The following is a 71516-nucleotide window of genomic DNA, read 5'->3' on the forward strand; positions in this document are numbered from 1 at the left end:
TGTCAAACACATGGCCATCTTGGCCTTGCTCCTTCCCAAGACCTCACACAGAGATTTGGCTCTAGCGATGGTCTGGTCTGCATGTGCATTCTTCAGTGTTCCTAATCCCAATTCTTCCTCTTCCTCTCATCCTTCTCTTCTTTCCCCTCCTCTCCTTTTCTCGGTTGTAGGTGACGAGCAGTGGACAGCCCAGCGCAGGGACACCTCTAGTGCTGACGTCCAGTGGTCTCCCAGCACACAGGACATCTCTCTCATCTCAGAGGACTACTTCCCCATTTATTTTGTGGCTCCAGGTATGGCACGTGAAAGGCAATGCTGCTGCTTTTGTCATAGCCAGTGCATAGCAGACAAAGGAAATGCATGCATCCATGGGAAGCAATTCACACACTTGACCCACATTCTTCCACACACAGATTCAGTTCAGATTGCCTTGTTACTGTTGCAAGCAAATAATGACGGTCATGACAATGTGTGCTTTTTCTTCTTACCTCTGATCTAGTTCTATTATGTAGTTAGCCTAGGAAAGAACTCTTTTTTTTTTTTTTTTTTTTTTTTTTTTTAGGTTTATCACTGGTCCCAGCTAACTTCTCTGACAGAGCTAACATATACTCTTGATGTCCCTACAGAAAAGTTCCTGGGTAGTCAGCTGCTAAGCTTTGCCCAGAATCTAACATTCAACTTCCGCTCGGACCGCCGTGATACCCGCCTCTCAGCAGAGGATGTCGTACTTGAGGGAGCCGGACTTCGCGTCACTGTGCCGCTCATTGCCCAGGGCAACGCCTACCCAGAGGAGACCTACAAGACTTATGTGTTCAGGTGGGTTTTGATTGTACCCAAAGGAACACCTTTAGTTTGGCACTAATAACTGGGTTGGTTGGTGTGTTTTTTTTTTTGTGATGGAAGTTGGTCACAAGCTAAATTAGTCTACAGCGGAAATGCAATCCGTAAAGTCTCATAAGCATAGCAATGCAGAAGTTAGACTCTTTGTGTCCTTTATTCTTCTGTGGCCGAGTCTGACAAAAATGTCATGACTACCAAGACTGATGGTATGAGTTTTCATTAGTTTTCCAAAAGTGTTCAGTGATGGGTCAGTAGGTTTTGGTGTGATTGTGTCCTAATGTGCGCTGTGTTGATTCTCCAGGCTCCATGACACCACTGACTATCCGTGGAGGCCCAACCTTGGTCCCGGTGACTTCCAGAAGCTCCTGCACAACCTGACGGCCATCAAAATCCGGGGCACCTACAGTGAGAGAAGTATGTCTACGCAGAGCTTTAGCCAGGATCTTTCAAATACTGAGGTCAAAAACATGCTATAGGCTACACCTAAAGTGCGCCTTCCTATTCTAATTTGGTCATGGTTTGGGTGTGTACTGTATTTGTTTGTTGGGACTGGGTCACTTCTTGACTTATTCCCTCTTCTCCTGACTTTTTTTTTTTTTTTTTAAGTCTACATAACTGATCCATAATTGGCATTATTTGAAACATATTTTGGTTTCATGCTTATGAAAAAGATAATCTATCCACATAGGTTTCAGTGAAGGTTAGCATCTCATGATTCTTGCCAGCAGCCCTGCTGTATCTGTGGCCTACTTAACCACTAGATCCACTTCTGCTTTCCGTTTTAGTGTAATTTTTATTCAGGTGAATACACCACATTAGATAGAAATGAACATAGTTTGTTTGTTTTGAACAATAGGTATGTGGTTATCAAAGTTTCTGTGAGCTGAGACTACATTGCGTTCCTTAATTAGTTTAGGCCTCCGATCCATAAATAGAACGCACTCCGGGATTTTGATCTAATATTTAGGTGCTCTTGTTTTGAGAAGTCTAATTGTATCTGCAAGTCACATGATGCTGTGTTAGTCGAGGGGTATTTGGGCTAGGATATTTGTCTGGTCAGCTTCATTTTCACTTAATAAATGAAATAAACCTGAAGAAAAAAACACCAAGGACATGACCGAGGTGTCCTTAGTGGTAAATACGCGTGTATGTATGGGATGGTGTTTTTCCCATCTGATACTATTCAGCTACCTCGAGTCTGCCAGTATTGCTTTAGGGGCATTAGTAACAATTTATTGTCTTCATTAGAACAACATAACAAGTAACATAGTCAAAATATATTTATTTTCATAGCTGAAACATGGTAAAATGGATTTTGTGTAAACAAAAAGCAATTTGAACTGAAACTGTTAAGACTACAAAAGTCTTGGCGTTCTCACTGAAGGTTTTGAGACTGGATTAAAACCAGACAGTCAAAACACCACACAGAGGATAAAAGATTTAGCTTAAAGCTCTCATACTTCTCTTCAGACAAAACAAACCTGGGTCTGCCTGTGTGTTACGGCTCATAATCATCCGTTTCAGTCATAACCTATATACTGATAAGCATGTGGACAAAATCTGTTCTTAGTAGACATGAATTCTTAGGAAGTACTCTGGAAAATGTTTTTAGCAAGGTATAGTACATTACACTACATATAGTTCTGTGTGTAATTTTATCAAATGCAGATGTCTTATTTAAATGATTTGTTTTATGAATGTAATTGTTTTAATGTCTAATGTATAGTTTTATTATATCTTTTTTGCCATAAATGCTGATATGGTATTTGACTACTGCTGCTACTACTTAGCAGACACAACAAATGGCAGCAAACGTGTTGCGTGTGCGAGTATACCCTGTCTTGACTCAAGGCCAAGGTATTGGAGAATGAATCAGGCAGTCATGTTCCAGTCAAGGCCATTACTTTTACCCTTGCTTTCTTTTTTTAACCATTTAACTGTTTTTCCAACAGGTGCCGGCTACCTTGATACTGTTGCCCTGACGACGGCCCGCCGAGGCCCTGGCACCCCTGCCCGCTGGGTAGAGAAGTGCACCTGCCCCCAGGGCTACGTGGGGCAGCACTGCGAGCAATGCACTCTGGGATACCGGAGGGCCAACCCTGAGCTGGGCCTTTTCAGCCCTTGCGAACGCTGCAATTGCAATGGCCACAGTGATAGCTGTGACCCAGTGACTGGTCAGTCCCGTTACATGATCGTTTTCTGTTTGTCCATTGCATCTTTTGTCAGCTAGGTTTTGCTGCTTGACGTGGCCATTGTTTAATACTATATCAGTAACTTGTTTTTTGTAACTTTTATTGTTGTGTGGCTGTATGACTAATGTCACACAGAGAAGGACAAAATGTCCTTATGATAAGGTGCATATGTCTTAGAGATGAATCAAGCCTCTACCCAGTATCGATGTGAGACTGCCCCCTTGTGGTTAGTGGTGGAAATAACACGTGCCTGTTTGCAGGAATGTGTGAGTGCCAGCACAACACAGCTGGATTGAGCTGCGAGAGATGCAAGGACGGTTTCTATGGCGACTCCACCGTGGGCACCTCCTCTGACTGCAAGCCCTGCCCGTGCCCAGGAGGCGCCACCTGTGCCGTCGTGCCCAAGACCAGAGAGGTGGTGTGCACCAACTGCCCTGTTGGCACAACCGGTAAGCACATTTTCTGTAGAACACTTCACTTGACGCTGTTGTTTATTTGGTGTTGTACTGTAGCTATTTGAGTTGCTGTCTCCACATGTTGCTGACTCCATTGCCAGCTGTAGTTGGACGATAAATGTCTTTAGCATTTGGTTTTGTTGTCATCCCTCCCCCCCTCTGTCGCCCTTCCTGCCCAGGCAAGCGCTGTGAGCTGTGTGACGACGGCTTTTTCGGGGACCCCCTGGGCCAGGACGGGCCTGTGAGGGCATGCCGCGCCTGTACCTGCAGCGAAAACATCGACCCCAACGCCGTGGGCAACTGTAACCGGGAGACTGGCGAGTGCCTCAAGTGCATCTACAACACCGACGGGTTCTTCTGTGACCGCTGCAAAGAGGGTTTCTTTGGCAACGCTCTGGCCAGCAACCCTGCCGAGAAGTGCAGAGGTGAGTACTCAAGAACCATCTTCACCCATATGATATATAGCAACCTCTGTCCTGACCTGCATCATATCATCAGTGCAGAGTCAAATAGGGTAATGTGAACATGGAATGGAAAAGAGGGGGGTGGGGATCTGTAATGTAATTGAAGACATTAATGTCAGAGGAAGGTATTGGCACATGTGAAATGTAGATCTTATTTATTTATGTAGAATCTTATTTAAAGGGTGTTTTATCTATATAATTGTATGTTTGTTTTAACATGAAATATGGCCATAGATGCTGATATGGCATAAATGAAAATGACCGTATGACTGCTATTGACACACGTGTTCCTCTTGCTTCCAGCCTGCGCCTGCTCCCCCTACGGTACTGTGGATCAGCAGACCTCCTGTCTGCAGGTCACCGGGCAGTGCCAGTGTCTCCCCCACGTGACCAACCGTGATTGCAGCGCCTGTGATCCCGGATTCTACAACCTGCAGAGTGGCAAGGGTTGCGACAGGTACCCCACCTTTACCACCCAACACCCCACAAAATCAACAGTGACCTCGTGGTTTAGCCTGGGGCATTTGTTCACATTGCATCTCCAGTCTACTCTGGTAGAATTTTAGTTTGTAAAACCAGTGGCAGTGGAGAATGTTGTACAACTTTTGAAAGTCTTATCACTTTAATGAACTTAATAGCATTTAGTTTGGTGTTTGAAAGTATTGAGTATTATTTAGTATTGAGTACTGATGTGTGTTTTCTGATCTTGCTCCATTCAGATGCAGTTGCAGCCCGATTGGCTCGACCAGCGGTCAGTGTGACATCCTTAGCGGCCAGTGTGAGTGCCAGCCAGGAGTCACAGGTCAACAGTGTGACCGCTGTGAGGTCAACTTCTTTGGATTTGGCTCGTCCGGCTGCAAACGTAAGAGTTCTGACCCTCTCCTCCTCCCCACCCCTCTTGGGCAGATTCATGTTTGCCTCTGGAGTCCTTTTATGTTTCTCCTCTCTTCCCCTCCCGTCTGTCCTGCCTTAACACCTGACTTTTTTTTTGAACTCTCTCTCTCGCGCAGCCTGCGACTGTGACCCAGAGGGTTCCCAAACGGCGCAGTGCAAGGAAGACGGCCGCTGCGAGTGCCGCTCCGGCTTCGTGGGCGCTCGCTGCGACATGTGCGAGGAGAACTACTTCTACAACCGCTCCACCCCTGGCTGCCAGCAGTGCCCCAACTGCTACGGCCTGGTCAGGGACAAGGTGAACACCCCCTCTCGCCAAACGCGGCCTTTCAGAATGATTTTAAATGGAAGGCTAAAGGACGGCTAATTCTGTGCCTAACAGCCGCTGTGATTTTTCCACCCACAGGTGAACCAGCAGAGGCAGAAGCTGCACGACCTGCAGACTCTGATTGACAACCTTGGCACGAGTACGGAGACGGTCAGTGACAAGGCGTTTGAGGCGAGGCTCAAAGAAGCAGAGAAGGCCATCATGGACCTGTTGGAAGAGGCCCAGAGCAGCAAAGGTAGAATCACTGGCACATTTCATACACTGCATGCATGGATGGCTGAATATGTGAAAGGATGCATTAGATGTCATGTGTATTGGTTTACACATCTGTATGTAGTCACTCATTTTCTGAGTTAGTCCTGAGACATTTGGTTTAATTCTCACATGAAAACTAACATGCTATCTCTAAGCCATCCTATAGATGGCGACAGATTTGCAGTTTTTCAGCTTACAATCCACACCAACCATCTTCACTTACACCTACATTAATTTATCATCTGTATTTGCAGTACCCAGTTGCAACACTTGAAAAAGCACCTTTTGAGCTTATGCAATCCTGTTTGCTCATGACTCATTCTTGTGGTACCTCATTCAGATGTGGACGAAGGCCTGTTGGAACGTCTCAACAACATCAACAACACCCTGTCTACCCAGTGGAACCGGCTGCAGAACATCCGCAACACGGTGGACAACACAGGCACGCAGGCGGAGAAGGCCCAGAAGCGCGTTCAGGATGCCGAGAGCCTGATCGACAGAGCTCGCCAGGAGCTGGACAAGGCCAAGGATGCCATCAGTAAAGTGGTGTGTGTGATGAACAGACTTATTTATGCTCCTATATGCTCCTTATAGATCAAATAGAGCATGGTGCTAACAACAACATTATGGGTTTGAAGCGTACATGTGCAGGAAGCATACTAAAAAAAGGAATTATTTGTGTCTATTGTTGTGTAAGTGAATGTTTGAATGAAATAAGGGTGAGTTTGACTACAATAGTGGTACATCCATAGTCTTGAACAGTGGGGAGCTGCAAAAGTGATTCATGACCATCTCAAACACAAATGTGATGTGATTTTTTGTTTTGTTCTAGGACATCAAACCACTCACAACCGCTGGAGGTCCAAACAACATGACTCTTCTGGCAGAGGAGGCCCGCAACCTGGCTGACAAGTAAATGCAGCCTGCTAAGCACACTGACCATAACCACCACCCCACCACCACCACTGACCCTAACTCACAACTGACCCTTATCTCTCATAATTCGCACTATGGTTGAAAAGATAACTAACGTCATTGTGTTGTTTTCTGCACAGACATAAAATGGATGCAGATCAGATCGAGAAGATTGCCAAAGACGCAAACGACACATCTACCAAGGCATACAATCTGCTGAAGAAGACCCTGGATGGCGAGGGAAAGACCAGCAATGACATAGATGAGCTGAACAGGAAGTACGTTGCTGAAAGACAGCCAGACAGAACATACGTGTGAAGTCCACCTGTATTAGTTGTCACCAAAAACAAATCATTTTTGTTTTGTGTCTGCACAGATACACTGAGGCCAAGGATCTGGCAAAGAACCTGGAAAAGCAGTCTAACAAGGTGTTGGCTGAGGCAGAGGAGGCAGGAGACAAAGCCAACAAGATTCTGGCCAACGTCACAAGCTTACCACCCTTCGACACCAAATCACTGGAGGTGAGTCAACAGACATCGGTAACGCATTTAAAGCCACAAGTGCTGATGACATTGTCAACTCATTTGCTGATGCCACCTTAAAGTCGTCAGAAGTCCAGGCATTTGAAACAGTATTTACTCTTATTATGCAGTGTTTTCACCCCTGTGTGTTACTGATGATTGTGCTGTCTCTGTTCAGGATGAAGCCAGCAAGATCAAGAAGGAGGCGTCAGACCTGGACAAGCTCATCGACAAGACGGAGAAGGAGTACAACGACCTGAGGGAAGACCTCCGGGGCAAAGAGTCAGAGGTTCGCAAACTGCTGGACAAGGGCAAGACCGAGCAGCAGGTGAGTGACTTAAGAACCTGTGTCAAAACGTATAATGGCCTCAAATGCCCAATTATAAATGCACAGTATTTATACAATGATACTGTATGTTTGTATGGCACATGATGCACCGTGCAATGCATTGATACAATGTAACACCACGCTACACAAAAAAAGATCACACCATTTCCATGAAACATATTCTCATTTAAAGCTGACGTCCTCTAAAAGTTAAAAAATGCATCAAATTACTGAACTAATTTCTTCTTCACTGAGCCCTGCATTTGTCAATAAATTAGCAAATATTGGTGATTGTGGTTTCCACAACACGGTAGCCTTATGAAGTACATGCTGCAGCTCCATATGAGTGCCCTTGATGTTTACAACTATACCAACCCAAGGCATCATAAACAGACGTTCAGTTACCACATCAGATAAACAGCCGACGAATCAGAGCTGGGTTGGATTCCTATTCTCTGTCTGACTCCCTGCTCTGTGGCGTTTGCTTCTCTGACAGACGGCGGACCAGTTGCTTGCCCGTGCAGATGCTGCCAAGGCCCTGGCTGAGGAGGCTGCCAAGAAAGGCAGGTCCACGTACCAGGAGGCTCAGGACATCCTCACCAACCTCAGAGGTGAGCTTGCTGTGTAGTATGCAGAAAAGATATAACACACTGCACGGATGTAATATTACCATTACTGTAATTTATTGTTAGAAGTACCAGGTAATCAGTGGTGCTCGCTTTCCTTTACCAGCATAGAGGTTATGATTGTTGTCGGGTTTACAGATGTTCAGTGTGCTGTTATGTATTTCTGTTACACTGTCGCCATCAGTTCAATTGTGCTGTAACAAGGGCTTCAGCTGTACACTCACAATGGATCTCTCTCTCTCTCATGACCGTAGATTTCGATAAGAGGGTGAACGACAACAAGACGGCGGCTGAAGAGGCCATGAAGCGTATCCCAGAAATCAATGCAACTATCATTGCAGCCAATGAGAAGACCAAGCAGGCTGAATCGGCGCTTGGCAATGCAGCATCCGACGCCAAGGACGCCAAGGCTAAAGCCGAGGAAGCAGAGAAGATCGCCAGTGCTGTGCAGAAGGTGGGTATCTGCCACAGTAGAGAGATTGGAGCACGATTACTCCACTCCACAGAGTGCACTGACAAACTGATCAGAGATAAATTACACTGTGATGGCAGTACAGGACACAGACTCCGTCAAAAAGTAAGAGGCCTTACAGAGTTTTGATCTAAATCTTCAGAACAGACAGGCAGACCAACAGAAACAGTTGGAAAAAATAAAACACCTTGGTCTTGGTAATCTATCTGATAAGGTGGCCCAGTAGAGGCTGCATAAAAAAGTCTTGTCCATGTGTCGCAAACGGTCACCTCAGCGGCCTCGAACTCTGGTCTCTGGGGTACCACTCCTCAACCGTGGTGACGGCATTCCATCACAGAATGGCTATGGGGAACAATAGGTGTGTAAATGTTTTGAGTAACAAAGTCACCAAAAAGCACAGGAAGTCATGCAGAATCCCTCTTTCACAGGGCTCAGCAAAGACGAAGGCAGAAGCAGAAAAGGCCTTTGAGGACACCAAGAAACTGGATGGAGAGGTGGACAGCATGCTGGAACAGCTGTCGGCTGCTGAGAACGAGCTGAAGAAGAAGAAGGCCGAGGCTGACCAGGACATGATGATGGCTGGCATGGTGAGAGAAGTGTCTATAAGCGCAAGGCAGCTATCTATTTCACATACAAAATGATTACGTATTAAGTCAATGTTTTCGTTTTCACAGGCATCAGACAATGCTAAAGATGCTGAGGACAATGCCCGCAAAGCCAAGAGTGCAGTCAGGATGGTTCTCCACACAATCAATGAATTACTGAAGCAGCTAGGTAAGCTTGGTGGGATCATGTAAGAACAAAAAGAATAGTCATAAAGTGTGTGTGTGCCTTTCTGTATAGCTAAGGTACTAGTTCCCTGCTTTTAGATTGTTCTGTTGGACTAATAGTGATCAATATTGCATGTTCTTTAGGCAACATTGACAAAGTGGACCTGAGCAAGCTGGAGCAGATTGACGGCTCCCTGAAGCAGGCCAAGGAGAAGATGAACAGCAGCGAGCTGGACAAGAAGCTGAAGGAGCTGGACAGCGTGGCCAAGGACCAGGAGATGATGATCAGTGACTACGACCGGCAGATCCGTGAGATCCACGCAGACATCGCCAACCTCAACGACATCAAGAACACGCTACCTGACGGCTGCTTCAACACCCCGTCGATTGAGAAGCCTTAACTTCTTCTCCCGGCCTCCTCCTTCTCCTCTTCCTCCTCCTTTCTCCATGCCCCTCTGTTCTTGTTTTTACCACTCCTTCCACCACCTGTCTTGGGCAAAAAAAAATCGCCACGTTTTACCAAAATAGGTTTTATTTTGTCTTTGTGTTGTTTTTTTGTTGTTGTTGTTGTTTTTTTGGTTATGTGTTTTACTTGTCTAATTTTTTTTTTTTTTTTTTTTTTTTTTTTTTTTTTTTTTTTAAGAGAGAAGCCAGCGTTTCAGACTGATGATGATTTTCACGGTCGAAAGGGGAGACCAGCAGCTTTTCTCTGTAAAAATTCTGCCATTTTAAGTACAGAAGACGTGAAAGCGACTAAAACTAAATGGTCACCACCGCCCGTGCCACCCCATACCCCCTGGCAGGCTGGCGCTGAGGGGGAGGGGTTGAGAGGGAGGGTAGGGTAGGGCCCCTCGGAGCTGAACAGACACCCACATGACTGCACCACTTCCAGACTCTTCCACACTCCACCCACAGTTCGCTACCCCTCACCCCCAACGACCCCTCCATCTCCGAAGGAATGTCCCGTCGTTTAGCCCATCACTCCAGGCAGAAGGACATGCTGGGTTTGGTTGGGATTTTTTTTTTTTTTGGGGGGGGGGTCAGTGTTTATTTTTATTTTTATTTTTATTTTTATTTTTATTTTTATTTTTATTTTTTTTTTTTCTTTGTTTTTTTTTTTTTTTCAAAGACCTGCAGTACCGTATGTGCCATGCCATTGTCTGTGTTACCCCTGCCTCATTTCAGAACTAGCAGTGAAGGAATCGTCTTTTGCTTTTCTGCTGTCAGATATGCCTCCGGCCTTTCCCTTGGGAGACCGGCCAGGTGTGTGATGACTGTGGAGAACATACGTCTGGCTTACACCTGGCTCATTGAACAACAGTATTCCACCTGTCCTTTCCTCATCGCCCGCTCCCACACTCCGGAGAGTCTTGTTATTGGGCGGCTACTCCTGCTCTCCTGCTTTTCACGCATGTTTGTATTTGTCGACGATCCACTACGGTTTGAAATTGTCATGTGATTACTTGTTTTTAACACTACAAAAGCATATTTTATTTGTGTTGTTCTTTTTTTTGCCGAAGCTGCTGCTTAATACAGGTGTACTGCAAATCACACATTAACAAAAGGCAAAATCCCACACTATGCAACTTTGTACATTTGCGTAGCAAGACTTTATCTGATACACTGGTGCTAATTATTATTTCAAATGTTATATTTTTGTGTGAATGTTTTTTTTATTATGATATAGAGTGAGGACTTGTTATTTGTGTAAATAAGTGCGTAAATGATTCAGGACTGGCTGATTTTACAACCCAAGACCCAACCAGCCACCTCGTATAGATTCACAAAGAAAAATCAGCGGAAACCTCCACGTAATATATAAATATCTAATAAGGTCTGTGGTATAATATGCTTGCTTGTATACATGGCTCAGTGTTGTTGCCTCATAGCTCTGCCATTTTATTTTATTTTTGTGTTTAAAGAAATTTCAGTGGGTGGTTAATAATTATTGAAAAGAGTCTTTGGTAAGCAGAACCTCTTCTATAAACATTGACTGACAAACCCAGCCTCACCTTTGAGTTAGCGTGGCCTTTCCCTACATCCACTGTATGCCTAACATTTCATTTTACTGAATTATATGCTTGAATTAAGACAAATAAGCTTGGTCATGTTGCTAGTTAACCATTTTTATTAGTGTTTTGTGCCTTAATCTTCGGACGTATACTTCACGGAGTCCTAACGTTTTGTGTTCTTGACAAAGGCATCAAATCTAAATTTAAAAAAAAACTACATTTTCACTGATGTCCTCAGATTTCAATCTAAAAGCAGGGAACTTCCTGAGAGGTCCATACCAACACCATACATCTGTTTTTTCATCACAAAAGGATTTAGCATTTCAATCTATTTAGTAAACAAAATAGCTCAAAATAGCCTCCATCAGCTCCCTTTTTGACAAGCATTTACTTAAGTTACAAACCTCTCATGTTAAATAGTGATTTTTTTTTTTTTTTGTTGAAGTTAGCAAAAGACAAGCTCTTTAGTACCACTTTGACTTACCTTGTCTTGATAAGGTCTCCCAGCCACTGGTGAAAAGATTTGCAACACATACAATTTTTATGTATAAAACAGTATTTCTAATTTATAATGTACCAAGTATTTGTAATCTGTTGTTAAGTATGTGTGTGTAATGCAGTCTTTTTGTGGTCCTTACCTATGGAGGATACTACTGTATTTATCAGCATCTGTGTATGTCAAGGTAGTCTTTTTACACGAACCCAAAAGGACCCGAAAACACCCTGCTTGTTACCCCCATTTGCCTGTAAATCAAATCGTAACATTTGAATAATAAACAATTGTTATTACCGGATTTTGGAATCATGTGATTTATACTGGTGTTTTTTTTTTATTGATTTTTATTTTGATATGAAATGAGTGCAACCACTTGATCACTATTCAGTTTTGTCTGAAAAAGTTGTGGTGTTGTAGTGACTGACTAGTTCAGAGGCTAATTTCAGAGCACTTGTGCAGCAAGTGTGGTTGAATAGTTCCACCCCTGCATTCAATTTAGTCTGAAAGCATTCATAGTAATCATGTTTTTAACTTTTTAAAGGCGTCACATGACCGCTCATTCTGTGGGTTGTGGAAATGCATGAAGAGATGAATCCTCTTTGCCCTGTCCTTGGTCATATGTGTTCTTCCCCAAGTAATTTACATGTCATAAATGCAGCGCATTCTCTCAGATCATGTGCTCATCTCATGGATAAAGATGTCCTTGTTTAAAACCCAAGAGGTCACAGCACATTGGAGTCGTCACATAAGTCATAAGCCAGCCTGTCCAATGCCTCAGACTAAAATTAGACTAACCACCCATTTGGACTTTTTGATTATTAATGTAAGGCATTTTCTCTGCTGCAGAAAACTACTTCAAATCCATTCAGATGCATAAGAGATGTGGACCATTTTGTCAGACGATCTGATTAGTCTTGCTTTCCTTTATGTTTAGGGACATGTTAGAAATGGGTGAAGACTGGACTAGAAACTCTAAAGGGCCTCAAATAGCACACTACGACTTTTATGTTGTGTCCTGCTCAGGTTCCATCGTGCTCAAGGAAACGGGAGAGTGCTTATAATTTAGTTAGCCTACGTTTGTCTAGAAGTGTGCCCATTAATTTACTGCTCACTGCAGCATTTGTTGTAAAACTGGCACTCCTTCCTCTGAAATGTGCTCACATGGATAAAGTATCTACTTACAGAGCAGACATGGTTTGGCACACCACTAGGGGAATCGGTGAATATTATAACGCTATTTTCTCTACCTGATTTGGCACTTTTAAGTTCTACCATTCACGTCCTAGACAGTCCTTTAAAAACATTCCACAGTATCTGGAAAATACCGTTACAATTTGTTTTGAAATTGTTATTTCAATACCCCCAAGGCTATAGTACTGTAGTTAAGGCCCATGTTTGGGTGTGTGTGTATGATCAGTGTGTTGATATGGGGTGTGGCGTTGGCAAGGGGAGCTTCGTGGTAGACAAGGTGTGTCCAGAGCAGGGCATGTGTGTATTGCTGGGGCTGCTGATGTCTACGTGATTGTTCACGTGGTAGGGTGGGGCTCTGTGTGTGCTTGTGTGTCACAGCGTTCAGGTGCTGAGCAAACGTGATTCAGTTCCTCACCCCTGTAGCGCAGCTTCGGTGAAAGGTGTGTCTGCTCACTTCAGTGAAATCACTGCCCCGCGGCATTACATTTTCCTCCTAGCTGAAATACATTCAGGGGCCTTTAGGACTGCTTGACTGTCTGGCTGTCTTCTGTCCAATACAGGGTGTGACAGTAAAAAAATATTGAAAAACCTCAGCTATGCCTGCACTAAAAATGCTGAGAACCACAGCAACACATAGCCTTCAGTAGTTATTCTGAATAAGTCTGTTATCTGTCTGGTTAGGAAATGATTCAGTGATGTGAGAATCAAGGTGTATAATTTGACCGGATTTGGCCCCAGTTGAGCAAATAGTGATAAAAGTTCCAGGCTCCAAATGAAGCTCCATGTATATTATACCAACCTTGCCAGGTCTTCATAGGGCTCAACATAGCGCCTCTTGATACTATAGCACTACAGTTCCTCATATCTTTGTACAGTAGGCATTGTTTGCTCTCCTATCATGTCCTGCTTAAACTTGAATGTTTTCTCAAGGTGTTCACATTTGTTCCAAAGTAAGTCCTGTCCCTGCATTAATTCCATCAAGTATGCCCTGCTGTGAAAAAAGATGTTGACTGATATCTGCTTTTAACATCTCTGGATATTTGTACAGATTACAGGCTAAAAATTATCAGTGAGTTTATCTCAAAACGTTAAATTGAGACATTTTTCTTCTTTGTTGTGTAACTTTAATGAGGCAACTAGCAATAGGCCTACAATGCATCACTGTCAAATTATAGTCTAATCTAATTCAAATGTACAGCTAACACAGAAAAGATCATTTTATTTTTACCCCATGTAGACCAGGATTAATCTAATTAACTTTGTCAACCAAATGTCCCCGTTATTATTTTGGGGGAAAGTTGTTATGAACCGATAGCGTGACAATAAAACAGTGTTCGTTATTGTGTGTAACAGAGGGTCGTTGACGAGTATGATATGAAACATTTCCTGTTGGTCACGTACATGCTGATTCACGGATGAGTAAAAGCCTCAGCTGGGACTTGGCGCGTGGCGTGTCGGTACATGTCTAGAGAAAGGTGTTATAAGCGCGCATCAGGGACGCACCCAGCAGAATCAGGTGTCCGTTGAATTGGAAGCGGACAAACCATTGAGTTTAGTTTTGAGATTTTTTTGAGTATTTATTTGATATAGTAACTGTAACTGGTATAGTTCTGGAATATGAGGAGTGTTGGGATATTTCTCTGCATGGTATTCATCTCCTTCCCTGTCCATGGAACGTATCGACACGGCAAAAGTGAGTACAAAGTTAATGGAAAAGTCATGTGTGGAGATGTTGTGATGCTGATAAAAAGAACACCTTGGTTTTAGGGTGATACGCATGCTAGTTGAATGGAAACCATTTGTGCACTAAATCTCAAGGATGACAACGCATTTTTGCAGGTGGCTAAGATTATGAAATGGCCTGCATGGATTTGTGTTGTAAGCAAAACAAGTATAATATATATATATTTTCCATTGGCATGGAAATAGGCAAGTATATTTTTAGGGACCTCATCTCTTTAGAATTATAAGGTTCTATCTGACATTTTTGTCAAAATTAAGTTACTGACATATCTTATTCTGAGACAACTTCATAAGGTGAGGTGAGATGTTTCTTGAAGTTGCATTTTTGGACATGCTTGTTCCACTTATCAATACAACTCTACAGAATTCTAAAACTTTGAAGCTCAATATCTCAGAACTACTTAGAATGCAGATAGAACCTTACAATTCCAAGGGGACGCTTAGTCTTCTGTTATACTTTGAATGTTGTAGATATTATTGTACAGTGTAGGAAAAAAGCAATCTGAGAAAAAAACTATGAATAAGTGTGTGTGTGTGTGTGTGTGTGTGTGTCCAAACTTTTGACTGGTACTGTATCAGTTCTGGGTCAGGCGATTTTGTGTCTAAAAAAAAGAAGAAGAAATGAACAGGCCTTCAGTTAGGCCTATTATGATTTAATACACAGTGTGTCTCTATACAGAGTTTAAAATCATGCTTCTACATTTACTCAATTGTCCTGATTGTCATGTTCATTTTCTCCCCCAACATATTACATTGACTTCAGGCCAGATCCATCTTTTCTCGTTTTGTTAACCCATCTGCAGACATCCCAACCTGCAAAAAGCCATTTCAGGGAGGTACCCCCCAAAAAAAAAAAAAAATATATACATATATATATATAAAAAATTACTTTAGCCTTCTTATATACTGAAATAGTGATGAATATCCTATGTTTGTTAATTACTTGTCTCTACTCAGCACACCAAATAAGGAAGGCCTATAGTTAGAAATTGTGATAATAAAGTAGATTTTGGTAGTTTGGTCTTTATGTAGCCTTGGCAAATAGTCATCTAGTAGGCTAGTCCTGAATAATATGCACATGAAATGACACTTGTTAAACTCACCTCAACATGTCTTTAGCAATCATTTAACCCGCCATGACAATGCTAAAGTCACTGTAGTCTGATGTGAAATGGGTCTTAAATGTTCCTATTTGGGAGGCACTCTTCCTCTGCCATGACGCTCCTGCTTCTACTGAACTGAACTGAAACAGGCCAATCAGGATGCTCTCTGGCACACACACACTACCTCTCTCTCTCTCTCCATCCCTGTCGTGTGCGCGCACAATTTGAAGTTTCGGTCTTGTGTGCGTGCTCTTGATCGCTCGCTCTAGATTCCGGGAGATTTTATCTAATTTGCGGGGGTCATGGAGCCGTTATCAATATGCGGGAGACTCCCGGAACTTCCGGGAGACTTGGGATGTGTACATTTAGTTTTACAATTATTAGACCTGAGGGTAAGGGAGGGTTTGACTCGTAGGCGTGTTATGGGAGGGCAGGCCCAAGCCCAAGCCCCTGCTTGTAGGATGTTGTTGTCACCTTTGTGGGTAAAATGAGCGTGTCTGATCCAAGCACATGGAGGCTTTTTGGGTGGTGCAGACTTTGTATCACCTTTTATCATTAAACTGACTCCATAGTTTTCCTTACCTGTGGGGACCTGTTCAGACCGCAGGGACATTGTCATATTGTTACACAACAGGAGAGTAAGGTAAAAAGACATTGAAAGACAGATTCAAAAAGATTGTTTCTGAATGAGGACTCAGCTGTGGATGAGATCTTGCTGTGGAGGGAACTAGCCCATCTCTCGGGCATTCAGTGGTAGCTTTGATACTGACAGACTGTGGGCATTCGCTGGTAGACTTGTTAGAAATGGGCATGATTTTGTGTTGCAGTAAGCCTGCATGTGTTTCTCAAGAGATTGCTTAGAAACCACCATGCATGGCTGACAAAGTACTTTGTCAGGAAAGTTTATCATAGACATAAATCTCACCACATTGGTCTAAATGGGTGTGGTGTAAGAAGACTTGTGGCAGATGCAAGTAAATATTATTGTTGAATGTCAAGGGTAGTGAGTTCTTCCCAGGATCCTATTGTCTCCTTTGAGGTTTTCGGGACTCTTGCCTACAGGGATGTTTTATTCCTAGCCCAGAAAGCGTCTACCAACATCTTACTGGAGGCAGTCAGTATATCATTACACACCAAGTGGTGTTTGAATATTTCCTAACACTGGAGTTTTTGTCTGAGACATCTCATAATCTGATGATGTGCAGGCTATTGCTCTCTGCTGACGAGTAGCATCTTTTCTTATTTCAACCACAGATAGCTGCCAGTGCAATGGGAAGGCGCTGTACTGTGTCATGGATGCCGGGGGGCTGCGCTGTGTGAAGTGCACAGGGAACACCGAGGGGCGGCACTGTGAGAGCTGCAAGGAGGGCTTCTACCACCAGGCGGCAGGCAAGAGCTGCATCTCCTGCAACTGCAGCCCTACAGGTGAGGATGCATTGGAATAATGCTGGAGGATCTCTCCTTATTTATTGCATATATATGAAATCTTTCCCAATTTCACTCTCCTTAATGTGTTAACATTTAGACTAATGATTCTGTGTGAGCCTTTTTGAAGAGCAGTCCCAGTCCTTAAAAGAATGTGTTTCTTTTCACAGGTTCACTGGGTCCACGGTGTGACAGCGAGGGCCGCTGTAGCTGCAAAGCGGGCTTTACGGGGGAGAAGTGTGACCGCACGCCTCTCAAGTAAGTGTGAGAGCCAAAAGCATGATCTGTTAGTCTGTGCTATAATCTGTATGATGTAATTAAACTTCTTCACTAGTCCAGTTTTGTAGAATGATTTGGGAGAGTCTGACATAGTTTGGGTCTCTAGATCCCCACTGTTAATAAAGACCTTGCAGTTGTTCTAACTCATTCATTTGTTTTTTGCAGTTTAAAATGTAGGGGACAGACTAACAGTCAGGACTGCTTGCCTTGCTTCTGTAATGGACACTCAAGTGACTGTTCTAAAGCAGCTGGTTATTCTGTCCATAACATCACCTCATCATTTCAAAAAGGTAAAAAATAACTGCAGTGATGACTGTGTTAATGTATCTCTTCGTTTAATGAATTATGATTATTCAAAAGACTCCCTGATCCATTTAAGGTATAAAATGACAAATGATTCTAGTATCAATGTGATAAATAGAATTTGTGTGTCCATAGATGATGAGGGATGGCATGTCGCTACTGCCCAGGGTGTAACCCCACCGAGCGTTCATTTCCGCTGGTCACATACTCACGGAGACCTAGAGGCCATCTCCAAGGACATCTTGCCCATCTATTTCTATGCCCCATGTAAGTGCTCATTCCACTCGCTTAATGCCCAAGAAAGTAAATGGAGACATTTGCAGTTGTCTCTTCTACTTCTACAGGTGTCGGTCCTCCATTGTACGTGGCTATAAATGATTCAAATCCTGTCTTTATGTCCCTTATACAGCCTCATACCTGGGCAATCAGATCCTCAGCTATGGCCAGAACCTGTCTTTCTCCCTCCGCCTGGACAGAGGGACCCGCCGTCCCTCCGTGTCCGATGTGGTGCTGCAGGGGGCGGGACTTCAAGTGTCTGCCTCTCTGGGTGATCTGAGGACGGTGGTGGCCTGTGCCAAAAAAATCTCCTACACTTTCAGGTAGGGAAAGTTACAGCAACTCAGCCAATAAAGAATAAAGAACTGTCTACATGCAGTATCAACTGCATCATATCTTTTATATCATATCACTAGTCCCACATAGACAATTAACTTAACTACAGACAGGTGTTAGCAGCAAGCCTCTCCCTACTGAATCTGCAAGCAATAACAGATTATGTAGACAGCCACAGTATTGTGGTTACATTAATTAAACCATTTCTGCTTTGTCTGCATTAACCGCTAAGATGACTAATGGGCGTTTCTCTATGATTACAGACTGGATGAGAAGCCTGGCAGCAAATGGCAGCCTGAACTGTCATCCCTCCAGTTCCAGAAACTCTTGAGCAACTTAACTGCCATCATGATCAGGGGGACGTTTGGGGAAAATGGTGCGTGCTTCTTATATGTTAAATAGAAAATTAAACAATTCCCTTTTGAAGTTGTCTCTGAAAGTCTTATTTTCTCCTCTCCCAAAGGACGTGGTTATTTGGACAATGTGAGCCTTGTGTCTGCTCGTAAGGGCACTGGCACCCCCGCAGACTGGGTTGAGAAGTGCAGCTGCCCCACAGGGTATGAAGGCCAATTCTGTGAGCGCTGTGCCCCAGGGTACAAGAGACATTCCTCTGACAGCAGCCCACTCGGCTCTTGTGTGCCCTGTGCCTGCCAGGCAGGAACCTGCGACCCAGAGACTGGTGAGTGGTCAAAAAATGAACTCTCACCCACTGATCAAAAAACACACACAGTGACAGAGAAAAGATACATGCGCTGTACTTCACTCTCTGATCTCCAACCTGTGTTTCCCAACAGGAGAGTGTTACTCATCTGATGACGATTCCCTTGGGCAGTCCTGCCCGACTGGCTCCTACAACAACCCACAGAGGCCCAATACCTGCCTACCATGCTCTTGTCCTGGTGGCAGCGGGTGCTCGGTGATGTCTGGGACACTGCAAGTGAAGTGTGACCGCTGCCCACTGGGGACCTCAGGTTAGTAACTCCAGAGAGAGGAGGAAGTGACTAGATCTCAGACAGACTACATGTTGATCTTATGTCATAACATCATGAAACCCAGATAATAATGATCTTTCGCATATAATATAAGTATATAATCTTAAGTGTGTTATATTACATTACATTACATTACATTACATTACATTTAGCAGACACTTCTTGACCAAAGTGACTTACATATGTCAGCTACAAGGGATCACATTGTCCTCAGAGCAACTTGGGGTTAAGTGCCTTGCTCAAGGGCACAACGGTGGAAGCCGGGAATTGAACCAACAACTTTCCGGCTACTACACGCTAGCCCTTTATCACTACACTACCACCGCCCTATAAATTAACGGGAGATCGCTTGACAGCGGCGGCCACGTCATCAAGCAGGATTCGAATCGGCGATGCTGGCACAATTCTTCATGTGCTCCGCACAGCGACGTCCTCTCCATAGGGCTACGGAAGCGCTTAAATATAGTAAATGTATGATGTCATTCTTCTCTCCCAACCAGGTTCTCGTTGCCATGTCTGTGCTAATGGTTTTTATGGTGATCCCCTTGGCGAGAGAGGCATTGTGAGACCATGCCAGCCCTGCCAGTGTAATGGCCACGTGGACCTCCGCTTGGTGGGGAGCTGTCACAGCACCACAGGGGAGTGTTTGAGGTGCCAGAACAAAACCAGCGGCCCCTCCTGCGAAAACTGCCTGCCAGGCTTCTACCACAGCAACCCCAGAGATGCGTGCAAAGGTGTGAAGTTGGGACATATTGTTAATAAAGTAGCACTTAAAGAAACAGTGCGTTGTTTGAGTTGTGAAAGGGTTTAAAATGTATGCTTCTTAATCCATTGTAATGACATGCAGTATATCTAAGGGATAACAGCTGACTGTTGTCCCTTTATGTTCTGTGCATGTTGATGCGTTTGGCGATAGATTGGCAATTGACGATAGTTTCGTTGTTGACAAAGTTTATGTGAAAAATTTAGATTACCCAGACATCCAAACGAATAGCAGTAAAATGAGTAGTGTGTAGTGCACAATAATGTTGGGGAATTCTGTTTATGTAACATATTCACAAACATCATCATTGTAAGTCCAGAAACATTTTCATTAATTGTCAACGCCATAAGGCGACTCACCACACATCAGAAGCCTGCGCTAAGACTTTGTGTCGTCTTGTCCTCTCCTGTAGCCTGTGCCTGTGATCCCATGGGCTCCTTTGCTCAGGACTGCAGCGATGCCGGCCAGTGTGACTGCAGGCCCGGTTATGAAGGCCTCAGGTGCCATCAATCCTCATGCCCATCCTGCTTTGACCCGCTCAAGAGCAAGGTAAGGCAGCAACACTTTGACACCGATGTTTATGTTTTATTTCACTTGTAGAAGAGGTACTACCCAGAGACAACCCCAGTGATGTATCCCCAGCTTATTTTGTTTTAGCAACATATTTTTGACATAGCTACAGTATATGAAGATGTAAAAATGAGAGATGTGACAGTGTTTTTGGACCAAGAATGACAGACACTGTATGTCATGTGACCAAAGTGATAACAAGACCCATCCACTCTCAACAAATAAATAAATCACCTAGTGCTGTTCTCATGCATGGTTGTAATCCATTCTAGGGTAGTGACCTTGCTTGGTTGTGTAATAGGGCACAGCCAGAGCCAGATGCAACAGCAATGATGTTTGCTATGCTGGACTCAATTGCCATGGGAGATTAGTTGACCCCATCACAAGCGTCCTAGCCGATTGCCGTTAACGTGACGTTAGTGTGTCACCTAAAATCTGAAAAGCCTCTTGGCATTAAGCCACAGCAACAGTCAAAGTTTTAATCCACTAGTGGGATCAGCCTAATTGCACTCCACAGACCGTTTCCTCACACCTACAGAGGTATGCATCTGGGACTGTGTGATTTCCCCCCGTAATCACTGACGTTAAGCTGTCAGAACGAGCCGTGCCGATGTGAACACCCAACGCTGTGCGTGTGTTCAGCCTAGCGGAGCAGGGAGGTTCCAGCAGCTGCTTCTGCTGCTAGACTGTGTGCTGTGTCCTCTTGACATTAGGGCAGGGGCTGCGCTAAATATCGCTATGTGGATAGGATTAATCTGGACGCTGGGCCAGGTGTCCCAGCACAGGCCTCGCCTTAATCCCTAATGGACCTCTCTTATACTGCTGCAAAGCCATCACAGTTACCACATTCAACATCATAGTTATAAACTGTGATGTTTGTGTGCCGGCTATCTCTGTGCAGTATAACATCTTTTTTTATATTTAAGTTTAATGTAGCGATGAATGACAACCTTGATATCTCCATCTGTTTTTTGTGGTTAATGGTGTTTTCCCCTGTTTCACAGATAGATAACTATGCTGGTAAAGTCCGTGAGATTGAGGCCCTGTTCAATGAGATTGCAAGCGGCAAGGTGCCTGTGAATGATGCTCAGATGGAGAGAAGCGTCCGTGCATTAGAGGACGTGGTGGCAGACATGCAGAGGAAAGCAGAGAAACTCTCAGGTACAGCACACACACACACACACACACACACACACACACACACACACACACATCGCTGTTTGTAATCATGCCTGAAATGTCTTTATCTCCATTTTTTAGAGATGGAGAGGAGTCTTGAGGTGAGGCTAAATAAAGTCAGTGGGACCCAGCTGGGAGAGGACAGAGATATTCAGTCTTTGGCTGAAACCATGGACAACATCAAACTACAGGAGCAGCAGTACAAGAGACAAGTTTCTGCCATTCAGCAACTAGTTCAGAGTGCAAAGCTAAAACTACAGCAAGCCAAACAGGAGCTTAGGCAAGCAGTAAGTCACAGCATCATAATGATCTATAATGGCATTTTGCCTTACATTTCACCCTTTTATTGTTTGTAGTTGCTTATAATGTTGTCAAAATATTTATCTGCTTTCTGTATATTCCAAAATATGTTTATAAGTAAATAAGTGAGATCATTGTCTCCTCTCCCCTTATTAGGAGTTCCCCTCAGGTGATGCTGCTGTGGGTTCAGACTCTTTGACTGGATTAGTCCAGAAGGCCACTACGCTGGCAGAGAAGTGAGTCAACATAGCTTTACTATACTACACTATACTACACTATACTATACTATACTATACTATACTACACTATACTATACTATACTATACTATACTATACTATACTATACTAAGAAGAAAAAACATATTATCTTTGTTGTTTTCAACAGGCACCAGGGGAGAGCAGATTTCATTGAAAAGACTGCCAACAGTGCCCTGTCTGATGCAGAGAAAGCCTTGAACCTGATGCGAACCGCTATGACAGGAGAGAACAAAGTGAAGGAACAGATTGTCAACCTCAAGGCTCTGTAAGTCTGTCTTTCTTAATTATGGTAATTAAATGTCATAGTGACACAGTGGCTTGTTAGTACACAATTGGAGAGTTTAACTTTTGCTATTATGAATGATATATGCCATCAGATCATTAATACTGTGATTCTTTGATTCTAACTATGCTAAAAACTATCAGCACTCTAAAGCAAAAAGAGAGGATTTTTTAACAAATGGGAGAAGTGTACCCTAGGCTAACAGTTCTTTTCCTTTGTAAGATATGAGAAGAAGGGCTCTGAGGTGAAGGCTATGCAGAACGAGGCGTCCGGCCTGATTACTACGGCGACAGGGGAGAGCGACATTGCAGCCAACACTCTGAAGCAGATCTCCTCTCTGGTGCTCCCACAGCCTCCCACGGTACGCGCCTCTGGTCACACACACTCGCCTGTGTCATGGCTAACACAGATCAGTACATAACAGCACTGAGGATTAGGGAGAATTAAACTCCACAGCAGCATGTACAGCTGGGTTTGTGGCTCCTTAATGCTGTCAAAGTAGTATCTGTTTGGGGGTTCTTTTTTGAAGCACTGTTTTGGGTGTTTTAAATCAATGAAGTTCTAAAATTACAAAAGAAATTAAATGATGAAGTTGGGAATGATTCAAGGACATGAGTCAGCAAGTGTATGTGGGGATGAAACAGCATCTCATTAATGGTCCCAGTAACAGACTGAGCAATCTGGGACAGGTCTCCATGGAGTCCTGTGTGTGTGTGTGTGTGTGTGTGTGTGGGTGTGTGGGTGTTTGTGTTTGTGTGAGCCAACCTGTTATTTGTTTGTATCTCCTGATTGATTTCTTGTAGTCTTCTCATTTTGTTCTTCCTCTTTTACAGGAGGACATGGCTACGCTGGTAGGCAGTCTAAACAGCCTGAAGAAGTGGATGGAGGGGAACCTGACCGCATACCAGGAGCTGCAGAAGGATGTTGACGCTGACCAGAGCGAAGCTGAGAGCCTCTTGGCCCAGGCCAAGGCCGCCCAGCAGGTATATAAACTCAACTTCAGCATACTAAAGCAAAAAGTGTTGATTTTGTGACGGTGTCGGTCACTGGCAGGGGTGGGAAACATGGCTTTGTGGGAAAGTCCTACCATATATTTGTTACACCCATTCACTAAACAGGGAGATTCTAAGTAGCACAACTGGCAAGATTACTTAATTAGTGAAATCACCTGTTTTGAGGGGATAGATAGAAACAACATAGTAGGACATTAATTTCTGAAGCCAGGGTTTCCCACCTCTGGTTCCATGGGATGTGTGGGATATGTTTTTATTTCTATTGGCCAGACACAAGACAGCAAGTCAAGTGTTGTTTCCACTCTGACACTGTTTCTATGTTCCCCTGCAGAAATATGACAAGTTGCTTGGGAGGGCAGATGCTGCCAAAGCTGTGGCCGACCTGGCTCTGAAAGGCATCAACGACAACATGAGTGGAGTGGAGGACGCCCTGGAGACGCTACGAGGTAAGTCATTTATGCTCCCAATCGCTCTCTACATTGTGAGTTATGAAGTCCATGAAACCTAGTCATGTTTAGAGGTATTAACAGAACATATTCTTTCTTATTCAGAAATCCAGGGTAATAATTTGTATTACAGGGTCCTTGTTATGTTGTAATTACACCTTTAATTACATTGTAATAGACTAATTACCATTGTGATTTAATGCCCTGATTTCCTGTGCAAGTATCTTAACTCTACAACTGTTTACCTTACCCATATATATGTGTGTGTATAGGTGCCAGTCTGTCATTTAAGTTTTTATGTTTGTATTTTTAGGCTTTGATGACAAAATCAGTGAGAACAAAGCACTGGCAGAGGACGCCATCTCTAAGCTGCCTGGTATCAATGGCACCATCAGAAACGCAGTTACCACTAATGCCCAGACAATGTCAGTCCTGGACAGTGTGGACACACCGTACAATGGAGCCTTGGGTACCATCAGCACACTGGGGGAAATAGTGACCCGTCTGGAGGTATGGAGAAACAGACTGGGATCTGTGCACATTAACACACTCCAGTTCATATGCAAATATGCAGCTTGTGCCGGGGTCACGCTGAGACAGGAAGTAATGGCCACCAGGCCTCAATGAACTTAGTGTGTAGAGTCAGCCAGGCCAGAGAACAGTGTTTCATATCAGGAATAACTTTTCCATTTGGGGAATGCACTTATTTAAATGGAAACTGACTTCTCTTTCTGCCCATTGCCCATTAAGTCCATTGTCTGAAACAGAGCTGTAGCAAATTTAGAGGAAGGAATTTCCTTGGCTGTTGGTGGGGTGGTTGATGACAAGTCAGAGTCACAGTCAGAGCTAAATGTGTTGATCTGTGGATGTGCGGCTCTCTGCAGGGAATGCCTGATGTGGTCACTCTGTCCACGGAGCTGGAGAGGAACGCTGGTGTCCTCAGAGGGGATGTGGATGGCCTTCAGGACCGGGCGGACGATGTGCTGAACGCAATCAAAGAGGAGACAAAAATAGCAGAGGCCCAGAAGGACACAGTACTACAGGTGAGCATCTCTCTCTCTCTCTGGACACAGTACTACAGGTGAGCATCTCTCTCTCTCTCTCTCTTCTCTCTCTCTCTCTCTCTTTATTTCCCTCTCTCTCTCTCTCTCTCTCTCTCTCTTTATTTCCCTCTCTCTCTCTCTCTCTCTCTCTCTTTATTTCCCTCTCTCTCTCACACACATACACACACACACAAGTCAATGCATGTTAACATAACCACACCAACATTCTCTATTTTCTAAATTCCTTAGGTTGCAGAAGATGCCACAACTGCCTTAGGCAATGCAGAGGGCACCAGAACTGCTGTTGGGGAGACGCTCAAGACGGTCACTGACCTTCTAAATGCTTTTGGTAAGTGCAACTGTGCCTAAAACAGACCTGTGTGTGTACAAATAAGTGTAGGGCTCTACCACTGAAGGCAAACATGGCAAGGGTTTATAGAACATGCAATTAACTGCAATGTCTTAGAAGCTCTTTTTGCAAGTGAAAATGACACTTTCCTGTCGGGCTACACCAAATTACAAAAGGAGTTTGGCAAGTACATGACAAATGTACATTATAGACTGAATGATATGGAGAGAGTCAAGGAGCTCTACATATCAATTTGAAAAGAAATATCTTATCAGATAAAGACTAGAGAATGGAACTATGTAGCTGTGCACGATTAACCTCTCATCCTCTCATCCTCTTTCAGGCTCCACAAGTGGACCTGTGGATCTGAACAAGGTGAATGAGCTCCAGGCAGCCGTCAACACTGCTACCACCCGTGTGGCCGGGGAGCTTCTGCCCCGGCTGAAGGAGCTGGAGGACATTGATGCGCGGCAGAAGACCGCCCTCTCAAACTTGAGCGCAAACATTGACGCCATCATGGCCGACATCGAGAACCTGGAGGACATCCGTGCCAGGATCCCCAATGGCTGCTTCAATGCGCCGCCCATCGAGAGGCCCTGAGGATCGACAATCCCATTCTCGTTATGGAGAGGCTTTTGGGAATGTCCACCTGCTGCTTCAGCATGTTACAAACGCCTGGAGATGGCAGAATTATGCACTATATTTTCATTTTCTTTCATACACTTGTAATGTTTTTTTGTTTAACTTCTGTTGCTTCATCGTGAAAGTCTGTGGATGTGTAGTGTGTGTGTGTGTGTGTGTGTGTGTGTGTGTGTGTATGAGTGTGTGTTAAGTCTGAGCTCCAAATTCAGTGCCATGTCGTAGGAAGGCCGACTGTGAAGTTCTGTGAAATGTGCCTTATCTAAAATGACCATCTTCACCTAAAACCAAATCATTTTTAATCACTGTTGGGACAAACAGAACTCTCGTGTTGCCACTGTTGTTTCGCGAAACCACTCAGTATTTATTTTGCATATCATTAAAGTATGGACTTATGGGAGAAGATGCAATTCTTTCTGTTCTTTTTATTTACGCTTTTGAACATAGCAATTGAGTTTCTTCTTGGTGGTATTTACCCTACTGGTTCTGACACATTTTGAGACATACTACACAGGATAGGTGATAAATTCCTTGTGCTGTAAGGCAGGGACCCACAGTGGCTGATCAACAACCAAGCCTATTTCACATTACACAGCATGATGCGAAATTCAACATCAAGAATACAAATAAACATTAATAAAACATTAAAAAAGGTGGCTCAGTTATTGTTATGACAGCCTAAGCCCTAAGCCATGTCCACACCATTGAATTGGAGTTTGACACTGGCTAGGTGGTCATGATTGTCCATCCTCTTTAGGTCTTTAAGGATAATGATCCCGATTGATCTCCTTGTGTGAATTTGGTCACTTTGCCCTAATGGAAAGAGTCCTATAATTATAATTGTACTAAATTATTCTTATCACACATTGATAAATAGTTCATCTTGCTGTATCTATGCTGAGACTAGCTAAGAAAACAAAGACTTGCTAAACTGGCTGACAGATTTGGCCAAAGTAGCAAAGAGGAGGAGTCGTCCCCTTTGTCTTGATGGGTAGCATGGCAGTGAGGCAATATGGTGGTCTATGAGGTGCTGATGAGCAAAAGCCATGCTCTGAAGATTTTTATTATATTACCGCACACTTTATTGATCTTTTTCATACAGGTTGCTCGGAATGTTGATGCCATTTCATGTTTTCTTGTAAATGTGGGAAATGGGAATTCCCCCAACATGTACCTACAAATTTCATGCAAGTTTAAAAATATTACTGAATGTGTGTTGCATTGGTCATAGTTCTATGAAATTCAAGTATGCCATTTGCAGACTACTCTTTTCCACGTTTTCCACTCCTTACAACCCAACAAAGTTCCTCTGTGAAATAAAATTCATCTTACCCAAAACATTATCACCATACTGTAAGTCTACAGGAAAGGAAAAACTGACACTTGTTGGGGTCAAAGGCAAAGCAATGGGAGAACATGTTAACATTATTTTTTATTATTAAGGAAATCGTTTTCTATTATATGGATTTATACCCTGTTTCTTCTTTACATTCTTCTCTTTCTTAGAGTGTACTGTATTTACATCACTCTAGCATAGGTTGGAATTATTTTGTCATGTGTAGCATATTTATCACTATTTATCATTAACCTGCTATATCCTTCTAGCAGTACACAAACAGATGGATACAAATTGGTTGGGATAATCTGTCATTTTAAACTGTAACAGGCTAATCCTTGTGTCCAAGGGGGAACATGACACACTGAAAACCGTGCACTCTCAGTTTTGTTTTGTTCTCACTGCCTGCCTTGCTTTCCCCTCCCAGAAGATGAGCTCTCCCTCCTCTGGTGACAGCTGCCCCCCTTCAGTCTGTTTTAATCTTCGCTCTCAATCACAGACTTGTTTGAATGGCCCTGTCCTCCCCATCCTCCCTGGCCTGTCAGCTAGACAAGCTGCTCAGAACGAGGTTTTTTTTCACATGTTTGTATACGCGTCCTTGCAGCGTCCTCTCTGGGGATTCCATGCACTCGGAGTGGGTGGCTGTGACGATTCTGACCGGGATACACCAACCTGGACTTCTCGTCTAGTAGCTTTGTACTTCTGTAGTACACACAGCTGAGGAATGCCACAGATGACATGTTCATCTCATTACTAAGCATCTGAGAATTATCTGAGGATTTGTGGTAGTATTTAAGCAAGCAAACAACAGCACTGTGTGAAATGATATTTTCATAAAGAGAAAGACGTGTACAGAAGTGTGCAAAACAATGTACATGTATGCATGACGGCACACTGCAGACAGAGCACTGCAGTCGTAAGTGTGCAACAGCAACACAACAGCAATCCAGTTTTCCTATATACAATGACGGTAGATAATAGAAAATGGGGACAGAGATGGAATGCGTCTATGCAAATATATAGCTCCTCAGCACACACTGCCACAACAGACTACAGTCTACATAAGCAAGGAGAAGATCTCATGCGCAAAATAAAATAAAAAATCCATGCATGCACTTGAGGAAAGTGTCAATAGGAAATTAAACAGCAGAGCCCAACATTACAGCAGGTAATGTTTCATTTCTCCTTCTCACTTTCTTGCCACATGACCAATCGCTTACTGTCCCCATCCCCCCTCTCTCTGTCTCGCCCATTGGCCCCTTCCCCGATCACAGTCCAAAGAATCCTATTGGTGGAAGAAGTCCATATAAACAGAGCTCTCAGGCACAATACTGTACACTCTCAGGCCCAGTGAGTCACTATGAGACAGTAAGAAAAGCACATGGATACTTAATGCTCCTCTATATGGAAAAGCGACAGCGCAGGAGGAGTATACTGTAAGACGGACACACAGAGACAGACGAGAACTACGGCTGGGATGGATGCTGCTGCACCCCTCCTATCCTGAGGCGTTGATGTAGAGCTGACTCTGCAGGATGTAGTCGATGACGGGCTGGCAGAGGTAGTCCACCACGTGGCCATCACCATGCTGGAGGGCCAGTCTGCCGAGAGGAAAATATCACATTGACACGGGCACTGCAGGACATTGTAGTGGACAATAAGTCAGGCTCTAATCTGTATGAGTCGACACACAGGTCGCAATGCGGTCGGGCTGTCGGTACACATTGTAGTGGACAATAAGTCAGGCTGTAATCTGTATGAGTTGACACACAGGTCGCAATGCGGTCGGGCTGTCGGTACATGGAAAGCTGATTTCATTATTGGGTAAAATCCTTATTATAATACCATGCACATGACCTTACAATCAAACATGGGTGGGTCAGGGTGACACTTGAGTGTGGGAATGTAAAAACAAGGAAGTGCTCTGTAAATGAAGCCACGCCATTTCTGTGAAATATCTAAATCACAAATCACATTTAACATCTTCATCATGTTCCACTTGGGCTTGGGGTCAAAGTGTAAAATAGACCCTAGGTTGAAAAATACCTAACTTCTCTGCACTCTCTGCACTTGCCAATCATTCAAATTAGTTATTATTAGTATTATTAGTTATTAGTTATTATTATTACTATCACTACTTACTCAACCTATTTCTACTAGACTGTGCCCTCTGTGGTCTCAATAGATTTGCAAATATCACCACTTGTTCTCACTGCATGGCTCCCACAACACCAAGGCCAGTTAGTGGTGTGCATTGATATTTGAAATTATAGCCATATGACAGACTCATGATGAACATCACAAGGCAAAAAATTAAGAGGACTCATGGAGCTCACGAAGCAATGGAGCACTTAAAAATCTGTGGCATTCACCTACCTGCTTTTGGTCGAACTGACAATGGACATCGGGTGGTTGATGTCATCTTTTACCACAAGTATGTTGTCCTGTAAAAGTGAAAATAGAATAAGATTCATAAGTAAATAACGTAACACCAGAATAATGAAACAAGATCATACGAAAGACATTTGAGCTTAAAATAATACTTTCCTTACTCACTTTACATACTAATTTACCTCTGAAACAGCTACAGTAACACTCTGCAAGACACCTCAATGCACTTGTAGATGTTCTCATGTAATATACAGTAGGTTTGGTGTTTACCTTATGCTTGCGCAGGACAGACGAATGATTCATTATCCTCTCTGTGTCAGTTCCATCCCGAGGCACCACCACTATCCCAAAGTCTCCCACAATCACCTCCATCTGCAAAACAAAGGGCGGCTCCATTCAGTATAGTGTGTAAATGATCAATTGTATCTGATGTGCTGCTGACTCACACTAGCACTGAAGCTAAAGAACAAAAGGGCTCTGTTGTTGACACAGTCAACTGTTTACCCATTTAGATTCTGGGCTTTCTGTCTCATTGTTCTGGTTTTTGATGGAAAAAGGACCACTTCCACACTTCCAAAAAAAAAAACATGTTTGAAATTGTGTAACCGCTCTGTCCAATAAAGAAGAGAAGGACAAGGTCTCCTGTGCAGCAGAACTCAGCTTACATCACTCTCTTTCCACAGGCCCGGGATGCAGAAGGACTCCAGCAAATCACTTCCACACAGGAGAAGGATACGCAGCTCTAAAAACAGGAACAGTGATCAACCGCAAGATTACACAACAGGCAGGTCAAACAAAAATATACTGCAACACTGCCACATCAGCACATTACAAAAGGTCCACACAGTATCAACAGACAGCAACAGTAATTGACTGATTTAAACCTCTGAAACATCCCTATTTGAAGCCACATAAAAAGCCAGATGTCAAATTTCCGAGAGGGCAAGAATCACTTGATTTAATGAGCAGGACTGAGCAGCAGGGGTTACATCAATATTTCCATCAATTCCAAAGTCTATCAGGGCATATAGATCAATGACTGACAGACAGCGCCCTTACTTAAAAAATCTGCTTAGTTCATCTCATGAAGATTAACAATAACACAAATAACAATAAACACTGATTACATGAGTTGAAAAATCCCTTCAAAATACAAAGCTGACAACTGAATGATCCCAGCGGGGCATTTGTGCTTGAAACGATTAGAAATGAGTCACTGTAAATTGTTTTCCTTGAATTTGGAGCATAAAAAACACAAACTCACCAATTTCCTCATATCTCATGGCAGTCCCCAGGTTGGCATTCTCATCTGTTTGAACAAAGGGAGGCCAAGTTTCAGAGATGACTGTGGTTTAGTAGAGAAGACTGCTCATGTTAAATGCATGCTTCTCCTGTTCGACGTGCCCATGAATAATGCACAGCAATTATGAGCTAGATTTTCAGACACCGCATGAGGAGAAGAGTATCCATATTCCAGCCCATACCAAGATCAAACTGATAACACCCTTAGCATTTATACACATTGGATAGGAATTGCTTCATGTTTAACATGTATGGGTATGTACAGTATGAGAATGTAAGGGAATATTAATAATCTGTGGCTTTAATGATGAAACTGTATACTTACCCACAAAGGTGAAACGGTCCATGTTTGGGCGAACACAACAGATTTTGCCAAAGCTTTCACTCATCTTTCCCCACAGTTTAACTGGAAATAGGAAGAGTCAGGTGAAGCTAGCGCCACAACACCACAACATCATGCACATAAAAGCTAAGTGTAAAGCCTGAGCATGGACTGAGTGTGGTGTAGACAGCTGATGCATCTAAGGCTCCTAAAATGCTGACACAGCAGTCATTCACAAGGGCCTTGTTGTTATCGGGGGAGGCTAACACTGTTACTAGTTCTGGAGTCATATTCGTCAAATTTAACAAAGTGACAACAATGACAATTCTGCCAATTAATTTCCTGTTTCTCTGTGAAAACCTAGAGAAAGCACTTGTTCTACCAACTCAAACAGGAAATGCAATTGGAGTTTCATAAGACACACAACAATAAAGACACAAGCAAGTTATGCTACGTTCCAGATACAATTTTTAGCCCGTAAGTTACAACTTCAAGTCTCACTACTTAGTGACTTAGTAGCGTTCCAGGCAAAGTCATAACAAGTCATGACAAACCCTTTTGCGGCTGTTGTTTATGTGTGTATGACGTCAAAAACAGTAACTGGGAGTACAACGATTCACAGGTAGTTTGTTACGGGTTTGACAGCCGTTCCAGGGCACTTTCATGGGTAGAAGGTTGTGAAAACACGGGTTACGGGTTGCCTGGAACGCACCATTAGTCCCAGCACAGCACAGTGTGAGGCACTTGGGGAAGGTGGAGAAGTGCCTTACCAACTGTGGGTTTGTTAGCTGTGTTACGATTCTGGTAGATGGTTGAGGTCTCATTCTGCGGCTGGCCAATCACAGGGGTTGTAGAGGGTGTGTTCACATTGGAGAGAATACACCCTGTCACTCTCTGTTGAGAAAATACATCAGAGAAGGGTTTGTAATCTTTACAAATTTCCAAATTCATAATAGTTATCAGATCAGATCCTGTAAAAAAATATAAAATTATACACAATTACACAATTCTACATGAATGTCAAGATGCCAGTGTTACAGTGATGTGTGGCTGGTGCGAAATGTACAAAATGACAGATAAACTAGTAGGCTCCCAGTGACTGTTTAGGGCTGCCTATTTGATGTTGAGCATTGTCTTTAGGCTATATGAATACATAGAGTCAGTCTTTCCTACATTAGCTAGATGTACACTAGATTACAGTGACTACAGTAGATTTTACTATGATTACAGTTAGCTACCACATAGAGGTCACCCCCAAACTAGGTTTGAGCACATATCTAATACAATATACTTAATCCTTAAAGGCAAATACCTAAAACAAGCATCTCAAGCAATCTCAAGCACCTTGCTTTCGCACACACAAATAAACTGGTCTACATAATCAGCATCATTTTATCAGTATCTGGTCAAATAGTTCTGCATCATAGTTCTGATGCAGACTCTGACATTCACAGCTGAGAATTCATTCATAAGGACTTCCCAGCGATAAGGACTTCCCAGCGATGAATGGGACTGCTGGATCTGGCACCAGATTTAAGCAACATTACTGCTTGGACTGAATCTCTCTGTTTCCATGGAAACATACGCTGAATGATGGCACAGTAGGCTACATAATATGTACTGTACATACAGAAGGAAGCTAAAATGAGTCTTGAAAACATATATGGAAAGCCTAAATCTATAACTGTAGATTGTACTGTAGCGCATAGTGGTATAAGAGTAATGGATTTATTTCTCATTAGAATATGAAAGGATTAACAGGGGAATATGATCAGTTCCATTCATAACTGTTTGATTTTATTACATTAGAAATAGATTAGTAAGAAAATACTTGAACTGATACCAATCACCAAATATGTGAGGAATTCTGAAACCTACCTACAGTATATGCCAAATTATTTCAAATATTTACGTTGCAGAATGTTTATTTGATCTGTGTGTTTGATCTGTGGTGTCTGTGTTCAGATGCCGTTGTGTTACCTTCATGAGGTCTCGGTGGTGTTCCAGCACACTGCAGGTAGTTTGCCATTTGTCCTGGTAACACTCCCAGGGGTCCACCCTGTGCACATGCCAACATGCCATCAGCAAATCATGTCAACATCACTGAAACTATTTATGAGCTTGAAAGGTGGCTGGCGAACTACTTCACTGCTGGTAACCAAGGTGCTGTCTGTCACTTCAAAGGAAGAAGAAGAACATTTACCTGATCCAATCAGAAGACTGAACTGCCAGCTGACACATGGTAAGACGATGTCTGCTGGGGACCAGACCCTGCACAGGCACACAGTTAACAATTCAGGTGCTATGTGGACATTATACTACTGGATAAATCCTCTGCACAGCACATTCTTGTAAATCACAACAGTATTGTGGGAAATTTTAAAGTAATTGAACAGTAGCCTTCTATAGAACTACTTTATTATACTACTGTGATTCACATGTACTGTGGGTAAACACAGCTTTCAAAGTCATCAAAGTCTGATAACCTAATGCAAAATGATGATAAATTGTTGATCATGAATTGCACATACTATTTTAAATATCATTAATATCATGAAAGAGCAAATGAAATGAGATGTTAAACCCTGTGTTGCATTGTCTAGAAAATGCGGTAAATACAACTGCAGACATTTTACCGTGTTGCATTGTCTAGAAAATGTGGTAAATACAACTGCAGACATTTTACTGTGTTGCATTGTCTAGAAAATGTGGTAAATACAACTGCAGACATTTTACTGTCAGAAGAAGTCATTTTAACAAGCCCTACATGAAGTAAACACCAGTATAGAATAAAAAAATTTTTTTTTTTAAAAAACACACCACCACCATGAAATACACAACAAAGAAAAGTTCAAAGACTGGTTTTTAGAAACAGCACTTCCTGCACATGTATTATTCATGTTTTTGTTAGCCTCAGATAGGAAAACTAGGACAAGCTTTTGATTAATTCCAGAAAAAAGGCTCACAAGTGTATCTGATATAGATAGTATCTATTTAGAGGGAAGTGCATTATAATGAATATACCACCATTTTACATTTACATTTAAATATACAAATATAACATATATATTTTATCCAAATACTATCCAAATATCCAATTATAGGCATGGTGTCACTGCATCTTGCACATCATATATCAAAACTGTATCAATAGATTCCGGCCAATGCAGGCCAATTCATTTCAAATGTATAATGAGCAATCAATACATTCACAGTTAAATGCTGTCATTTCAGGCAGTCAGTCCTGAGTGCCTTAAGGGAAATGGCTGAGGTAAAACTGGTCAGCAAAAGTACTCCTTACCGGTTTTCCATAGGAGTCATGAACTGGAGAAATAATTCCACCAATCACTATAAAACGCCCAGTCTTGTGAAGATGCTCTCTGGCTTTCTCTGCAATGTGGAGACAGAGTAATTATTATGTTTATACATAATATTATTATATATGACCTGTGCCATATTATAACAATCGGATGTATGGTTAATAAAAAATCGTATTTATTGAAGTGACAACTTGTTTATTTCAGTCATTGCAATATGTTATTGAAAATAATTGTTTATTACAAAGACGTGTTTGAAGAAACTCTTTGAATATTGCTATCACTTGGTGACCTCTTGAATACCTCCATATTTTAAGCCTTGACCAAAATGACCAGTTGAAGCATAAGTGAGTTTTGCAATTTGAGTGTACAGCCAGGATTGGTCTATATGTTTCTGTCACATTCAGCTAATGTATGTTTGTTTTCAGTTGTGAAAGTCACAGGGTTTTCCAAAGTTGACTCATGGTTTCTTGTTTGAAAATAGTTATAATAAAGCTTTATTTGTATAATAATAATAATAATAAAGCTTTATTTGTATAGCACCTTTCATACACAGAATGCAGCTCAAAGTGCTTTACATTTGAAGCATGTAACACAATAATAGTCAGTCAGTCATTATCAATCACTTTTCTTTGCTGTTTATGTTATACTCAGCAACATATCAAAAATATAGAAAATGACGTCATAAGACTGGCAGCCTTAACCCTCTTACCCCCCACAAGCACGCCATATGGCAACTGTGGCAAGGAAAAACTCCCATATTCCAGGAAGAAACCTTGAGCAGAACCTGACTTAATAGGGGAGCCCATCTGCTTCTGGCTGGCTGCGCCCTCAATAGTAGCAGATGTAGAATAATCTGAAAATGTAGTCTACAGGATAAGATGAGTTAACTAAAAGCTTTCCTGTACAGGTATGTTTTCAGATCTTTTTAAAAATATTTACTGAACTTCGCCTGCTTGATGTACAGAGGCAGGGTGTTCCATAGTTTGGGGGCATAATGGATAAACGCAGCTTCTCCACTTTGTTTGTGGAGCACTTTGGGTACGATTAAAAGATTAGAATTGGATGATCTAAGTTTCCTTTGTGGTTGATAAGATATTAAAAGCTCAGAGATATATGAAGGTGCTATGCCATTCAGAGCTTTGTAAGTAATTAACATAACCTTAAAATCAATTCTATAGGAAATAGGGAGCCAGTGCAGTTCAGCCAACACAGGGGTGATGTGTTCTCTCTTCTTAGTCTTAGTTAAAAGTCTAGCCGCAGAGTTCTGTATGAGTGCCAATTTCTTTAGATGTTTTTTGGGAAGACCAGTGAAAAGTGCATTGCAGTAGTCTAACCTGCTAGTGATAAAGGCGTGAATTAGCTTTTCTGCATCTTGTTGAGTTAAAAAGGGCCGCACTTTGGCAATGTTTCTCAAGTGGAAATAGGCTGTCTGAGTAACTTTACTGATATGGGGCTTAAAACTTAACTCTGCATCTAAGATGACACCGAGGCTTGTTACTTTTGGTTTGACCTGGTGTGCCAAGTTCCCCAGATTACTAAGAATAATATCTCGCTTTAGTTGCACACATCTATGCTTACTCCCTCTGACTAAGACTGACTGCATTGCTGTCTCTGACTAAGGCTAAGCGCATCACTACATGTGACATGCCTGACATTTAACAACACTCATTGACACTCTAATTACAGGCCAAGTATTCAGACTGCCTGAAATGCATCTTATGCCGCATGAAGTCCAGAGCAAAAAACATTTCAGGTCAGAGGAACAGTCCACAAGTGGTAAATAATCTATTTCTTGTAACTGGAAATTAACACATTGGCATAGCTTGGATACAAAATCTTGAAGAAAGACAGATTTGTATGTAAATCATGAATAAACAGATAAAAAGACAGATGACATATGTCATTGTTGAATTAATTAGTGAAATATATGTTGTGTTCCCACAATCATTATATCTGGCCTACTCAATTCAGAGAACTGATCTCCAACTACCTTGTAAAAGCTGGATACTATGAAACCTCCCTGTTCCCACTCTGCTTTGAGGCAGACAGGGAAAGAGGAGGATTTGAAAAATAGGTCACAGAAAATATGAATGCCCCCTTGGGGAAACTCCAGATCCAGCTGCATTTGTAGCCATGGCATACATCATTTTTGCAGCAACCCTGCCCCTAACAGTTGTCTTGTAAAAAAACTGAAAATCCCCCTTATATTTTCTAATAGCATATAATTAGCCAATGGCATCCTTCCAGTGCCATTTCAGAAGACATTATAACATGATTGTGTTTTCTGAATGTACAAGCTGGATTTAGCTAGGCGACATACATGTAATTATCTAGCCTATGTTAATGTAATATGTAGATATAGTCTAACAACAGTGACGACATATAATGGACTAATTCCATTAAGTAGAAGAAATTAAGACTAAAAACCTACGTTTCTGGGTTTCAGAGCACCCTGAGGCAACATCTTCTCAAAAGTAAACTGTCTATTCTAGCCCACCTGTCTTCCAACCATTAACAGGCCACGCTTGATGGGCCTTTTTATGGGGTAGCCTAACCATTATCCAATAGCCTGCCCTACGTCAACGTCAAATAGGACAAAAAGGTAATTAACGGATGTTTCGCAGTCGGGTTGGCTGCATCTTCAACGTTGGTCCACGCCTATTGAAGCACTTTTGAATAAGTTTCCGATCATTTTCACCAAGATAAACTAATCTTCGGGGTTGCTTTTGTGTTAAAGCCTATATAAATATAGAGTAGGGCTACTGTATAATTATGCTCTTTCAGCAAACAGTTGAGAACGCTATACTCCTCGCCCCCTTTCCACGGGCGTTTTGGTAACTAACAGGCCATGCCGCACTTAGTAGGCAAACAGTGACGCCATGTGAAACGGTAGTGATTTTAAGAGATGGCTCTGTAAGAGAATAATGATTAAAAACAAGATGTAAAATGGCATTTCGGTTAACGTTAAAGCATGCCGAAGATATAGAAAACACAATCATATTCCTTACACATAGCCAGTTAATGCTGACATAAGGGCCGTCGCCCATTTCAGCACCACACTTAGGACAGCGATTTAGAACATAAATTAGTCGTGGTAGGCTACAGCGCGATACCAAAATGAACCGAAGCCCAAATGGATCTACGTATTGATCCAATTGTTGTAGACCACAGATACTCACAAAGGTGGTGCGCAACTACCGATTAAAAAAACAGACCCACAAGCTTACCAAACATATGAATATGTCCTTTAGTGATTGGGTTAAAACTTCCGCATGACAGCAGAATAACGTGCGTTTTAGTAGTCTCTGTCATTATCCGAGTATTTTAAGCCACGTTTGGTTAAGTGGCCGATGTTTTGCCTTTGTTATGTTCCTTTCCCGACCGCAGCGATAGGCGAGGTTCATTCGGATGCGGCAGTATCCCCGTCTCTTCGGCAAGATGCACGGCGTCACAGGGTATTTCTCAACTGTCCAATCTTTAAAGGCGCCGATCACCGTTATGGGAAACTAGAGTGCAATGATTATTCCACTGTTTAGCCTACATAAATGTATAGGCTATATTCATATATTCATATAGGCTATATTCATATAGCCTATTATAGGATAAGCCTATAGTGTTTCACGTTCCCAATTTGTGCTCTGAAGCCACTGGCTATGGCTGCTGCGGGTCAACACCCTTTTTGGGTGGTCAGTGGTCTCAGTTAGCTCTTTAAGTCTTCCTCTGAAATAATTTTGAAATATGAAGCATTCATCAATGTTTATTCTTTATTCGACAGAATATTTCAGAATTCAGATAATACAGTGTATAATATGGACAAAAATGATAGCCTACCTTATCTAATAGTATGCACAACCTTTAGAGGCTATACAATTCACTGCCAAAAAGCATTTTGCAGCTTTAAATGACACTTCTACATCTATATCCAAAGGCACTGGCCTGCACCCACCCCTGCACACCAGTGCCTTTTGACCGCCCCACGACCGTCCCACCTGGTGCCCCCATGATTAAAATAAACATGTTAAAGGGCCCTCAAAACTGCCCTATAGTCTGACCTTAACATGAGAAAAATGTTTCAGTGCCGTCAGAGAGCCAACAATACGTTTGAAGAATGTTTCTTAATGAGTGCCCTTCTAGTGTTAAGCATAATGCAACCCCCCCCTTAAAATTACCTATACTTGGCATTCCCTTTGTGCGTCCCTCCATTGGAAAAGGGTGCCATTATGGAGTTCCCTCTATGCTGCCCCTACATGCCAGTGTTCCAAAGGGTGTCATTTCCCGTCCAGAATGCAGTGGAATTGCAGCCCTGTATATTGTACTGCATTGAGTGCCAAAGTAGGCCTAGGTGCTCCTCTAGTGGCTAATATGTGATGCAGTGAAGTAAAGGGTGCCCCTACTTGTATCGATTTAAGGAAGTTTCCTAATAAGTATAAGTATATATACTTTTTTGATCCCGTGAGGGAAATTTGGTCTCTGCATTTAACCCAATCGGTGAATTAGTGAAACACAAACAGCACACAGTGAACACACAGTGAGGTGAAGCACACACTAATCCCGGCGCAGTGAGCTGCCTGCTACATCGGCGGCGCTCGGGGAGCAGTGAGGGGTTAGGTGCCTTGCTCAAGGGCACTTCAGCCGCGGCCCACTGGTTGGGATGGATTGATGGATGCCCCTGCAGTGGTATGATAGGTGCCTTTACAATGGGATAAACCTGATGTTCCTTACAGGTGCCTTTCTGATGGAAGAAAAAAAAAATCAAGTTCTCTCTCAGATAGCACTGCGTCACTGAAGTGCCCTTGCGATGGAAAGGAAAAAAGAGATAGAACATGTAAAAATCAATCTCCGCCTACAGAAAGCTAGTTTTTAAAGTGAATATCAACTAGCCTAGCCGAAAACCTCTATCAATCAGTAGCGTCTAGCTAGATTACATAGGGTACCTGATGTAGCTGTAGCCAAAATGTTACATTTACACTCATGTATTTACACTTGGCATGACAATAGAAACACAATTACACATCTATCGGAACTCCCCCTATTACCGTCGGTCCCGTATTTCCACCGTCTTGCGTGTATGTGTCACTTACTGTAATATCCATTCTATACAAACCAAGACGGCGGATACCTAAAGAAACACAAGCACCCACACCATAGGTGTATAGCTATGTACCAAAAATCACATTTTACCATGACTGGAAGAGCTGTAAACAGTATTGTAAGGCTGCGTGTACACATCCGCTTGGAGCTCCAGTGGAATTTTAATTTCATGACGAGAATTCTCGGTCTAACCATTCATGTGCCGTTGAAATGCCGTAAATAGGCGACCCACCAGGCCAGCACTAACCTCCGAGTGTGGTAAACAAAATCTAATATTTCAGGCAGTAAATGCTCCCGTGAAGAACCAAAACAGATTTTGTTCAAATCTAGACACCTATGGCTACTGAAAAATGTAAGGTTCATTTAATGTTATTTTGAAGTATTGAAAAACATTGTTGTTTTAGAATTTTCGAACGAAAGTGGTAATAATTGGATACCTAACAAACCAATGAAGTTCCATGTGCGGAACTTTGGCCAAAAGACTAATGTCTATTACTGTAACCTAGGTTACACCAAAGTCCTTTTAGGCAAGTCCCTCCACTCGGTGGCCATATTGCAACGCTTTTTGGGCACTCATCGGGCATCCTATTCGGCAGAAATGCACGTGTGCAAGGCTTTACGAGACCAACCTTGCTCCAGCGGCGAGTTCACAACACATGATTGGCACGATGTCACAACACACCATATGATTGGCTCAATGTATTCACATCACACCACATGATTGGCTCAATGTATTCACATGTCGACGTTTTGCAGAGGAAGGGGTGGGATATGTGTAGACAACGGCCATATTGGCGTTACAAACTAGCCCCATGCATTTCTATGGAGGATATTTTGAGTGCTGTGTCTCCTTATTAGAAAGTCTCTGGTTACACTGAATTAAGAACTGTTGTTGCGAATGTAACAGGGTAATACTTTGGAAGGGCCAAGGGGCCAATCACAGTAGCCTGACTACGCCACCCTGAGGCCTAGTGCATCAGGGAATCTTTAAGAGATCGTACCTCTAAACCGAGACAGCTCTTTCAGGTTCGTAATTACACCATGGAGACATGATTCCAGGAAAACAAAGGATTTATTAATACACAAACGGGTGGGGATCTGAGGGTGGCAACTATGGAGGTCCACACAAATATTTTACATGCAAGCATTAAGAAAAGCTCACCTATTACACAGCAAAGGCACACAGCAAAGCGATAAGCAATACACAAAACCACACCACACGTATGCTCAGAGTAGCCCCCCTCAGAGCCACCTCCCTACTAAATAAACTTAAAAGTTACAAACAGAAGGACAAGACAGGCAACACAAAAACCAAACATAAAATAACCAAAGCAAAACCAAGACAAGACAAGACAGCAGCACGACCCATGTTGCCCATCAACATGACTGGGCTGCCTAAAAGAACAGAACACAGAAGATTAAACAAAGAACACACCACAATATACATAACATAAAACCACAAATGTCTACAGGGAAACAGCATCCCTGACAGTAGCAGGCAGGGGCTACACCAGTGGAGTCTACATTGCTACTGGCTGCTGCCCCTCTTAAGTAGCGCTCCACTGGTGCCAGATTGATCAAATGCCTATGCCCCGCCCCCTTCATTAGTACTTGCAGGTGCTATGGGGAAATAGCAGGCAGAGAAGGTCTACCTGCTACACAAGCGAGGCCGCAGAATACAACCAGAGCATTATAGGCCTCTCTAGGGCTCTGAATACAATGAAATGCGGTCAAGGTGTAGGTGGAAATAGGGGTCCACGCGCACCCCCCGGCTTTTTTTTATGCCGCCTGATTTTTTTAAATCCTTAAAATGTCTATTTTCAGAATCTGCCAGGTACCAAGCTGAAATAATGTCCCAAAGGCCTCATTTTTAACCCTTTGCTGCACTCAACCGGAACCCAAAAAATACACGCGGGTTAAAAATAAAACATTTTGGACAGTATTTCAGCTTGGTACCCAATTTAATCTTAAAATAGACACTTGAATGATAAAGAAATAACAGGTTGTGGAAAAAAAACACCCTATGTGCTTGAAAAAACGAAAAATAGTTACACATCTTTAGCCATTTTTTGCTATTTTTGTCCAGAAATAGGGTCAATATGTTGTCAAATAATAATAATAATAATAATAATACATTTTATTTAAAGAGCGCCTTTCAGGACACCCAAGGTCGCTTTACAGATAAAACAAATAGAAGAGAGAGAGAAAAAAAAAAAAATATATATATATCAAAAAAGGAGAAAAATATATATATAGTCCATTTAGCCATATCACAGTCCATAGGCTAGTCTGAAGAGATACGTGTTCAGTTCCTTTTTAAACTGGGCAGTGGATTCACACTGCCTGATGTTGTTTGGAAGTGAGTTCCATAGCTTTGGGGCTGTGTGGGAGAACGCTCTCTCTCCCATGGTGCTGAGGTTGTCAAACATAACCATTCCATTAAATTCCTGGGGTCAGAATTGTATGGAAAAAGGTGTTCATTTGTCTCTGTATGTTGTTTAGGCTACTTCAAATGCCACTTTATAGGCTATCGTTTTTTGATTTTTTGAGTATATATACAGTCTATGGTTGAGACACAGTCGACAAAAATGCACCTTATGTTTATGAGCTAATTATTGATTGATAATATTTTACTCTACAAGCTAAGGAAATGGCATGTGGAATGTAGGCAGTCTACCCTACCTGGCAGATTCTGAAAATAGACATTTTAAGGATTTAAAAAAAATCAGGTGCAATTTACAACGGGATGGAACGCGATTCAGCCAATCAAGGACCGGAGCTACTGAACAGCTGTTGTTAGGCACGACGCGCAGCGCAGCAGAGAGCAGACACGGATAGGAACGATCAGTTTTAGATGTTTTATTACGAATCTTTTGTAATATAGTCCTAATTATTTACCTTAGTTAAAGACTATGTTTAGGATAATATAGGAAAGCAGGCTATACAGCAAATATGACGGAAAACCCTAACGCTAGATTTACTTTTTGGCCATGTCTTACACTGCCTGAAATAAATAAGACCACAATTAACATCTATGGCAGCACCGCAGCCTTAGAGATAGCAATAAAGAGGGCTCGTGAAGAAATAGCATTAGTTATACACCCTTACAGTCTATTCAGGTGAGTAAAAAGCACAATATTTGTCCATTGTTCGAGAATAAAGTTTTATTGAAGTTAAATCCTAACTATTAACGTTAACGTTACCCACAGATTGTTCTGTCAGGCTGAATAAAGTGCCATAGGCTTACAGTAGCAGCTAGCTTCTAGGTTATAACGTTAAAGTTAACTTTAATGTTGATTAATGCTTTCTGTAGTTATCTGTAGATAAATACGGAAAATAAGGGGTTTAGTAGCGACCAGTGGAGAAATATCTAAAGTTAAAGTACTATCGATATATGAATCATGTGCTATTAGGGGTTTACACGGAGTGTCATCAGATCTGGACGTCGCCATATTGGAGATACTCGCCTCATTAGAAAGCATTAGGCACTGAAGTAAATCCCTAAGATCGTTAAGGAAAATGGTTAATTATTGCCGTGTTTTAGGCTGTACCAATAGGTCTGACTTCTAAAAGTTATTAAAAAACCAGGGAGAAAGGAGAATAATGAAAGAAGTTATATCAGAGGAAGGGGGGCGCTTGTGGTTGAACTTGGTACTTCGTCTCCCTCACCCAACTCATATGGATCTGCTTTCTTGTGGTCCAAGTCCTGCCCTATATGCCTTTGCATCTTACACGCATTTTGATGAGCTTTTCTGTTGTTTAGACAAGGCTACAATCACTTAAGATATCCAAAGTGCATAATACTCCATTGTACTTTATCCACTGAGTATCGCCAATATTGGGTTGCCATGGTTACCGGCCAGAACGTGACCTCCGTGCAAACCCCTAATTATGGCAGAGAATGAGGGGAGAACTCTTTTACTAAGAAATAAGGGGAGAACTCTTTTACTGTCTATGGGGAGAACCGCCACTCTCGGGAAACTTCCGGTTTTTGAACTTGTTGCAGTTCCCGTTCTGGTTCCACGTGAGGGCGCCCACGAATTGCAGAATGAATGGAGGTCTATGGTAGCCTAGAAATCTAGACGCACCCTAAATTACATTTGCTGCCAGGGCTAGTCTAACAACTCTCCGTTGGCTTGTGAGCTCGAAAAATTAAACTTCTATCAGGCCAATCAAATCATGTCGTTAGGCGGGCTTAACATAATGATTGATGGCAGAGTTGCAACGGTTTGGCTTGAATTCCCTGCTACTTGAAAACAAATGGACAATGGACAAGATGGATGTTGCTGTTGGCGAACAGTGTGACACGAGTTAAGCTTTTATTAAGTTAGCAAACGTTTGAACTAGCCAACTAGCTCCGCTGGTGGGAAAGGCATGGGACGCTGCCGCTGTCCTATTGCGTGCAGAGGGAATTTGAAAGACAACTGATTATTGCCCAGACCCTACATTTTAATGTGGGTCTGGCTCGTCAGGCTACAAAGGTAGACCATTAGTAAGAAAACATTTTTTCGCAGATTTTTTTCTTTTCTATATTAAATTAACAGTGCAGTGCATCAAAATGAATGTTTTATACATTTTTAATTCCATTTTAAATGAATTAACGCTCATTACCGAAATGCAACATGTATTATAGAGTTCAATTTGTAATTCCTCGCCAACACCTGGTCACCAGGAGAGAAAGTTCTTTCTTTAGCTTAAGCATATTTCTACTCTGTTAGAAATAAGGTGAAAATTAGTCTTTAGAAGATCCCACACACTATCACTATACTAGAAAGAAGAGCAAAGTGATTCATTCCACCAACAATCACAGACAAAAAAAGTATTACCCCTTAATATTTTTTTTTTTTGTACTTCTGTTTATTGATTTTCCAAGTTAACAAACAAACAGTGTGGTCTGAGTGCATGCCGTCACAAATGTCTGCACACATGTACATATCTATACACACATACATTAAAGCATACTGACAATGCACATTTACACCCATCCAACAAAATCATAAAGACACACAAAACAGTAAACAGTAATCAACATTAATATCAACAGGGAGCCGCTACATATCATAATCAGTTTAAAAAAATTAAAAAAGTATAACCTATTAAGGGTAGCAAATGTTAAGAGGAATGCCTGGACTCTATGTAATCCATGAAGGGTTGCCAAGTCTTACTCTAAGAGTATATTTCAGTTTTTCCAGTCTGAGATGTTGCATAATATCATTTATCAATGCAGTATGAGTGGGAGGCCGTGTCTGTTTCCAGTTCAGCAGAATTAATCTGCGTGCTAAGAGAACTATAAACCTTATTGCCGTGGAGGCAGGTCCTTTTAAAGGACTGTCCTCACTCAGTACCCCAAATAGAGCTAACACTGGATCAGGTTCCACTCTGTAGCCAAAAACATCAGACAAAGTTTTAAATATGGAATTCCAAAAAACTCTGGACACAACCAGAACATGTGACCCAACGAGGCGGGAAATGCCCCACAACGGTCACATAGAGGATCAATGTTAGGATACATTTTAGCAAGCTTGACCTTGGAAAGATGCAAGCGATGCAACACCTTGAACTGTATGAGCCCATGTCTGGTGCAAATGGATGCTGAATGCACTCCCTCCTGTGCCCCCACCCACTGTTCCTCTGTCAAGTCAATGCCCAAATCTTCCTCCCATGCAGATTTCAAAAAGTCAAGGGATACATCTAATTGGCTAGACATATGGTTATACATATATGATATCACCCCTCTAGATGAGGGATCAACTGAAAACAAAGAATCCATCTGTGTAGGGGCAGGAACATTAGGAAAAGAAGTTGTATTAGATCTTATATAGTCACGAATTTGTAAAAAACGAAAGAAATGAGTCTGAGGCAATTTAAGCTTACTACGCAGTGATTCAAAAGAGGGGAAAATGGCATCAATATAAAGATCTTTCATTTTTGTAACACCATTCTGAGCCCATAGTTGAAAAGAACTGTCTAACATAGAGGGATGAAAATGGTGATTTGCACACAGAGGGGCTAGGAGAGATTTTGCTTGCCATCCAAAGTGTCGTCTTATTTTAGTCCAAATTTTCAAGGATTCCTTCACAACAGGATTGGATTTGGCATATTCATATGCTATTGGAAGGGAAGAGAATAACAATGCACTCAAGGAGGTGGGACGACATGATGCCTGTTCATTCTGTAACCAGGCAGGTTGCTCATCTGAGCCAGGGGACTGACCCCAGAAAGAGAGAGCACGTATGTTGCAAGCCCAGTAGTAGCACTGGAAGTTGGGGATGCCCATGCCTCCAGAATGTTTAGGTCTTTGCAGGAAGTCTTTTCTAATTCTAGGGGTTTTCTTATTCCAAATAAAACGGGATATTTCACTGTCCAGTTTTTAAAAAAGACTTATTAATCATGATGGGAATATTTTGAAAAAGAAACAGAAATTTGGGTAGAATGTTTATCTTCAAGGCATTAACTCTCCCTGCCAGGGATAGAGGAAGATGGGACCATCTACCAAAATCCTTAATGACACGTTCAAATAAAGGTTTAAAGTTAAATTTAAACAACAACTCGACAGACCTTGTTACAACTACACCCAGATATTTGAAAGATCTATCGACCAATCGGAATGGGAACTGAGAATATGATACAACCCGGGCAGCGTTGTTTATGGGGAACAGTATACTCTTAGACAAATTCAGCTTGTAACCAGAGATCCTGCCAAACGCTTTCAAAACAGACATAATATTAGGAATGGATTTGAGAGGGTCCTGAATATATAAGAGCAGATCATCTGCATACAACGAGACTTTATGTTCCCTCCCTCCTCTGACCATTCCCTGATAGTCACTGAGTGACCGTAGAGCAACAGCCAAGGGCTCAATGGAAAGTGCAAATAATAGAGGAGAGAGAGGACACCCCTGCCTCGTGTCACGTCGTAAGGGAAAATATTTTGACCTATAGGCATTAGTCTGGACCGAAGCCAATGGGGAAACATAAAGAAGACTGACCCAAGAAATGAACTTCCTGCCGAATCCAAATCTGTCTAACACAGAAAAAAGAAAATCCCATTCAATTCGGTCAAACGCTTTTTCAGCGTCTAGCGAAAGGAGCACCTCTGGGCAGCAGGGGGATGGGCTGGGAGTGTAAATAATATTATAGAGTCTATGGCGGTTTGAAAATAAAAGTCTATTCCTAATAAAGCCTGTTTGATCCTGTGAAATAATTGTGGGAAGGACTTTGTCTAATCGGGTAGCCAAGGTTTTGGCTAATATCTTTGCGTCTACATTCAAAAGGCTGAGGGGCCTGTAGGAGCCCGGGTCGAGTGGATCCCTGTCCTGCTTCAGTAGAAGAGAGATGCAAGCGTGGTACAGAGTAGGAGGAAGTGTATTAGCGCTGAACGATTCATTAAAGACATCAAAAAGTACAGGGGAGAGCAGTTCTGAAAAGGCTTTATAGATTTCGGAGCTATATCCATCAGGACCTGGGGCTTTAGAGGTTTGCATGCTCTTAATAGAATTGTTCAGTTCCTCCAGAGTCAGGTTCTTCAAGTTGTGCTTTATCCTCTTTGGATACGGTCGGAATATTCAATTTACTGAAAAAATCATCTATTAGAGAGGGATCACCCTCTGACTCTGAAGAATATAAATGAGTATAATATTGTTCAAATTCCCCATTAATATCCTGATCAATAATTGTCTGCCCAGATTGTGCACGAAACTCAGTTATCATTCTAGAAGCAGCTGATTTTCTGATTTGTAAGGCCAAAAGTTTCCCAGCTTTCTCACCATGCTCGTTAGATCTGTGACGTGTTTGCAATAAAAGCTGTGCTGTTTCATTTGTGGATAGCAGGTCAAATTCTGTCTGCAAAGCTAGTCTTTGTCTGTAGAGATCAGGCCCGGGTGATACAGAGTAAGAACGGTCTAAATCTAAGATCTGCTGGTAGCCGCACTGTAGGAAATGATTTGGCCACAAAGGTAGGCTTTCAAAGTCTCCCACAGTGTGCTTTTAGACACTTCTCCTGTGTCATTGGTAATCAAAAAAACTTCAATGTTGGTTTTGAGAAAGTCTGTGAAGGATTTATCTGCTAGTAACAAGTTGTTAAAGCGCCAAGTTCTCTGCATATGTTTGTTGGAGAAAGCCAGCTGCATTAGGTGTGGGGCGTGGTCTGAGATGACAATGGCCTTGTAGTCACACCGCCTAATCGAGGGGAGAAGTTTGCAATCAGTAAGAAAATAATCAATTCCACTATATGAATGATGAACTGGGGAGAAAAAAGAATAACTACGAGATGATGGGTACTTGAACCTCCAGGGGTCAGTAATTTTAAATGTGTCCATAAATGATCTAATTAGTTTGGCTGATTTTGTGAGTGTTTGGGCTTTATCGGATGACCTGTCCAGTTTGGGGTCCAGGACGCAGTTGAAGTCCCCACCTATAATCAAGCGGTGGGTATTCAAATCAGGGAGAGACACAAAAAATGTGGAAAAGAAATGCTCATCATCAAAATTAGGACTGTACACACTGGCTAATGTAAGGGGAGTATTATATAGGCAACCAGTCACCACTACAAACCTACCATGTGGATCAGAGGTGACAGAGGAAGAAATAAAAGGAATGTTCTTATTGATTAGAATTGCAGCCCCTCTAGATTTAAAGTGGAATGTTGAATGGAAAAACTGGCCTACCCAGCCTCTTCGCAGCCTAAAATGATCTTGGTTCCTCAGGTGGGTTTCCTGTAAGAATGCTATGTCAGTGTTAAGTTTCTTTAAATGGCCCAGGATTCTGCCCCGCTTCACAGCAGTATTAAGACCCTTCGTATTCCAACTGATACATTGCACCAGGCTTTCCTCTTTAGCATTAAAAGAAGTCATAGCTACCAAGTGTTTTTTTTTCGATCATTGTACTTAATTCAAACATGAGTTTTTTACAAAGCGCCATTATTGTAAGATGAAAGATATGCAAATAGCAACAAGAAAAACAAACAAAAACACCACTCCCCCACCCACTTCTGCCTTTCCCCAACTGAAAGGAGAGAAAATCCCAACATAGCTTAAGACAAACCATTGTGCAGTCACTGCACCAGCTAAACTAGGTCTGAGCTTCTGTTTAGCTCGACTCCTTTTTTTTTTTAATAACTAACAAATATAATTACAATTACAATCTAACCCATTGTAAATGCATTCAGATTACAAAGCCTGGCTATGCCATGGTAGAGTTAAGTAGAGGAAACTGGACTAAAATACAGGTGGCACTGTGTTGCCCTCAAGTAGGCCTATCTGGCCAGAACACCATGAATTTATGATGAACCCTATGTTGTATGTTAACAGAAAGGTTGTAAATGAATAAGATAATAATAATAATAATAATAATAATAACTAGACTGCATTTCCGGCGGGAACTGCGAAAGTGTGCTTGCCCTGGTCCGGTCAGCAACGTGAGCAGACAGTGGCATACGCTATGATGAACCTGGCTTGATCCAGGCATTGTAACGGTGCCTTTCAGTGTTAGAGCAGTGGCAATATCCCAAAAGCTCTAGGAGAGGGCTATTCAACTATTGACTTGCGGGTTGAATGTGATTCGTTGGATTTTACCTTTGGCCTGCCTTCGAATTTAGCTTCTATGACTGAGATCAAATCAATAAAATAAAATGACAGCAGTGATTGGCTGCAAAAATAAATAATGTCACGTGTCTTGCGCCTCTCAAACTGGGCTATCAGGTAACCTACAGAGGAATTGAAATTATGAAATATGACCAAGGCATTAAAAAGCTACTTGTTTGTCAGGATAATTTTTCACTGATTTATTTTAAAAAAATATGAGCTATGAGTGTGAATGTTATATATTCCATCCCACAAATTATGTTTTACTGGTTTATTTGACAAATAATCTATATGGATTTGCTCTATAAAGACCGTATGTCTGTTTGGGATTGTTTTGTGAGCCTGGGGTTGTTTTGAGAGCCTATTGATGTAGCCTATCTCAGAATAAAGGAATACTTCATATTACTCTAAACCACCGTCTGTAAATCAACTGTATACTACTGTCTATATTGCACTATATTTCTTGACCTGTCTCTGTCTGTTTCATCACTTTTCTATACTTTGCCTCACATTGCAACACAGCTCAGATCTTTGGTTGCTATGAAGGCCAGTCGTTCTAAATGGATGGTTGCTATGGCCAAAGGCCAGTTCTATCTCTGCCGTTGTCAAGCGGGCATATCGTAGAATTCTGATTAACCTTATCTTATTTAAAACATCTCTATTTTACTTATCCCACTTCCATACAGTGGGTCCCATTAAGAAGTGGCCACTTCATTCGCGCTTACCGTGATTCACACAGCAGCATTAATAAATGAATCTGTCACCATATGCCTATGCTTACGTTTGCAAAGAAAACATTTTAATTTGATCCACATGAAACGTTACATTTCATGTAGATGTTGACAATGAGTAGGCTAGTTTTGGTTGTTGGTGGTGTTATTGCATCCCTTAGTTATGCCTACAATGCAAGTTCCCTCGCGATTGGAAGGTCCTGTAGACAATAGTAGACGCATTTCAAAACATCGCGTTAGGAGTCCTTGCCACTTCTTTTAAGCCGTCACAGACGTAGGTGCTACTTTTAGGGCTAAAGTGCTTCGTGAATTACTGTTGGTAAAAAAAAAAAATAGCAGTCCTAAAGTTACATCGTGACGGGATTCTGAAAGTGCAAGCATCTCATATCAAATGACCATGGCATTACGCTAAACAACATAAATCCCAATTAGCAACATAGCACTACATCTCCTCCTCCCTATAGCTAGCCACACAAGAAATTAATGATACTAAATCTCTGCTTAGCATGCTTCTCCGCTTAGCATTCTAATAACAGAAGGGGCACATTTATGTTGACCACTACAACATGACTCATTATGTCTGTAACGTTAACTGTATAAAACACTTACTTTCATAAAGGACGCACACCATCCAGCACATGGAAACCGATATTTTAGGTTCTTGGCCACAAACTCAAAACGTGTCTCTCTGACGCCCTGTTCTAGAATCTTTGCTCTGAAGGCTGTGTTGCTAAGGCAACATCAAATAAACAAAATGATAGTCTTTCAGTATTAAATGTCTACGTGTGATTCCGAATGGATGTGTGTGGTTTGCAATTAGAATAAACAAGAAATAACATTTCCAATAATTTCCCATGATAAATTACATAGTATTTGCACCTTCCTTACTTGGGAATCTCACACCGTATTTCAAGTAGGCTACACTAGTGAAATGTAATACAACGTTGCCACCTAGCGTTCAGATAGTTCTAGGCTATTTAACATTAACGTGACATTGATTGTTTATTCTTTCGTCAACTCCATGCTTTTAGGAAAACAATCTTTTTATCATAGTACCCTCTTCAATGAGCGATTACCAGCTCGTTTTTGTAACAGAGATAGCTGTTTATTATCCCTAGGTTTACAGAAACACCTATTCATATTAATACGTAGCCTATGGAGTGCTGCCGACCACTGTTCATTACGGCCCAGAATGCCTTGCATGTCTTTACAACAAAACAACACAGTAAAACCTAAATGCCCGTAAACATATGCATTTGCATACTTGTAACATTTTTAATAATACTCTCCCATCATGATATTTAACAATAATGAAAAATTTCATTTGAATACCGTCAATGTGAAAACAACTCTATTATAGCTACTGTTCTCCTTGCTATTTCAGTTTGTGTTCCATACTATCCCATGGCAGAGCAAGGATTTCATGATTGGGCAAGGTTGCCTGGAGACATTGTGTCTGCTCTGAGACATTGTGCATACATGGAAGGCATTGTGATAGAAGGTGAATGGTGTGAGTTACCAAATACCCGTGGGTGGTTTGCCAAATGATGGAAACTTTTGGAATATTTCTTTTTTTTTTTTGCCTATGCACCCTCAATTTGGAGTCCCCAGTTCATATACAAAATTTGGTATCGATATGTGACAGTGTTCCTGAGATATGGACGACTTCCTGTTTCGGAGCTTCGCCGCCGATTTCGTTTGGCTGTGACGGGCAAACGCTTTCGAAAATCAAAAATCCTTCCGCTAACATTTGTGAGGCTTGGTCCAAGGATAATGTACGTCAAGTTTAAGTGGCGTTCGGACCAAATTTGTGACCTGTGAAAATTTAGTTTCGCTTTCTGTTCAATCAATATGGCGGACGAACGGCACGCCCACCTGACGTCATCTTCGCGACCAACTTACACCGTACTGACCGACGTTTTAAAGTTGGAACGGTGTCTCTGTCTCAAAGGGCCTAGGCGCTAGGGCTGACAAAAAATTAGGGAGACGGGAAAAATAATAATAAAACTTAAGAAGAACAATAAGTGTGCTGCTTTGCAAGCACACTTAATAAAACTTAAGAAGAACAATAAGTGTGCTGCTTTGCAAGCACACTTAATAAGTGTGCTGCTTTGCAAGCACACTTAATAATAATAATAATAATAATAATAATAATAATAATAATAATAATAAAACCACTCCAAAAGTATAAAGATTGATTAAAGTGAGGAAATATGAGTTAAAATGAAAGTGCATCAAACATACAACTCCAAGTGGTCTTTTAGAATTTAAAGCTGCCCAGATGCAGACCACAATGTGTAGAATAGCCCTTACAGTGTCACATGTTATTAAGGTAGAATCCGAACTTAGTTATGTTAAATCATACCGTATTGTAAGTATCAAGTAGGCTACATAAAACTTGAGAGGCAGGCTATTATATTCAAGTCCATGAGAGTAAACTGCAAATAAGCATCAAGTCCACCACATTTTCATGTAAAGATCGACAGAAAAGACTAGAATAACCTCAGACTATAAAGTGAAACTTGGCAAAAACATATAGGTAACAGGCAAGCAAGCCCAAAAATGAGCAAGTAATTGTTGCAAATTACAATAGCCATGTTCGGTAGGTAACTCAAGACAGATAAGAAAGAAAAAAAACAACAACTAGCCTACCATCCAAGGCACATTAAACCATAACAATATTGTTACTCACGCTACCCGTCTACAGCTAAGTTCGGGGCAATCTTTGACTGATAGAACTTTTCGGCTGATTCTGGAGTGTTGAATTTGTGCCTGACACAGTTGATGTTCACAGAGAGGACAGCAGGGAAGAATAAACTGTAGTCCATCTTCGCCTCCAGCAGCTTGGTTTTCACCGGATTGAAGGCAGCTCTAAGTTTGCTAACCTCGGCAGGGAGATCGGGAAAGATGTGAACAGGAGACTGTTGATAAAGCAGCCGTCCCTTTCCTCTGGAAATACCTAGGATCCGCTCCTTTTCGGCAAAGTAGTGTAATCGTGCTATGATGGGGCGCGGACGCTCACCCTTCTTCGGCTTGGGAGCCAGGGATCTGTGGGCACGATCGATGACCGTAGTGGATGTAAAGTTCTCACGACCCAACACCTCCAGTAAGAACTCTTGTAAGAAACGAGTAGGTTGAGCTCCTTCAACTCCCTCAGGGACACCGACAATCCTTACATTTTGTCGCTGACTTCTGGACTCGAGATCAATACATTTCTCCTGCAGCCGTTTACACTCGCCTGATAGTGAGCCATGTTCACCCTCAAGCCGTGCAATCTGCTCCAGTGCGTCGTTTAAACGATGTCCCATGCTAGCCTGCTCGGTAGTCACTTCTTTATGGTGTTGCTGGAGTTTTCCAATCTCTACCTGTGTATCTTCACGTAACTTTTGAGTGTTGGTTATTGTCTCCGTTCGAAGAGCCTCTATATCTTATTCCAAAAATAATTCAGTGGAAATGCATGGATTCCAGTTTCTTCCAGTAGCAGCAGCTGGAATCCATGCATTTCCACTGAATTATTTTTGGAATCTGATCCCTTATCATACCTGTTCATTCTTACTCGTTGCTCGACTTATCGTGACTAAATTCAAGATGGCTGCAAACGCTAAACTTCGTGAAGATACTGTCTGTATAAATCGTCTTGTAAGTAAACTACCAGTGCTTTTTCAAAGTTCTCAATGTCTCGTTTTAAATGTCAGGGCCTTCGGAAGTCTACCAATGAAGTGTGGAGATACATTGAGCCTCGTAAATGGGTGTAAAACAGTGATTTATTTGCATGGCTAGCCCGATGCCGAAGCACCACTATTGAAAAAGCTGTTGGTAGCATCGGCTAACTAGCGCCAGATTTTGGAGTGCAGGGGACAAGCCGAGATGGGCTATGAGACATACGTTCACACTCGGTATCATGTTTCAATACACTTTAGGTCAATATCACACCGGAATTCTCCTTTAAAGTCCATCAGTGAGGCTTGGCGAGATAGTTGAAGTTCGTCTCTTAATGTTTGTAGCGTGAGCGGCGCATCCTCCATCTTGTTACCTTTTACCACGAGTTCACTAATTTCGACAATCACGGTATTTCCAGTGGTCAGTTAAACAAAATTTGGCGATGCCATACTGCCTTGAACATTGCTAGTTGTATTTTCATAAATGGGTAATTAGGTACCATGTAAATATTAAAATATTAATGATAAATGCTCAGGAGTCACGGAACTTCAGTCTACTCCATACTACCTGCAACCGGAAGTCCATTACCCCTTAATATTGATGGAAGGGCGAGTGAACCACATTTAGGAGACCTCCGCTGTAAAGAACTAGAGTTCACGCTACAGAGTTCCGAATTCATATAAATATAAAATGAAGTAAGGGATAATGAATAGAACACCGGTCATTATTGGGAAAACTAGATGTACCGCAGAGTGGTACAAAATATGACCGCCGCCCAGTCCAGCACATTTTTTCCACAAAAAGAAATCACGCTGAAAGGCCTATATGATTCTAACTGTCTCACTAAATTGCATTATCCACACTCAATTCTCACTGGTATCTGCTAGACAACAAGTACCAAAATATGATTAGTTCATAGATTTCACATGTAAAATTCATTTTATACAACCCCACCCCCATCTTGCCTGTTCATAATTCTGAGAAATTCTTGAATTGTGTGCATGTGTGCGTGTACATGTTTATGTTTATGTGTGTGGGTGTGTGTGTGTGCTTGTGTGTTTGCCTGCATATGTGTGTTTGTGCATGTGCATGCATGCGTACAGATGTCTACTGTGTGAGTATGTCATACGTATGATTACTGTGAATGTATGTGTGTGCGTGTGTATCTGTTTATGCACATGTGTGCACATAGAATGGGTTAACATGACCCCTGGAGGCAAACATACGGAAAAAATTGGTCATCCTAGGCCCTACGGTTCTCAAGATATTCACAGAAAACTGTGTCTGCCCTACCCTCCTTTCGGGGGGGCCAGTACAGCGGGGGGGCTACAGATCAAAACAAAAAACAATGATTCCATGCTATCCATGTGGGGTTACATGCCCACCAAGTTTCGTGTACCCCGGTCTTTCAGTGTCCCGGGAATCCTTGTTGGTGTGCGGTCACTAAATGTACACATAAATTATTTTATTGTAAGGCCCCCCATGAACGAAAGTTCACAAAACCTGGCATGCATTCGGAGGGTGTCATAATGATCCTACACTTTCAATTTTGTGCAGTTTTGACCATGTCAGCCAGAGATATTGTGATGAAAACACCTAATTTTTTGCTTTTAATTTTTAACTAGGTGGCTATACATGAAATAAGTGGTAATGGGATGGGTTGACATGCCCCTTAAGACCAACATACAAAAAAAAGGTGGACCTCCTAGGCCCTACGGTTCTCGAGATATTCACAGAAAACTGTCTCCGGCCACCTACAGGCCAGTTGGTGTATAATAACATAAATGAATTTATTGTGTGGCCCCCCATGAACGGAATTCCACGAAACTTGGCGTGCATTCAGAGGGTGTCATAATGATCCTACACTTTCAATTTCGTGCAGTTTTGACTATGTTAGGTCACAGATACCTGCGATTACAACACCACATTTTTACTTTTTTGTGTTTAACTAGGTGGCGCTATACATGAAATGAGTGGTTATGGAAAGGGTTGACATGGCCCCTTGAGATCAACATACAAATGGTCCTCCTAAACCTTACGGTTCTCGAGATATTCACAGAAAACTGTGTCTGCCCTACCCTCCTTTCGGGGGGTGCAGTCCAGCGGGGGGCTACAGATCAAAACGAAAAACGATGGTTCCATGCTATCCATATGGGGTTTCGTCTACCCCGGTCTTTCAGTGTCCCGGAAATCCTTGACTGAAATTTGGACATGCGAAAAAGAAAAAAAAAGAAAAAAGAAAAAGAAAAATCTGACTAAACCTATATGACCAAAATATATGTCATAATGAGTCCCGACAGGGCGAATGGTCTTGTTTCGCCCTGATGGGGCTTATTTTAATGACCGGCGTTCTATACATTATCTCGCTTATTATACGGCTACTTGCCAAAACGAAATAATAAACTCCCCACGATATGACTTTAGCCTACATAGCCTAGCCTATTTGTTACCGTTCATCGTGGCATTTGCTGAGAAACAAATAGTTCGCAACAACACACGCTGCTGAACTTGAATCAAACATTCTTTAGAACACAGCTGATCAACCGTCTGCTTTCACGTTTGAATGAAGTTCCAGTCCTTGCATAGTGATACGAAAGACATATCATAAGCACAAAACCCGTTGCCATTGACAGCGGTAATTATATGTTTGCAGCGGTAATTACATGAATTTATTTTACCGTAGAACGTTGGGAAATCCCATTCAAGTGGTGCGTTCTACTAGCATTGTGAAGAGCTATATAATAAATTAATTGAACACATGGGAGGTATTTCACTGACCAGGCTACACAGTAACACCATCTAGACCACCATCTCTGATATGCAAATGAGTCCATTGTGGAAAAAATGGTATTAGGACCTAGGTTAGGATTCAAAAACTTGTAGAATCAAGGTGCACATATTTTTTGAGGAACGTGTAGCATCAGACCAACAGGAAAATAAACGTTATTATAATCTAACGTTCACATTAAAACAATCTAACACAATGCGTGATGTGACAGCGTACCAGACATTACATTGATAACAGAAACCATTTCTGCCAATCATTTTGCCAATGTAGGACGACTTCTCAGGAAGCATGCTGATGATCTGCGACGCGCCTGAATTTGTATTCAAGCTTGGTACCCTCCCCTCTTTGGTCGCTCGAGCTAGTAGTGAGTGACTAGGAACAATATGGCGCCGGGAGTAACTCTAGCTTTTGAACTAGTCGTTGTCTAAAGACCGGCGATCGGGCAGGATGAACCTCTGCGCCCAATATTTACGGTATGTGTGGATGGTGTTTATATATCTTTATCGCAGTGATCAATTGTATGGCTGATTTAATGTATAAACTAAGTAAGTTAGCAACACTGTCGGGAGACAGTATGGTAGCTAACGCAAGTTAGCTAACTGAACATCATAAGCAGCTAGCATGCTCAATTCTTAGCTGAATACAGTATGTAGGCTGTAGCAACAGTCAGTTGACAGTTCTGGAATGATATGGATGAAATGCACACTCTGGTCACCTATCGGTATATTCGATGAATAGCAAACATTGAAGAGGTTAACTCAATCGTTTAAGTTTTATTTCTGGATACTTCGAAAGCAAACAATTGCGTAGAGCTAAGCTAACACCATGTACCAATGTTAGCGTTTCACGGAAAACTGAAGTGATGGCAATGTTTTTATCCAGCGGTGGTAACGTTAGTGGTGGCAGGATTTTAACGACCAAACAAATAACTAATGCTTACATCCTTCTGGCATGACTTTGTTTTAACTTGGACCAAATTCACGTATATTTGTCGTTTCCCTCGACAAGCCAAATATGTAGACATATCAGTTACGTTAGAACAGCACATCTGTCATGTCAACCTGAAGTCAGACATAGCTGTGTTGTTAGTTAACAAGCGCTAACGTTAGATAGCCATTTGTTTTGAAACGGTTAACTTAAAACTAGCTCGAAAATAACCACCCTGAATTAACCTGTTTTCATAACAAACAAACCAACCCGAATTTGGACAGTCACGTACAGTAAATGTAAAGTTACCGCTATGTAGATCTAAGTTAATGTTAGCTGGAGCTCAATGCTAATCAGAGAATGTCTCTGGTGCTAATTAAGGTAGTCTACCTAGCATATAGCTAATGTTATGAAGACAACGATGCTATGTTAACGTCACGTTAGTTAGCTTAACGTTACTGATTTCAACGTCTCTGATGTAAATGAACACGAACTCGGGGTACTTCACTAACGTTGTCCAATCAAATGCTTAAAATATCATAAGTTGTGGTTTGGCCACTTGGCTTAACGTTGCTGTTTTTACTCTGAGCATCTCTGTGACAACGACTGGCTAACGCTAGCGATATCTGCCATTTCGTAATAGCTAGACGCTATGCCAATTGACTGTACATTTGTCGATAAGTTGAATTCTCCCAGGATTTAGAGACTTGTAATATTAAACAATGGAGCTAACGAACGTTCAGTAAGATGCCTTTAATGTTGTTTGTTATAGTATAGTAGCTTGATGAACCACTGCTGTCGGTTGTGAGCTGTGACGTTAACGTTAGCTTATGTTAGGAGTCGTGTGACAACCCTGAATGCTAGTTTGCTAGCATAATAGTTTAGCTCGGTAACCTTGACGTTAACCATTGCCAACACTGCTTGTGATTTTAGCAGACGGCAGATGCTTTAATCGTCTAATATACACGATTGTATGTTGGTGTTCAGAGGTGAACGTGGGAACACTTTCAAATGAATCTAATGATGATATTCCATCGCATGTCATATCAGCATTACGTTAGCGGAATAGACGGCTAACTACAGTAGATGCCTTGGCTGCCCACAACCAGTCTGACTGAGCTGCGCTGGATATCTGACAAACGATATAGCATGCAGGTGGCAGTGGTTAGGCCTATAGCAGCTAGTATTTTATCTTTCCTTACTGTGTATCTGTATGTGGTGTTGACCATGTGAAGTTAATCAGAATGTCCTGAATTGCGGATCGCAGAAGTAAATAAACATGAGTGACTGGAAGAATAAAAACAAAATTGTATGGTGGATTGGTGTTGGCATGTTGACCTAGTATGATGTAGTCAAATAACAAGCTGGTTATCCTTAGGAACAATGAAAACAGTACTTTTAAGTCAATATCCAGCATATTTAATGATCTTAATGAAAGCATAAGGGCAATTCCATGCAAAGGTCATCCTTACCATGGAGAAAAAAAAAGTTGTGCATACGCAAATAGAACTGTTGTTAAAATCTTCATTTAGCTCTATATTTTATTGTTTGTAACTGATCTGATGGAGAATGACACCCTTTCACATCATACCAGAAACAACATTTTTCACATGGTAATATTTTACATATTTAAAAAGTGGATAAATGGACCCAAGGTTCAAACAAATTGTGTAATTTGACAAATTCCACATTGACAAGGGAATGGTAGAGCAATGTCTATGCTCAGCTTGCCTTTAAGAGCGCAACTCCTTACATTTGTAAGGCTTTTGTTTTTAAGTCAGCAAGTTCCATGGCCATGTCACATCCATAATGTTTTATAGGAAAAGTTTATGCTACACATACAGTGTTGATGCGACAATATCCATAGTGTCTGTGCAAAGCTGATTTATATCAATGTAAAGTGTGATGACCAAATTGTGCCCCTTTCTTACTTTTAAAACCTTTAATGGTGCGTTATGGATGTGACGGTATGGATGTTACATTATGTAAATTTACAAGACTGGAGACTTTATTATACCTCAAAGCCGATAAAACGCCTGTTCTGGTGGCATGTCAGTTTCAATGCATTTCACCTTAGTGTTTAGAATTGACATTTCAAAGATTATTAGGTTGATCGAAACCACAGGGAGGCCTCGCCTAAGCATTAGCAAAACAAACATAATATTAAAATGCCTCCAGTGATTAGCCTAGCCATAGCCTATTTTCAAGTGGCCTAATAAAAATCTGAAAATCTGAGCGATTATCTTCCCGTAACTGTCATACTGTTGTTGTACAGTAACTGGATTATCGTGTTAGCTGGTGAAGATGGCTGACTTTGCAGCTGGAGTTAACATAGCAACCTCCTGTTGCAGATCTGTTCAGCCTGCCGTTCATGTCTGCTTAACACAGTTTCATTTTAAATGACGCTATATGCCAGCATTTGAAGTGTCAGGTCCTCTGTAGCTAATACCCACAGAGTAACATGAGTAACGGCAGCAATAAACTAGATGTACCGCATAGCGGTACAAAATATGACTGCCTCTCAGTCCTGCATATTCTCTTCGCAAAAATAAATCACGCTTGTCAATTTGTCTCCATCTCCTACTCCTGCAACTCATGTGCATGTAAATGTGTATATGTGAGTTTGCTTTTGTTTATAAGAGTGTGTGTGCATGTGCGCATGTGCGTGCCTGTGTTTGTTTGTGTGTGTGCGTGTGTGCATGTGTTTGCATGCGCACATGCGTATGCGTGCCTGTGTGTGTGTGTTTATGTGTCTGCATTCATGTGGGTGTGTGTGTGCTTGCCTGTCTGTATGTGTGCGTGCGTGTGTGTGTGTGTGTGTGTGCACGTGCATGTGTGTGCGCGTGCATGTACTTTATGTGTGCAAATCACAAATGAGTGGGTATGGGTTAATGGGTTAATGGGGGCTCTCGAGACTAACATACCATAAATATTTTGTCATCTTGGGTGCAACGGTTCAGGTAGGGCTAGTTATTTAGGGGAGTGGCCACCAAGTATCATGTTCCCTGGTGTTTCAGTTACCGGGGAATCACTGACCAAAATTGATGACGGTAAAAGAAAAAAATTAAGTCCTTTTTTATTTTTTAAATGACTTGATTCTTCCTGTGGATCTTAGTGGGCACTGAGGAAGCAATACTTTCATTGCTAGTTTTTCATGATTACTATTTCAATTGTTATATATCAAAATTCACTACTTAATTATGTGTTTTATGTAGTTTGTCGAGGACTGGTTCAGACACGTCACATCCATAACGTGAAACCGTCACATCCATAACGCCAGTTTTTCCTACATAATGCATTACGAAAATGACGCATAGTTTAAAAATCACACTTTTTGTGTTCATTCAAGTCTCCTTCATACTACATATATCATAGTTTCGTAGAAAACCTGTAATCTCTCACAAAAGTGTGTCCATTTCATGTCACATCCATAACGCTGATAAAATGGCTTGTATTCTTAGGATGAAATTGATTATAGGCAATTTGAGGATTTCTCAGTATTCAGAGGACAGAGGTTACATTAAAATGTATGCAAATTAATTCACTGATACTAATTTTGCCCCCACTTTTGGCATTTTGTTTACCAATATGAGTCCAATTGTCACATCCATAACGCTGGAACTGCCCACAAGCATAACGGGCCTGCTAATGTTACTGTATCTTGCAGGGTCAACTACAACTAGAAAAGCTGTTGCCAGTACAAACCTAGTAGATCTAAGTTCTGGATGTAACACCACCTCCCTAGGTTAACAAAGGATCTGAACCGTCTTTGGAAGTAGATATAGCTATGCTTAAAACTAACTCTCGAAACTCACGTCCCAAAGTTAAGATACACCTGTCTGAAAAGGTCCTTTAGAACATATGTCCGTCAGTACACTATCACCCTTACTGTCCTGAAGTATCATTGAAATTCAGCCCTTACTGATATGCCTAATTGCTGGAGGATAACACAATAGGCACACTTTCATTTTTGGAATTATTTAGTTTGACCATTTACGCTTCAGGTCACTCATTGTCTTTAATTTGGCCATTACCTGTTATGAAAATGATTTTAGGAGAAAAACTGAAGGCGCGACAAGTACCCAGACAATTGTGTCATTGCATTGTTAAATATTGGCATATGATATCTACCATCCATAGTTGATGGTCTGTTTTGGATGTGTAACAAGGAAGTGTATTGTCACATGCATATAGTTACTGGATGTAAGAAATGCAGTGAAATTATGTCTGGTGGGGGGTTAGTAGATTAAGTGGCAAGGGCTGCATAAAATGAATAAGCCTTCATTTTAGTGGTCAAGGTTTTAAAAAAACAGTATTGGTTCTTTGTAGCTGGCTCTACACATCGGAGATATTTTGTTCAATAGCCTATGTGTTATAATAACATGATAACCCAGCTAAAACACCCTGTTTTCACCGATTAGATAGGTGCTCCTATGGGAGTAAATGTTTCTGTATTTATGTAGTTAGAATGAGCGGCTAGCTCTGCAGATTACACTTGTGGTGCAACAGGTGATATCACAGCCTGGGATTGTTTTTTAAGCTTAGTGTTTGTAGCCTAGATAAGCATTTTGCAAATCAGTGTTCAGAGAACAGTCTGGGAATGTAGTGATATGGTGGGAAACTGTTTGAAAAATATCAGCATAGGCCCTGATATTGTCATCTTGCCTAATTCTTGCTGTGACATCGATGGTAAAACACAGCTGCCAATATCATGATCTCCCTGTGATGTGTTGTTGAACACTTGCTATCACAAAGATTTAAAACAGAATCAAGACGTTAACAGCTACGCCTATTTGATTTAATGACTGAATCTGAGTGTTGGCTTTTTAAATCAAGTAAATATAGACTATTGCAGTAGCACTTATTTCCACCTCTTTCGATCGAAAATTTGAAAACGAAGATATTTTTGTAGAAGTCAAAATTATATTTAATTAAACAACCTTACATTTGTCAGCAGTGAGAAGGGTGTAGATGTTGATAAAATTTGGTTTGGCTCTTACCGGAAGCATTTATTGCCTTACCTGAGTATGTTTACTACGCTCAGTGTTGTCCTGTTCTCTATTTCTGCCCCCTCACTCAGTCCCTGAAGTTGCTAAGAGGGATATTAAAATGTGTTGGTGAATTGAAATTCAAATTCAGACAAATTTCTATTGTGCCAAGACCTACTTCAGGAGGTTATCAGTGCATTAGCTGTCTGTGATCAGTGGAAAACTACGAGAGAAAACGTTTGGGGGGGGGGTCTCAAGAGGGACACAAATTAACGTTAGACTGAGAATTCTCATCGCTAAATCAAAATTCCACTTGTAGCTCCATGTGTTTTTGTTATTACAACACCGTTTACAGCACTTGTCATTTTCCATTTTCAGTACAAAGATAATTTCAGGGTTCCACAGGTCATGGAATTTCTGGAATATCATAGAATTTAGAGATTTTTTTTTTTTTTTTTTTTTTTTTCATTTTTGGGACAGTCATTGAATATCAGGGAATTTTGTTGTAGCAGTTTAACATTTTCTTGCCAAAATACATTAGATAGAATGTGTAGAAATATATTACATTATTAGCTTTACTGCTAGATTGAGTAGCCCAACTGTGTTTATTCAATTTCCTATTCATCTCCTGCTCTAAAAAATTAAGATTCGTGACCCTTACATGGGTGCTCTGAAATCATTGGTCAGTATAGTGTACTATTCATTATATAGTAAGTCATGGAAATTCAGGGTTTTTTTCTGGGAATAGTCATGGAATTTTACATTTGACTTAGAGTGGGAACCCTGTAATTTAGATACCCTTTTGGGGCAGGAGCTTTTGTTTCTTAAGGAATCCGCTGTCGTGGTTTGTATGGAAATGAATATTAAATGACAAACACATGGGGGTCATAATAGGGGATGGGTGGAAATAGGTGACTGTACTACCAAAGAAATGATCTTGAATTAGGCTATTGTCTTTAGAGGGTTTTGGTCATTAACATTGCTCTCATGTGTATGTTGGAGCAGACAGGCAGAAGCCCTGAAGGCTGACATGACCGGTAAGTGTTACCCCAAAACTTTGATATTCTGTTCATTCTGTGTGGTCTGCAGTGGCGGAGACTACTTTGTGACTTTGCTATTTCTGTGCATTTTGCCTGGTGATCATTCTCTAGAACATCTGAACATTTTTGGTAACCATGGTATTACATGTCGTTACCAAAAGATCTTGGAAAAAGCAGACATTGCATCTTTTTAAAATAAATCATACACACAAAGTATAGCCAAGCAAAAGGAGATCTTTAGTGTTCATTTTTTAATATAATTATTCATGCAGATTCAAAGCTTGGTGCTGCCGAGGTCTGGACGTCACGACAGGCGCTTCAGGATTTGTACCAGAAAATGCTGGTGACGGACCTGGAGTATGCGCTGGATAAAAAAGTGGAACAAGACCTGTATGTGGTTTCATTTGTAATATTTTCATATTCAAATGTTATACGTGTTTAACCTGCATGAAGAGTGACGATTGGCTGGTCAATGTGTTCAGGAGATCAATATCAGAGAGAGAGTGAGAAATCACATGAGTTTGTGCAACTGGGCCTGTTTTTTGCATGCTTTGTTCTCTTAGTTAGTGTAGAAGTGAACTTTCTCATTAGGTGAAATGGAGACTAGTGGTGATATTTTTTCTTCTTCTTTCAGCTGGAACCATGCTTTTAAGAACCAGATAACTACACTCCAGAGTCAAGCCAAGAACAGAGCCAACCCCAATCGGAGTGAAGTGCAAGCAAACCTCTCGCTGTTTCTTGAGGCAGCCAGTGGATTCTACACACAGGCGAGTCCCAAGGATTTTCACTGGTGGGGTTTTACATTCTGTTTGAGCAAGGACAAAAAAATTTCAGAATAAGCACAGAGGCACATAGGGCGTTGTGATGGGATAACGACTTTGATTAATGTAGGCAAGCTTTGATGGGTTTTGTTTAAAGCATTGTCAGGACCCCAGGGGTTTCCCTGCATAATGAAGTTTAAGGTGCAAGTGTTTTTGTGAAGCATCCAAGCCAAATTAATGTAGAAAGGCATTTAGGTAATGTCTTGTTTATCAACAATATTAGATTACCATTTCCGTAAGTGATGTGTGACTGATGCACTCATTAGCATATAAATAAACAAATAAAAGTGCATTCTGGCTATCGTGGCTGAAAGAGGCAGATGAGAAAGCACTGCTTTGGATAAAACATTTAGCCTACAATTTTAAAAAGAACGCCCAGACCAGTTCTGTTGACAAGAGCACCAATCTACTATTTCTGCAGTAAGGAATTTCCGTTGCCTACCATAGCAACGCATGCAAAACAATCCAGAGGTAGGCCTAGCCTACGAGTTAGCACACCTCTTGATGATAATAATGCTAGCCACCAGCCTTGTCAAAGTTAACTTTGTGAACGTTTTGCTGAGCCTAGCCTATGACCGACTAACTAACTAACCGACAAACTCCCTTAATAAATTCACTATATTTGTTACACATTTGTAACAAAATGTCTTCAAAAGATTTTTTTGAAGGTGGTTACATTTATTTTTATTCCAATAACTTCACACACTACATTTCCTTTTGCACTCGTTTTCCTACTGTTTAGTTTAATTTCTTGAACTGCTCTGTTTCTTCTCTTGGACTGCCACCTACTGGATAGAAAAGGCAACAACCTCCTTGCCTCCTCGTGCGGCTCGCGGCTGCTCAACTGATGTTCTCACTTCTCCTTGGATTTAGAGTTTTTTTTTTTTTTAATAGCCTATATTTCTGGCCCTCCTGGACACAGCGTGTGATGTCATTCACTCTACAGTCGCTAGGCTCCAAACTCAGCACAGTGATGCCTTCTTTGCGATCTCTGGTGACTTCAACCACATTACACTGGATTCCACCCTCACAAACTTTTACCAGTTTGTTGACTGCCCAACTAGGAAAAACAGCACAATAGATCTCATGTATGCAAACGTGAGGGATGCTTACAGTGCCACCCCCCTTCCCCCACTGGGGAAGTCGGACCATAACCTCATTCATCTTCAGCCAATGTACAAGCCAAAAGTTCAGAGGCTACCAGTTGCCACGCGCACCTTCAGGAAGTGGACACCGGAAGCGGATGAGGCTTTGAGAGACTGTTTTGAGTCCACTGACTGGAGTGTGCTACTGAATGGAGAGGACTTAGAGGAGGTCACACATTGCACTACTGACTATCTGAACTTCTGTATGGACATTGTTGTTCCCACAAGGACTGTACACTGCTATCCAAATAACAAGCCTTGGATAACCAGTAATGTCAAGACCCTTCTCAATAGGAAAAAAGATGGCTAAGGAGGGGACATGGCAGAGCTGAGGCGCAGTACAGGGGAACTCAAGAATAAGCTGAAAGAGGCTAAGGAGGACTACAGAAGGAAGATGGAACAGAAGCTGCAAGATAACAACATGAAGGAGGTGTGGGACTGTATGAAATCTATCACTGGCCTTAAGAAGAGCAGCAGCTCTGTGGAGGGAGACCTGGACAGGGCGAACCAGCTGAACCACTTTTACAACAGGTTTGAGTGCCCATCTCCCAGCCCCCACCCCACCTCATTACCAGTGCAACACTCACCCCCACCATCACTGGATATTGCACCCCTCCTCCACATGGCGACAACGACCTCAGTCAACAGCCATCAGACACACAGACCCCAGATGCTGCCCCCCTCCCCTCCCCCCCCTTCATCATCACTGCTGATCAGGCTATCGCACCTCTCCCCCACATGGTGACCACCAGTAGTGCGGCAACAATGGCTTCAGCCAACGGCCATCAGTCTCTAGCCACACGACAACCCTCACAGAAGCACCCCTCCTCCACCTCACCCTCCACTCCCCTCATCCCCCCCATCATTTCAGTGGACCAAGTAAGTTATCTTTTAAAAAAACTCCATCCTCGTAAGGCAGCCGGGCCTGACAGACTGTGTCCAAGGCTGCTCAAGGCCTGTTCTGCTGAACTGGGGGAGCCACTGAAGCACATCTTCAACTGGAGTCTACGTCTCGGACAAGTTCCAACACTGTGGAAGACATCATGTCTCACCCCCGTCCAGGGCTCGAAATTAACGATGTCCCGGGGACCATAAAAAATGCTTCCGGGACACAATAGAATGATGTCTGGGACAACTCTGGTACAGTAGAAAAAATGGCAAAGCAAATTTCAAAATAGGTACTTTTTTCCTAAACTGTTCACAAACGTATCTTTCTCGTCTTAATAAAATTATACAAAATTTGACCTGCCGTGACGGGCAGCTGGCAAAAGCAGCGTTAGCCAGCTGATCTGTAAAGAAGTGGTTTTGTACACGCAGCCTTACAACACAGTTTAGGCTACTGCTCTTCGAATCACTGTTGGCTACAATGTTATTTTTGGTACAAATATAGTAAGATGCCCAAATGGGCTGGGTGCTTGGCGCTTCCTTAGGAATCCGCCCATTATTGGTTAAATGAATATTAAGTGACTCATAGGCCGACACAAAAATAGGGCACGGGCGGTAGGCCTAATGGGTCACTTTCCGATATAGAGGTTAACTTGCCTAACTAGCAGGCAGGTAAATGGCATTTGTTTTCATGACATTGTGAACATTTTTACTGATAGTGCAGGTGTTCTTGAAAAACGAGGTGACCGCCCTCTCTGACTATGTGTTTTCTGTCAGTGACAGACAAACGTCACCAATATCATGCTGAGCTAAATAGCCTAGGCCTACCGCAACTGCGATTTGACAAAAAGATAGTGTTGCAAGGTAGCCTATAACAATGAAAACAGTTATTTAAGTTAGCATTTGACATTTCGCTGTGGCAGTTCTAAGGCTAGGGATGTCCAAACTACGGCCCGCAACGCACTTTAATCCAGCCCGCCGAGCATTTATTAGTTTGTCATAGATCCGGCCCGCCACGCACTTTAGACCAGGCCGCTCGCTATTTTTTCCAGCAATAGACGACGTTGTGGTTAACTTTAGGCTACTGCAAACTGCTTTACACTGTTCTTAGAGAACGTTTACAATGTCAAAATAGCTTGTTACATCGAGATACATAGTTGCAGCAGATCTAACTACGCTTTGCTACTTAATTTAATTGGGAACGCATTTGAGTGTGCACAAGAGGGCGAGAGTGTGGCAAGAGAGTAGCCTATCTGACAGCTTTGTGGTAATTACCCACGCTACTTATTGTTTTCACTGAGATCTGTGGCCATGACCTCACACCAAACTGACATTGAAATTAAAGACACGTGAAAATAGATTATTGACGGAATGTTTTACAACCCTGTCCGTCAAAACGATGGACAATGAATGTCTAGTGCAACCTCAAAAGAGCCAAAAGCAATCTCTGAAAATAAGTGTTGCGTGAAACAGCAGATGATTAATGTTAATAAAAATGGTCTTTAATAAATTGTTCAGAACTGACATGGTGGACCAGAACGAGTTAATTAAGTGATGCAAGTACTGATCATTATGCTGTTTATTATGTAGAATGGGAAAAAACAAGAACTTGAATTTGGGACACTGGTGTTTAAGTCCGGGACAGTGCCAAATAGAATTCGGGACAGCTGCGGGACCCTGAGAAAAAAAGTTAATTTCGAGCCCTGCCCCCCGTCCCCAAGAAACCACACCCCAGCGAGCTTAATGACTTCAGGCCTGTCGCTCTAACATCACATGTGATGAAAACAATGGAGCGACTGGTCTTATGTATGCTCAGACCCCAGGTACGCCATGCACTAGACCCGTTACAGTTTGCATACCAGGAGAAAGTGGGCGTGGACGATGCCATCACTTATCTTTTCCACAGGACACATTCTCACCTAGACAAGGGGAAAAGTGCTGTGAGAATCATGTTCTTTGATTTCTCAAGTGCTTTTAACACCATCCAACCCCTCAGACTGGGAGACAAGATCTTGCAGATGGGTGTGGACGCTCACCTGGTAACCTGGATTACAGATTACCTGACCGAGCGACCGTCAGACTGAAGAACTGCCTCTCTGACACTGTGATCAGCAGCACCGGAGCGCCACAGGGAACTGTGTTCTCTCCAGTCCTGTTCACCCTGTACACATCTGACTTCTGCTACAACACCGAGTCATGCCACATGCAGAAGTTTTCTGATGATACTGCAATTGTGGGGTGTATCAGGGACGAGCAAGAGGAGGAGTACAGGAGCCTGGTGGAGGACTTTGTGCAGTGGTGCAAACTCAATCACCTTCAACTAAACACTTCAAAGACCAAGGAGATGGTGGTGGATTTCCGCAGGTCTAAGCCCGCTCTGCTACCAGTCTCTATTGATGGGGTTAATGTGGAGGTGGTAAGCACCTACAAGTATCTGGGTCTCCACCTGGACAATAAACTGGACTGGTCAACCAACACTGATGCACTCTACAAGAAAGGACAGAGCAGGCTGTACTTCCTGAGGAGGCTGCGGTCCTTCAATGTGTGCAGCAAGCTCCTCAGGATGTTCTATCAGTCTGTTGTGGCCAGCGCCCTCTTCTATGCAGTGGTATGCTGGGGAGGAAGCACAAAGAAGAAGGATGCTGGGCGACTTGACAGGCTGGTAAGGAAGGCTGGCTCTGTAGTGGGAGCTGAACTGGTGTGCATCACTTCAATATCTGACAAAAGGACCCTAAACAAACTGATCAACATCTTGGACAATGAATGTCATCCGCTCTACAGCACTATAAAACCAAAAGAGCTTGATCAGCTGGAGACCTCGCTCACTGCCATGCACAACTGAAAGGCTGAGGAAGTCATTTGTTCCTAGGGCCATTGGACTGTTCAATGCCTCACTAAAGGGAAGAGGAGAGAGAGACTTCTCTGCCTAGTCTGTCTGCCTCTCCATGTCCTTGTTTGAGTACTGACTGCCCACTACTGCTTACTACTGTTTTACTACTGTTTTACTAATGTACACAGCCTAATGTTTTCACTACTGTTTTACTGCTACACTGTTTTTCATGCTATATTAGCACACATGATCAATGGCTGCGGTCAGGCTTCTGCTACAATACTGAATGAATGAATGGTTATAACCCTATTACCTCAACCTGTTCTTGCACTGAAATAGTTTTTTATTTTACCTTGTCTACATTATACTTTACTCTCCTATTTGTCCATATTATTTATGCTGGTCTCTAGACCTTACTCTTGCACTGTTGCACTAATGTTGGACTACTTTTTGCACCTTCACCATGACTCACTCTCTTGAGCACCTTGCCATGCACACATAACTAAGGACTATGGTTGGACTACTGTTTGCACCTTCACCATGACACTCACTCCCTTTAGCACCTTACCAGTCCCGGCCCTGTCATTACAAGCGTCTTATGCTTGATCACCCTCAAGCACATTGGACTTTCTTAATTTAATTTATATAGTGTATTTAGTTTTGTTAGTTTTCTTATCTTTCTTATCTTCTACTGTCTTTATTGTACAGTGGAGTTTAGTTTTATGTTTATACTTATACTTATGTTTACCATTTCTGCTGTAAGTGCATGTTGTGTGTGATGTCTGTATGCTACTGAGACCCTTGAATTTCCCCTTGGGAATCAATAAAGTATCTATCTATCTGGAATCTAGCCCAAAAAGAAGCAGACATGTTTGTTTCTTTAGCCAGGTGTAATGCTACTGTTGCAATTAGGAAAACCCTGACGCTAAGCGTAAATCGGAACACAGACATTCAAAAGGAGGATTCATCTTTTTTGTAGGCTAGCATAACCCTTCTGGTTGATATGTCAACGTAACCAAAATAACACCGTTAAAAAACGTGTTCTACACGTTAGTTTGGTACTTGGTATGCCAGACTTAACTGATGCCTAAAGCTTCAAACCTGAACATTTCCCAAAGGCACCTTTGCAAGTACAAGGTAAAGGTAGGATACATAGACGTCAGTCAGAGAAGCAGACTCGTTTTCTTTTTGTGTATTTTCTCTTAAAAAAAATGTACTGAACACCCGACGGAACATTTGATGGTCACATTGGCATCTTATCAATTTGTACATTGGAGTATTTCTCATGCTAATAAGTCATTCAGTGATGGGGAATTTGTGATGTGTGTCAGATATCTTTGTTGCTTGCTATACTCATTCCTGAAAACGATAATTTGTAGATAATCTGCCAAGTGTCTCACTTTAAATGAAAAAGAGAAGATCTATCTTAAACTGTAGGCCTAAGTCGCTGTTGTAGTGTGGGCATCTTTTTTTGATGTGCGGCTCTTTTTGAGTTGTGTGGAATTTTTTTTTTTTGGCTCTTCATGCTGGACTGGACATCCTGATTTAGATCAATTAATCAAAGAGTATATAATTAATTACATGATTTTGTTTTAACCGATTGACAGCCCTAAAAAATAAAATAAAAAAAAAACAGTTCCAAAATGTAGGCTGGTTTAGCACCTAAGCCCCCTGAAATCCTAGGGAAAACCCGATCTTTTAGAGCAGGGATTCCCAAACTGTTACGCAAGCTGCCACTAGGGGATATGCGAGATGAAAAGGGCAATGTCAGAAAGGTGTTAAAAATTATTCATTAATTAATATTCTAATTAATTCATAAATAATAAATAATTTAGAATCAGGTTTTAATGATATGGAAACATGAAATTAAAGGAAATCATTTGTAAACTCTATAGTAGGCTATGTTTTCAATAACAAAATAAGCTACCCACAATGCACATGATGTCCTGCAGGCAGCCAGAATATCTGGCGCGTTAGTTTCGTGGAAGTATAGGCTAGGTAGAAGGCTACGCAAACATGGAAAACTGGCTAAAAACAGGGACACTGTCCAAAAGGCCTAATCAAAGGGATCGAAGAGGAGAAGCGAGAGAAACAGAGCAGGGGACAGGTAACGATGGGATAGGGGGCAGAATGATGAGGGTGGAGGTGGTTATTTGTTATCATGTAGGGCGGCTAATTAAACATGATGCCTGGAATGCGTCAAAAGAATGTGTTACTTTTTTGTGTGTCCAATGGTGGGGGTACGCAAGCAGAGTCCGGATGTTGATGGTGGTCTGTGGGAAAAAAAGTTTGGGAACTGCTG

At 41.9% G+C, this 71516-nt stretch overlaps 4 protein-coding genes across 11 annotated transcripts in view; 3 read left to right on the plus strand and 1 right to left on the minus strand.

The window, feature by feature from the left end:
• Nucleotides 1-9654, plus strand: part of lamc1 (laminin, gamma 1) — a 48052-nt gene extending 38398 nt beyond the window's left edge. The window contains exons 9-28 of the mRNA XM_048248917.1: nt 171-293; nt 627-816; nt 1142-1254; nt 2793-3014; nt 3293-3481; nt 3667-3912; nt 4255-4408; nt 4671-4813; nt 4962-5140; nt 5249-5405; nt 5766-5971; nt 6258-6337; nt 6481-6618; nt 6717-6861; nt 7040-7189; nt 7686-7800; nt 8070-8269; nt 8716-8874; nt 8962-9061; nt 9202-9654. Of these exons, the coding sequence (XP_048104874.1) occupies nt 171-293; nt 627-816; nt 1142-1254; nt 2793-3014; nt 3293-3481; nt 3667-3912; nt 4255-4408; nt 4671-4813; nt 4962-5140; nt 5249-5405; nt 5766-5971; nt 6258-6337; nt 6481-6618; nt 6717-6861; nt 7040-7189; nt 7686-7800; nt 8070-8269; nt 8716-8874; nt 8962-9061; nt 9202-9458 (3266 nt within the window). The 3' untranslated portion in view covers nt 9459-9654. The remainder of the gene's footprint in view (nt 1-170; nt 294-626; nt 817-1141; nt 1255-2792; nt 3015-3292; nt 3482-3666; nt 3913-4254; nt 4409-4670; nt 4814-4961; nt 5141-5248; nt 5406-5765; nt 5972-6257; nt 6338-6480; nt 6619-6716; nt 6862-7039; nt 7190-7685; nt 7801-8069; nt 8270-8715; nt 8875-8961; nt 9062-9201) is intronic.
• A 4630-nt stretch (nt 9655-14284) lies between these two features.
• On the plus strand, nt 14285-26459 carry lamc2 (laminin, gamma 2). Its single transcript, XM_048258909.1, has 22 exons — nt 14285-14449; nt 16857-17027; nt 17198-17285; nt 17472-17596; nt 17745-17876; nt 18019-18208; nt 18485-18597; nt 18685-18900; nt 19016-19192; nt 19714-19947; nt 20389-20525; nt 21551-21707; nt 21807-22012; nt 22182-22261; nt 22411-22548; nt 22789-22927; nt 23400-23549; nt 23911-24025; nt 24339-24535; nt 24910-25068; nt 25318-25417; nt 25761-26459. Exons 1-22 carry the CDS (start codon nt 14374-14376, stop codon nt 26015-26017), a joined length of 3357 nt encoding a protein of 1118 aa, XP_048114866.1. The 5' UTR covers nt 14285-14373; the 3' UTR covers nt 26018-26459.
• A 1744-nt stretch (nt 26460-28203) lies between these two features.
• Nucleotides 28204-38200, minus strand: nmnat2 (nicotinamide nucleotide adenylyltransferase 2). The gene is made up of 11 exons (XM_048258923.1): nt 37955-38200; nt 34709-34797; nt 33611-33678; nt 33388-33466; nt 32178-32301; nt 31411-31491; nt 31048-31092; nt 30449-30525; nt 30054-30155; nt 29769-29836; nt 28204-28993 (listed from the first exon to the last, which is right to left on the minus strand). The coding sequence occupies exons 1-11, from the start codon at nt 38037-38039 to the stop codon at nt 28891-28893; spliced, it is 921 nt and encodes a 306-aa protein (XP_048114880.1). The 5' UTR covers nt 38040-38200; the 3' UTR covers nt 28204-28890.
• A 4430-nt stretch (nt 38201-42630) lies between these two features.
• smg7 (SMG7 nonsense mediated mRNA decay factor) overlaps nt 42631-71516 on the plus strand; it is a 45229-nt gene continuing 16343 nt past the window's right edge. For 4 of the 8 annotated variants that reach the window (XM_048244400.1, XM_048244408.1, XM_048244441.1 and 1 more), the window contains exons 1-4: nt 42631-42937; nt 63499-63530; nt 63806-63923; nt 64168-64300. In XM_048244400.1, the coding sequence (XP_048100357.1) occupies nt 42771-42937; nt 63499-63530; nt 63806-63923; nt 64168-64300 (450 nt within the window). In that variant the 5' untranslated portion in view covers nt 42631-42770. Of the gene's footprint in view, nt 42938-56897; nt 57052-63498; nt 63531-63805; nt 63924-64167; nt 64301-71516 lie in introns of those variants that run through there. The other 4 variants (XM_048244425.1, XM_048244434.1, XM_048244450.1 and 1 more) reach the window with 2 other exon arrangements.

Source organism: Alosa alosa, chromosome 1, assembly GCF_017589495.1.
Source record: "Alosa alosa isolate M-15738 ecotype Scorff River chromosome 1, AALO_Geno_1.1, whole genome shotgun sequence".
In the NCBI taxonomy this organism is placed as follows: Eukaryota; Metazoa; Chordata; class Actinopteri; order Clupeiformes; family Clupeidae; genus Alosa; species Alosa alosa.

Coding starts and splice junctions, on each gene's coding strand:
- lamc2 (XM_048258909.1), top strand. CDS start 14,374: ATGAGGAGTGTTGGGATATTTCTCTGCATGGTATTCATCTCCTTCCCT. Junction 21,708..21,806: donor GAAAGCAGAGAAACTCTCAG/GTACAGCACACA, acceptor TCCATTTTTTAG/AGATGGAGAGGAGTCTTGAG. Junction 23,550..23,910: donor AGGCCAAGGCCGCCCAGCAG/GTATATAAACTC, acceptor GTTCCCCTGCAG/AAATATGACAAGTTGCTTGG.
- nmnat2 (XM_048258923.1), bottom strand. CDS start 38,039: ATGACAGAGACTACTAAAACGCACGTTATTCTGCTGTCATGCGGAAGT. Junction 31,492..32,177: donor AGCTAACAAACCCACAGTTG/GTAAGGCACTTC, acceptor TCCTATTTCCAG/TTAAACTGTGGGGAAAGATG. Junction 28,994..29,768: donor GTCAGTTCGACCAAAAGCAG/GTAGGTGAATGC, acceptor TCCTCTCGGCAG/ACTGGCCCTCCAGCATGGTG.